Genomic DNA, 71,102 nt, shown 5'->3' with positions numbered 1-71,102 from the left:
ATTGGGCCACTCTGCTGTTTTTTTTAAAAGAATTCTGGATTTGAATTTCTGTGTGCTGGGTGGCTGGGGGAACAGTTGGGGAGGGGTTTGCAAGAGTCTGGAAGCTTGTGGTTTTTTTCTGCATTTTTATGATTTTCTGTGACCATTGGGCCACTCTGCTGTTTTTTAAAAAAAATTCTGGATTTGAATTTCTGTGTGCTGGGTGGCTGGGGGAACAGTTGGGGAGGGGTTTGCAAGAATCTGGAAGCTTGTGGGTTTTTTTTCTGCATTTTTATGATTTTCTGTGACCATTGGGCCACTCTGCTGTTTTTTTTAAAAAATTCTGGATTTGAATTTCTGTGTGCTGGGTGGCTGGGGGAACAGTTGGGGAGGGGTTTGCAAGAATCTGGAAGCTTGTGGTTTTTTTCTGCATTTTTATGATTTTCTGTGACCATTGGGCCACTCTGCTGTTTTTTTTAAAAAATTCTGGATTTGAATTTCTGTGTGCTGGGTGGCTGGGGGAACAGTTGGGGAGGGGTTTGCAAGAATCTGGAAGCTTGTGGGTTTTTTTTCTGCATTTTTATGATTTTCTGTGACCATTGGGCCACTCTGCTGTTTTTCTAACAAAATTCTGGATTTGAATTTCTGTGTGCTGGGTGGCTGGGGGAACAGTTGGGGAGGGGTTTGCAAGAATCTGTAAGCTTGTGTTTTTTTCTGCACTTTTATGATTTTCTGTGACCATTGGGCCACTCTGCTGTTTTTCTAAAAAAATTCTGGATTTGAATTTCTGTGTGCTGGGTGGCTGGGGGAACAGTTGGGGAGGGGTTTGCAAGAATCTGGAAGCTTGTGGTTTTTTTTCTGCATTTTTATGATTTTCTGTGACCATTGGGCCACTCTGCTGTTTTTCTAAAAAAAATCTGGATTTGAATTTCTGTGTGCTGGGTGGCTGGGGGAACCGTTGGGGAGGGGTTTGCAAGAATCTGGAAGCTTGTGGTTTTTTTCTGCATTTTTATGATTCTCTGTGACCATTGGGCCACTCTGCTTTTTTTTTAAAAAAAATCTGGATTTGAATTTCTGTGTGCTGGGTGGCTGGGGGAACAGTTGGGGAGGGGTTTGCAAGAATCTGGAAGCTTGTGGTTTTTTTCTGCATTTTTATGATTTTCTGTAACCATTGGGCCACTCTGCTGTTTTTTTAAAAAAATTCTGGATTTGAATTTCTGTGTTCTGGGTGGCTGGGGGAACAGTTGGGGAGGGGTTTGCAAGAATCTGGAAGCTTGTGGGTTTTTTTCTGCATTTTTATGATTTTCTGTGACCATTGGGCCACTCTGCTGTTTTTTTAAAAAAATTCTGGATTTGAATTTCTGTGTGCTGGGTGGCTGGGGGAACAGTTGGGGAGGGGTTTGCAAGAATCTGGAAGCTTGTGGTTTTTTTCTGCATTTTTATGATTTTCTGTGACCATTGGGCCACTCTGCTGTTTTTTTAAAAATAATCTGGATTTGAATTTCTGTGTGCTGGGTGGCTGGGGGAACAGTTGGGGAGGGGTTTGCAAGAATCTGGAAGCTTGTGGTTTTTTTTCTGCATTTTTATGATTTTCTGTGACCATTGGGCCACTCTGCTGTTTTTTTTAAAAAATTCTGGATTTGAATTTCTGTGTGCTGGGTGGCTGGGGGAACAGTTGGGGAGGGGTTTGCAAGAATCTGGAAGCTTGTGGTTTTTTTCTGCATTTTTATGATTTTCTGTGACCATTGGGCCACTCTGCTGTTTTTCTAAAAAAAATTGTGGATTTGAATTTCTGTGTGCTGGGTGGCTGGGGGGACAGTTGGGGAGGGGTTTGCAAGAATCTGGAAGCTTGTGGTTTTTTTCTGCATTTTTATGATTTTCTGTGACCATTGGGCCACTCTGCTGTTTTTTTAAAAAAATTCTGGATTTGAATTTCTGTGTGCTGGGTGGCTGGGGGAACAGTTGGGGAGGGGTTTGCAAGAATCTGGAAGCTTGTGGGTTTTTTTTCTGCATTTTTATGATTTTCTGTGACCATTGGGCCACTCTGCTGTTTTTTTTAAAAAATTCTGGATTTGAATTTCTGTGTGCTGGGTGGCTGGGGGAACAGTTGGGGAGGGGTTTGCAAGAATCTGGAAGCTTGTGGTTTTTTCTGCATTTTTATGATTTTCTGTGACCATTGGACCACTCTGCTGTTTTTTTAAAAAAATTCTGGATTTGAATTTCTGTGTTCTGGGTGGCTGGGGGAACAGTTGGGGAGGGGTTTGCAAGAATCTGGAAGCTTGTGGTTTTTTTCTGCATTTTTATGATTTTCTGTGACCATTGGGCCACTCTGCTGTTTTTTTAAAAAAATTCTGGATTTGAATTTCTGTGTGCTGGGTGGCTGGGGGAACAGTTGGGGAGGGGTTTGCAAGAATCTGGAAGCTTGTGGGTTTTTTTCCTGCATTTTTATGATTTTCTGTGACCATTGGGCCACTCTGCTGTTTTTCTAAAAAAATTCTGGATTTGAATTTCTGTGTGCTGGGTGGCTGGGGGAACAGTTGGGGAGGGGTTTGCAAGAATCTGTAAGCTTGTGTTTTTTTCTGCACTTTTATGATTTTCTGTGACCATTGGGCCACTCTGCTGTTTTTCTAAAAAAATTCTGGATTTGAATTTCTGTGTGCTGGGTGGCTGGGGGAACAGTTGGGGAGGGGTTTGCAAGAATCTGGAAGCTTGTGGTTTTTTTTCTGCATTTTTATGATTTTCTGTGACCATTGGGCCACTCTGCTGTTTTTCTAAAAAAAATCTGGATTTGAATTTCTGTGTGCTGGGTGGCTGGGGGAACCGTTGGGGAGGGGTTTGCAAGAATCTGGAAGCTTGTGGTTTTTTTCTGCATTTTTATGATTCTCTGTGACCATTGGGCCACTCTGCTTTTTTTTTTAAAAAAATCTGGATTTGAATTTCTGTGTGCTGGGTGGCTGGGGGAACAGTTGGGGAGGGGTTTGCAAGAATCTGGAAGCTTGTGGTTTTTTTCTGCATTTTTATGATTTTCTGTAACCATTGGGCCACTCTGCTGTTTTTTTAAAAAAATTCTGGATTTGAATTTCTGTGTTCTGGGTGGCTGGGGGAACAGTTGGGGAGGGGTTTGCAAGAATCTGGAAGCTTGTGGGTTTTTTTCTGCATTTTTATGATTTTCTGTGACCATTGGGCCACTCTGCTGTTTTTTAAAAAAAATTCTGGATTTGAATTTCTGTGTGCTGGGTGGCTGGGGGAACAGTTGGGGAGGGGTTTGCAAGAATCTGGAAGCTTGTGGTTTTTTTCTGCATTTTTATGATTTTCTGTGACCATAGGCCACTCTGCTGTTTTTTTAAAAATAATCTGGATTTGAATTTCTGTGTGCTGGGTGGCTGGGGGAACAGTTGGGGAGGGGTTTGCAAGAATCTGGAAGCTTGTGGGTTTTTTTCTGCATTTTTATGATTTTCTGTGACCATTGGGCCACTCTGCTGTTTTTTTTAAAAAATTCTGGATTTGAATTTCTGTGTGCTGGGTGGCTGGGGGAACAGTTGGGGAGGGGTTTGCAAGAATCTGGAAGCTTGTGGTTTTTTTCTGCATTTTTATGATTTTCTGTGACCATTGGGCCACTCTGCTGTTTTTTTTAAAAAAAATCTGGATTTGAATTTCTGTGTGCTGGGTGGCTGGGGGAACAGTTGGGGAGGGGTTTGCAAGAATCTGGAAGCTTGTGGTTTTTTTCTGCATTTTTATGATTTTCTGTGACCATTGGGTCACTCTGCTGTTTTTTTAAAAAAATTCTGGATTTGAATTTCTGTGTGCTGGGTGGCTGGGGGAACAGTTGGGGAGGGGTTTGCAAGAATCTGGAAGCTTGTGGTTTTTTTCTGCATTTTTATGATTTTCTGTAACCATTGGGCCACTCTGCTGTTTTTTTAAAAAAATTCTGGATTTGAATTTCTGTGTTCTGGGTGGCTGGGGGAACAGTTGGGGAGGGGTTTGCAAGAATCTGGAAGCTTGTGGGGTTTTTTCTGCATTTTTATGATTTTCTGTGACCATTGGGCCACTCTGCTGTTTTTTTTAAAAAAATTCTGGATTTGAATTTCTGTGTGCTGGGTGGCTGGGGGAACAGTTGGGGAGGGGTTTGCAAGAATCTGGAAGCTTGTGGTTTTTTTCTGCATTTTTATGATTTTCTGTGACCATTGGGCCACTCTGCTGTTTTTTAAAAAAAATTCTGGATTTGAATTTCTGTGTGCTGGGTGGCTGGGGGAACAGTTGGGGAGGGGTTTGCAAGAATCTGGAAGCTTGTGGTTTTTTTCTGCATTTTTATGATTTTCTGTGACCATTGGGCCACTCTGCTGTTTTTTTAAAAAAATTCTGGATTTGAATTTCTGTGTGCTGGGTGGCTGGGGGAACAGTTGGGGAGGGGTTTGCAAGAATCTGGAAGCTTGTGGTTTTTTTCTGCATTTTTATGATTTTCTGTGACCATTGGGCCACTCTGCTGTTTTTTAAAAAAAATTCTGGATTTGAATTTCTGTGTGCTGGGTGGCTGGGGGAACAGTTGGGGAGGGGTTTGCAAGAATCTGGAAGCTTGTGGTTTTTTTCTGCATTTTTATGATTTTCTGTGACCATTGGGCCACTCTGCTGTTTTTTTAAAAAAATTCTGGATTTGAATTTCTGTGTGCTGGGTGGCTGGGGGAACAGTTGGGGAGGGGTTTGCAAGAATCTGTAAGCTTGTGTTTTTTTCTGCACTTTTATGATTTTCTGTGACCATTGGGCCACTCTGCTGTTTTTCTAAAAAAATTCTGGATTTGAATTTCTGTGTGCTGGGTGGCTGGGGGAACAGTTGGGGAGGGGTTTGCAAGAATCTGGAAGCTTGTGGTTTTTTTTCTGCATTTTTATGATTTTCTGTGACCATTGGGCCACTCTGCTGTTTTTCTAAAAAAAATCTGGATTTGAATTTCTGTGTGCTGGGTGGCTGGGGGAACCGTTGGGGAGGGGTTTGCAAGAATCTGGAAGCTTGTGGTTTTTTTCTGCATTTTTATGATTCTCTGTGACCATTGGGCCACTCTGCTTTTTTTTTTAAAAAAATCTGGATTTGAATTTCTGTGTGCTGGGTGGCTGGGGGAACAGTTGGGGAGGGGTTTGCAAGAATCTGGAAGCTTGTGGTTTTTTTCTGCATTTTTATGATTTTCTGTAACCATTGGGCCACTCTGCTGTTTTTTTAAAAAAATTCTGGATTTGAATTTCTGTGTTCTGGGTGGCTGGGGGAACAGTTGGGGAGGGGTTTGCAAGAATCTGGAAGCTTGTGGTTTTTTTCTGCATTTTTATGATTTTCTGTGACCATTGGGCCACTCTGCTGTTTTTTTAAAAAAATTCTGGATTTGAATTTCTGTGTGCTGGGTGGCTGGGGGAACAGTTGGGGAGGGGTTTGCAAGAATCTGGAAGCTTGTGGTTTTTTTCTGCATTTTTATGATTTTCTGTGACCATAGGCCACTCTGCTGTTTTTTTAAAAATAATCTGGATTTGAATTTCTGTGTGCTGGGTGGCTGGGGGAACAGTTGGGGAGGGGTTTGCAAGAATCTGGAAGCTTGTGGGTTTTTTTCTGCATTTTTATGATTTTCTGTGACCATTGGGCCACTCTGCTGTTTTTTTTAAAAAATTCTGGATTTGAATTTCTGTGTGCTGGGTGGCTGGGGGAACAGTTGGGGAGGGGTTTGCAAGAATCTGGAAGCTTGTGGTTTTTTTCTGCATTTTTATGATTTTCTGTGACCATTGGGCCACTCTGCTGTTTTTTTTTAAAAAAATCTGGATTTGAATTTCTGTGTGCTGGGTGGCTGGGGGAACAGTTGGGGAGGGGTTTGCAAGAATCTGGAAGCTTGTGGTTTTTTTCTGCATTTTTATGATTTTCTGTGACCATTGGGTCACTCTGCTGTTTTTTTAAAAAAATTCTGGATTTGAATTTCTGTGTGCTGGGTGGCTGGGGGAACAGTTGGGGAGGGGTTTGCAAGAATCTGGAAGCTTGTGGTTTTTTTCTGCATTTTTATGATTTTCTGTAACCATTGGGCCACTCTGCTGTTTTTTTAAAAAAATTCTGGATTTGAATTTCTGTGTTCTGGGTGGCTGGGGGAACAGTTGGGGAGGGGTTTGCAAGAATCTGGAAGCTTGTGGGGTTTTTTCTGCATTTTTATGATTTTCTGTGACCATTGGGCCACTCTGCTGTTTTTTTTAAAAAAATTCTGGATTTGAATTTCTGTGTGCTGGGTGGCTGGGGGAACAGTTGGGGAGGGGTTTGCAAGAATCTGGAAGCTTGTGGTTTTTTTCTGCATTTTTATGATTTTCTGTGACCATTGGGCCACTCTGCTGTTTTTTAAAAAAAATTCTGGATTTGAATTTCTGTGTGCTGGGTGGCTGGGGGAACAGTTGGGGAGGGGTTTGCAAGAATCTGGAAGCTTGTGGTTTTTTTCTGCATTTTTATGATTTTCTGTGACCATTGGGCCACTCTGCTGTTTTTTTAAAAAAATTCTGGATTTGAATTTCTGTGTGCTGGGTGGCTGGGGGAACAGTTGGGGAGGGGTTTGCAAGAATCTGGAAGCTTGTTGTTTTTTTCTGCATTTTTATGATTTTCTGTGACCATTGGGCCACTCTGCTGTTTTTTTAAAAAAATTCTGGATTTGAATTTCTGTGTGCTGGGTGGCTGGGGGAACAGTTGGGGAGGGGTTTGCAAGAATCTGGAAGCTTGTGGTTTTTTTTCTGCATTTTTATGATTTTCTGTGACCATTGGGCCACTCTGCTGTTTTTTTAAAAAAATTCTGGATTTGAATTTCTGTGTGCTGGGTGGCTGGGGGAACAGTTGGGGAGGGGTTTGCAAGAATCTGGAAGCTTGTGGTTTTTTTCTGCATTTTTATGATTTTCTGTGACCATTGGGCCACTCTGCTGTTTTTCTAAAAAAAATTGTGGATTTGAATTTCTGTGTGCTGGGTGGCTGGGGGGACAGTTGGGGAGGGGTTTGCAAGAATCTGGAAGCTTGTGGTTTTTTTCTGCATTTTTATGATTTTCTGTGACCATTGGGCCACTCTGCTGTTTTTTTAAAAAAATTCTGGATTTGAATTTCTGTGTGCTGGGTGGCTGGGGGAACAGTTGGGGAGGGGTTTGCAAGAATCTGGAAGCTTGTGGGTTTTTTTTCTGCATTTTTATGATTTTCTGTGACCATTGGGCCACTCTGCTGTTTTTTTAAAAAAATTCTGGATTTGAATTTCTGTGTGCTGGGTGGCTGGGGGAACAGTTGGGGAGGGGTTTGCAAGAATCTGGAAGCTTGTGGTTTTTTCTGCATTTTTATGATTTTCTGTGACCATTGGACCACTCTGCTGTTTTTTTAAAAAAATTCTGGATTTGAATTTCTGTGTTCTGGGTGGCTGGGGGAACAGTTGGGGAGGGGTTTGCAAGAATCTGGAAGCTTGTGGTTTTTTTCTGCATTTTTATGATTTTCTGTGACCATTGGGCCACTCTGCTGTTTTTTTAAAAAAATTCTGGATTTGAATTTCTGTGTGCTGGGTGGCTGGGGGAACAGTTGGGGAGGGGTTTGCAAGAATCTGGAAGCTTGTGGGTTTTTTTCCTGCATTTTTATGATTTTCTGTGACCATTGGGCCACTCTGCTGTTTTTCTAAAAAAATTCTGGATTTGAATTTCTGTGTGCTGGGTGGCTGGGGGAACAGTTGGGGAGGGGTTTGCAAGAATCTGTAAGCTTGTGTTTTTTTCTGCACTTTTATGATTTTCTGTGACCATTGGGCCACTCTGCTGTTTTTCTAAAAAAATTCTGGATTTGAATTTCTGTGTGCTGGGTGGCTGGGGGAACAGTTGGGGAGGGGTTTGCAAGAATCTGGAAGCTTGTGGTTTTTTTTCTGCATTTTTATGATTTTCTGTGACCATTGGGCCACTCTGCTGTTTTTCTAAAAAAAATCTGGATTTGAATTTCTGTGTGCTGGGTGGCTGGGGGAACCGTTGGGGAGGGGTTTGCAAGAATCTGGAAGCTTGTGGTTTTTTTCTGCATTTTTATGATTCTCTGTGACCATTGGGCCACTCTGCTTTTTTTTTAAAAAAAATCTGGATTTGAATTTCTGTGTGCTGGGTGGCTGGGGGAACAGTTGGGGAGGGGTTTGCAAGAATCTGGAAGCTTGTGGTTTTTTTCTGCATTTTTATGATTTTCTGTAACCATTGGGCCACTCTGCTGTTTTTTTAAAAAAATTCTGGATTTGAATTTCTGTGTTCTGGGTGGCTGGGGGAACAGTTGGGGAGGGGTTTGCAAGAATCTGGAAGCTTGTGGGTTTTTTTCTGCATTTTTATGATTTTCTGTGACCATTGGGCCACTCTGCTGTTTTTTAAAAAAAATTCTGGATTTGAATTTCTGTGTGCTGGGTGGCTGGGGGAACAGTTGGGGAGGGGTTTGCAAGAATCTGGAAGCTTGTGGTTTTTTTCTGCATTTTTATGATTTTCTGTGACCATAGGCCACTCTGCTGTTTTTTTAAAAATAATCTGGATTTGAATTTCTGTGTGCTGGGTGGCTGGGGGAACAGTTGGGGAGGGGTTTGCAAGAATCTGGAAGCTTGTGGGTTTTTTTCTGCATTTTTATGATTTTCTGTGACCATTGGGCCACTCTGCTGTTTTTTTTAAAAAATTCTGGATTTGAATTTCTGTGTGCTGGGTGGCTGGGGGAACAGTTGGGGAGGGGTTTGCAAGAATCTGGAAGCTTGTGGTTTTTTTCTGCATTTTTATGATTTTCTGTGACCATTGGGCCACTCTGCTGTTTTTTTTAAAAAAAATCTGGATTTGAATTTCTGTGTGCTGGGTGGCTGGGGGAACAGTTGGGGAGGGGTTTGCAAGAATCTGGAAGCTTGTGGTTTTTTTCTGCATTTTTATGATTTTCTGTGACCATTGGGTCACTCTGCTGTTTTTTTAAAAAAATTCTGGATTTGAATTTCTGTGTGCTGGGTGGCTGGGGGAACAGTTGGGGAGGGGTTTGCAAGAATCTGGAAGCTTGTGGTTTTTTTCTGCATTTTTATGATTTTCTGTAACCATTGGGCCACTCTGCTGTTTTTTTAAAAAAATTCTGGATTTGAATTTCTGTGTTCTGGGTGGCTGGGGGAACAGTTGGGGAGGGGTTTGCAAGAATCTGGAAGCTTGTGGGGTTTTTTCTGCATTTTTATGATTTTCTGTGACCATTGGGCCACTCTGCTGTTTTTTTTAAAAAAATTCTGGATTTGAATTTCTGTGTGCTGGGTGGCTGGGGGAACAGTTGGGGAGGGGTTTGCAAGAATCTGGAAGCTTGTGGTTTTTTTCTGCATTTTTATGATTTTCTGTGACCATTGGGCCACTCTGCTGTTTTTTTTAAAAAAATTCTGGATTTGAATTTCTGTGTGCTGGGTGGCTGGGGGAACAGTTGGGGAGGGGTTTGCAAGAATCTGGAAGCTTGTGGTTTTTTTCTGCATTTTTATGATTTTCTGTAACCATTGGGCCACTCTGCTGTTTTTTTAAAAAAATTCTGGATTTGAATTTCTGTGTTCTGGGTGGCTGGGGGAACAGTTGGGGAGGGGTTTGCAAGAATCTGGAAGCTTGTGGGGTTTTTTCTGCATTTTTATGATTTTCTGTGACCATTGGGCCACTCTGCTGTTTTTTTTAAAAAAATTCTGGATTTGAATTTCTGTGTGCTGGGTGGCTGGGGGAACAGTTGGGGAGGGGTTTGCAAGAATCTGGAAGCTTGTGGTTTTTTTCTGCATTTTTATGATTTTCTGTGACCATTGGGCCACTCTGCTTTTTTTTTAAAAAAAATCTGGATTTGAATTTCTGTGTGCTGGGTGGCTGGGGGAACAGTTGGGGAGGGGTTTGCAAGAATCTGGAAGCTTGTGGTTTTTTTCTGCATTTTTATGATTTTCTGTAACCATTGGGCCACTCTGCTGTTTTTTTAAAAAAATTCTGGATTTGAATTTCTGTGTTCTGGGTGGCTGGGGGAACAGTTGGGGAGGGGTTTGCAAGAATCTGGAAGCTTGTGGGTTTTTTTCTGCATTTTTATGATTTTCTGTGACCATTGGGCCACTCTGCTGTTTTTTAAAAAAAATTCTGGATTTGAATTTCTGTGTGCTGGGTGGCTGGGGGAACAGTTGGGGAGGGGTTTGCAAGAATCTGGAAGCTTGTGGTTTTTTTCTGCATTTTTATGATTTTCTGTGACCATAGGCCACTCTGCTGTTTTTTTAAAAATAATCTGGATTTGAATTTCTGTGTGCTGGGTGGCTGGGGGAACAGTTGGGGAGGGGTTTGCAAGAATCTGGAAGCTTGTGGGTTTTTTTCTGCATTTTTATGATTTTCTGTGACCATTGGGCCACTCTGCTGTTTTTTTTAAAAAATTCTGGATTTGAATTTCTGTGTGCTGGGTGGCTGGGGGAACAGTTGGGGAGGGGTTTGCAAGAATCTGGAAGCTTGTGGTTTTTTTCTGCATTTTTATGATTTTCTGTGACCATTGGGCCACTCTGCTGTTTTTTTTAAAAAAAATCTGGATTTGAATTTCTGTGTGCTGGGTGGCTGGGGGAACAGTTGGGGAGGGGTTTGCAAGAATCTGGAAGCTTGTGGTTTTTTTCTGCATTTTTATGATTTTCTGTGACCATTGGGTCACTCTGCTGTTTTTTTAAAAAAATTCTGGATTTGAATTTCTGTGTGCTGGGTGGCTGGGGGAACAGTTGGGGAGGGGTTTGCAAGAATCTGGAAGCTTGTGGTTTTTTTCTGCATTTTTATGATTTTCTGTAACCATTGGGCCACTCTGCTGTTTTTTTAAAAAAATTCTGGATTTGAATTTCTGTGTTCTGGGTGGCTGGGGGAACAGTTGGGGAGGGGTTTGCAAGAATCTGGAAGCTTGTGGGGTTTTTTCTGCATTTTTATGATTTTCTGTGACCATTGGGCCACTCTGCTGTTTTTTTTAAAAAAATTCTGGATTTGAATTTCTGTGTGCTGGGTGGCTGGGGGAACAGTTGGGGAGGGGTTTGCAAGAATCTGGAAGCTTGTGGTTTTTTTCTGCATTTTTATGATTTTCTGTGACCATTGGGCCACTCTGCTGTTTTTTAAAAAAAATTCTGGATTTGAATTTCTGTGTGCTGGGTGGCTGGGGGAACAGTTGGGGAGGGGTTTGCAAGAATCTGGAAGCTTGTGGTTTTTTTCTGCATTTTTATGATTTTCTGTGACCATTGGGCCACTCTGCTGTTTTTTTAAAAAAATTCTGGATTTGAATTTCTGTGTGCTGGGTGGCTGGGGGAACAGTTGGGGAGGGGTTTGCAAGAATCTGGAAGCTTGTTGTTTTTTTCTGCATTTTTATGATTTTCTGTGACCATTGGGCCACTCTGCTGTTTTTTTAAAAAAATTCTGGATTTGAATTTCTGTGTGCTGGGTGGCTGGGGGAACAGTTGGGGAGGGGTTTGCAAGAATCTGGAAGCTTGTGGTTTTTTTTCTGCATTTTTATGATTTTCTGTGACCATTGGGCCACTCTGCTGTTTTTTTAAAAAAATTCTGGATTTGAATTTCTGTGTTCTGGGTGGCTGGGGGAACAGTTGGGGAGGCGTTTGCAAGAATCTGGAAGCTTGTGGTTTTTTTCTGCATTTTTATGATTTTCTGTGACCATTCGGCTACTCTGCTGTTTTTTTTAAAAAAATCTGGATTTGAATTTCTGTGTGCTGGGTGGCTGGGGGAACAGTTGGGGAGGGGTTTGCAAGAATCTGGAAGCTTGTGGTTTTTTTCTGCATTTTTATGATTTTCTGTGACCATTGGGCCACTCTGCTGTTTTTTTTAAAAAAATCTGCATTTGAATTTCTGTGTGCTGGGTGGCTGGGGGAACAGTTGGGGAGGGGTTTGCAAGAATCTGGAAGCTTGTGGTTTTTTTCTGCATTTTTATGATTTTCTGTGACCATTGGGCCACTCTGCTGTTTTTTTAAAAAAATTCTGGATTTGAATTTCTGTGTGCTGGGTGGCTGGGGGAACAGTTGGGGAGGGGTTTGCAAGAATCTGTAAGCTTGTGTTTTTTTCTGCACTTTTATGATTTTCTGTGACCATTGGGCCACTCTGCTGTTTTTTTAAAAAAAAATCTGGATTTGAATTTCTGTCTGCTGGGTGGCTGGGGGAACAGTTGGGGAGGGGTTTGCAAGAATCTGGAAGCTTGTGGTTTTTTTTCTGCATTTTTATGATTTTCTGTGACCATTGGGCCACTCTGCTGTTTTTTTTAAAAAAAATCTGGATTTGAATTTCTGTGTTCTGGGTGGCAGGGGGAACAGTTGGGGAGGGGTTTGCAAGAATCTGGAAGCTTGTTGTTTTTTTCTGCATTTTTATGATTTTCTGTGACCATTGGGCCACTCTGCTGTTTTTTTAAAAAAAATTGTGGATTTGAATTTCTGTGTGCTGGGTGGCTGGGGGGACAGTTGGGGAGGGGTTTGCAAGAATCTGGAAGCTTGTGGTTTTTTTCTGCATTTTTATGATTTTCTGTGACCATTGGGCCACTCTGCTGTTTTTTTAAAAAAATTCTGGATTTGAATTTCTGTGTGCTGGGTGGCTGGGGGAACAGTTGGGGAGGGGTTTGCAAGAATCTGGAAACTTGTGGGTTTTTTTCTGCATTTTTATGATTTTCTGTGACCATTGGGCCACTCTGCTTTTTTTAAAAAAAAATTCTGGATTTGAATTTCTGTGTTCTGGGTGGCTGGGGGAACAGTTGGGGAGGCGTTTGCAAGAATCTGGAAGCTTGTGGTTTTTTTCTGCATTTTTATGATTTTCTGTGACCATTGGGCCACTCTGCTGTTTTTTAAAAAAAATTCTGGATTTGAATTTCTGTGTGCTGGGTGGCTGGGGGAACAGTTGGGGAGGGGTTTGCAAGAATCTGGAAGCTTGTGGTTTTTTTTCTGCATTTTTTTGATTTTCTGTGACCATTGGGCCACTCTGCTGTTTTTTTAAAAAAATTCTGGATTTGAATTTCTGTGTGCTGGGTGGCTGGGGGAACAGTTGGGGAGGGGTTTGCAAGAATATGGAAGCTTGTGGGTTTTTTTCTGCATTTTTATGATTTTCTGTCACCATTGGGCCACTCTGCTGTTTTTCTAAAAAAATTCTGGATTTGAATTTCTGTGTGCTGGGTGGCTGGGGGAACAGTTGGGGAGGGGTTTGCAAGAATCTGTAAGCTTGTGTTTTTTTCTGCACTTTTATGATTTTCTGTGACCATTGGGCCACTCTGCTGTTTTTCTAAAAAAATTCTGGATTTGAATTTCTGTGTGCTGGGTGGCTGGGGGAACAGTTGGGGAGGGGTTTGCAAGAATCTGGAAGCTTGTGGTTTTTTTTCTGCATTTTTATGATTTTCTGTGACCATTGGGCCACTCTGCTGTTTTTCTAAAAAAAATCTGGATTTGAATTTCTGTGTGCTGGGTGGCTGGGGGAACCGTTGGGGAGGGGTTTGCAAGAATCTGGAAGCTTGTGGTTTTTTTCTGCATTTTTATGATTCCCTGTGACCATTGGGCCACTCTGCTTTTTTTTAAAAAAAAATCTGGATTTGAATTTCTGTGTGCTGGGTGGCTGGGGGAACAGTTGGGGAGGGGTTTGCAAGAATCTGGAAGCTTGTGGTTTTTTTCTGCATTTTTATGATTTTCTGTAACCATTGGGCCACTCTGCTGTTTTTTTAAAAAAATTCTGGATTTGAATTTCTGTGTTCTGGGTGGCTGGGGGAACAGTTGGGGAGGGGTTTGCAAGAATCTGGAAGCTTGTGGGTTTTTTTCTGCATTTTTATGATTTTCTGTGACCATTGGGCCACTCTGCTGTTTTTTAAAAAAAATTCTGGATTTGAATTTCTGTGTGCTGGGTGGCTGGGGGAACAGTTGGGGAGGGGTTTGCAAGAATCTGGAAGCTTGTGGTTTTTTTCTGCATTTTTATGATTTTCTGTGACCATAGGCCACTCTGCTGTTTTTTTAAAAATAATCTGGATTTGAATTTCTGTGTGCTGGGTGGCTGGGGGAACAGTTGGGGAGGGGTTTGCAAGAATCTGGAAGCTTGTGGGTTTTTTTCTGCATTTTTATGATTTTCTGTGACCATTGGGCCACTCTGCTGTTTTTTTAAAAAAATTCTGGATTTGAATTTCTGTGTGCTGGGTGGCTGGGGGAACAGTTGGGGAGGGGTTTGCAAGAATCTGGAAGCTTGTGGTTTTTTTCTGCATTTTTATGATTTTCTGTGACCATTGGGCCACTCTGCTGTTTTTTTAAAAAAAAATCTGGATTTGAATTTCTGTGTGCTGGGTGGCTGGGGGAACAGTTGGGGAGGGGTTTGCAAGAATCTGGAAGCTTGTGGTTTTTTTCTGCATTTTTATGATTTTCTGTGACCATTGGGTCACTCTGCTGTTTTTTTAAAAAAATTCTGGATTTGAATTTCTGTGTGCTGGGTGGCTGGGGGAACAGTTGGGGAGGGGTTTGCAAGAATCTGGAAGCTTGTGGTTTTTTTCTGCATTTTTATGATTTTCTGTAACCATTGGGCAACTCTGCTGTTTTTTTAAAAAAATTCTGGATTTGAATTTCTGTGTTCTGGGTGGCTGGGGGAACAGTTGGGGAGGGGTTTGCAAGAATCTGGAAGCTTGTGGGGTTTTTTCTGCATTTTTATGATTTTCTGTGACCATTGGGCCACTCTGCTGTTTTTTTTAAAAAAATTCTGGATTTGAATTTCTGTGTGCTGGGTGGCTGGGGGAACAGTTGGGGAGGGGTTTGCAAGAATCTGGAAGCTTGTGGTTTTTTTCTGCATTTTTATGATTTTCTGTGACCATTGGGCCACTCTGCTGTTTTTTTAAAAAAATTCTGGATTTGAATTTCTGTGTGCTGGGTGGCTGGGGGAACAGTTGGGGAGGGGTTTGCAAGAATCTGGAAGCTTGTGGTTTTTTTCTGCATTTTTATGATTTTCTGTGACCATTGGGCCACTCTGCTGTTTTTTTAAAAAAATTCTGGATTTGAATTTCTGTGTGCTGGGTGGCTGGGGGAACAGTTGGGGAGGGGTTTGCAAGAATCTGGAAGCTTGTTGTTTTTTTCTGCATTTTTATGATTTTCTGTGACCATTGGGCCACTCTGCTGTTTTTTTAAAAAAATTCTGGATTTGAATTTCTGTGTGCTGGGTGGCTGGGGGAACAGTTGGGGAGGGGTTTGCAAGAATCTGGAAGCTTGTGGTTTTTTTTCTGCATTTTTATGATTTTCTGTGACCATTGGGCCACTCTGCTGTTTTTTTAAAAAAATTCTGGATTTGAATTTCTGTGTTCTGGGTGGCTGGGGGAACAGTTGGGGAGGCGTTTGCAAGAATCTGGAAGCTTGTGGTTTTTTTCTGCATTTTTATGATTTTCTGTGACCATTCGGCTACTCTGCTGTTTTTTTTAAAAAAATCTGGATTTGAATTTCTGTGTGCTGGGTGGCTGGGGGAACAGTTGGGGAGGGGTTTGCAAGAATCTGGAAGCTTGTGGTTTTTTTCTGCATTTTTATGATTTTCTGTGACCATTGGGCCACTCTGCTGTTTTTTTTAAAAAAATCTGCATTTGAATTTCTGTGTGCTGGGTGGCTGGGGGAACAGTTGGGGAGGGGTTTGCAAGAATCTGGAAGCTTGTGGTTTTTTTCTGCATTTTTATGATTTTCTGTGACCATTGGGCCACTCTGCTGTTTTTTTAAAAAAATTCTGGATTTGAATTTCTGTGTGCTGGGTGGCTGGGGGAACAGTTGGGGAGGGGTTTGCAAGAATCTGTAAGCTTGTGTTTTTTTCTGCACTTTTATGATTTTCTGTGACCATTGGGCCACTCTGCTGTTTTTTTTAAAAAAAATCTGGATTTGAATTTCTGTCTGCTGGGTGGCTGGGGGAACAGTTGGGGAGGGGTTTGCAAGAATCTGGAAGCTTGTGGTTTTTTTTCTGCATTTTTATGATTTTCTGTGACCATTGGGCCACTCTGCTGTTTTTTTTAAAAAAAATCTGGATTTGAATTTCTGTGTTCTGGGTGGCAGGGGGAACAGTTGGGGAGGGGTTTGCAAGAATCTGGAAGCTTGTTGTTTTTTTCTGCATTTTTATGATTTTCTGTGACCATTGGGCCACTCTGCTGTTTTTTTAAAAAAAATTGTGGATTTGAATTTCTGTGTGCTGGGTGGCTGGGGGGACAGTTGGGGAGGGGTTTGCAAGAATCTGGAAGCTTGTGGTTTTTTTCTGCATTTTTATGATTTTCTGTGACCATTGGGCCACTCTGCTGTTTTTTTAAAAAAATTCTGGATTTGAATTTCTGTGTGCTGGGTGGCTGGGGGAACAGTTGGGGAGGGGTTTGCAAGAATCTGGAAACTTGTGGGTTTTTTTCTGCATTTTTATGATTTTCTGTGACCATTGGGCCACTCTGCTTTTTTTTAAAAAAAATTCTGGATTTGAATTTCTGTGTTCTGGGTGGCTGGGGGAACAGTTGGGGAGGCGTTTGCAAGAATCTGGAAGCTTGTGGTTTTTTTCTGCATTTTTATGATTTTCTGTGACCATTGGGCCACTCTGCTGTTTTTTAAAAAAAATTCTGGATTTGAATTTCTGTGTGCTGGGTGGCTGGGGGAACAGTTGGGGAGGGGTTTGCAAGAATCTGGAAGCTTGTGGTTTTTTTTCTGCATTTTTTTGATTTTCTGTGACCATTGGGCCACTCTGCTGTTTTTTTAAAAAAATTCTGGATTTGAATTTCTGTGTGCTGGGTGGCTGGGGGAACAGTTGGGGAGGGGTTTGCAAGAATATGGAAGCTTGTGGGTTTTTTTCTGCATTTTTATGATTTTCTGTCACCATTGGGCCACTCTGCTGTTTTTTTAAAAAAAAATCTGGATTTGAATTTCTGTGTTCTGGGTGGCTGGGGGAACAGTTGGGGAGGGGTTTGCAAGAATCTGGAAGCTTGTGGTTTTTTTCTGCATTTTTATGATTTTCTGTGACCATTGGGCCACTCTGCTGTTTTTTTAAAAAAAATCTGCATTTGAATTTCTGTGTGCTGGGTGGCTGGGGGAACAGTTGGGGAGGGGTTTGCAAGAATCTGGAAGCTTGTGGTTTTTTTCTGCATTTTTATGATTTTCTGTGACCATTGGGCCACTCTGCTGTTTTTTCAAAAAAATTCTGGATTTGAATTTCTGTGTGCTGGGTGGCTGGGGGAACAGTTGGGGAGGGGTTTGCAAGAATCTGTAAGCTTGTGTTTTTTTCTGCACTTTTATGATTTTCTGTGACCATTGGGCCACTCTGCTGTTTTTTTAAAAAAAAATCTGGATTTGAATTTCTGTCTGCTGGGTGGCTGGGGGAACAGTTGGGGAGGGGTTTGCAAGAATCTGGAAACTTGTGGGTTTTTTTCTGCATTTTTATGATTTTCTGTGACCATTGGGCCACTCTGCTTTTTTTTAAAAAAAAATCTGGATTTGAATTTCTGTGTTCTGGGTGGCTGGGGGAACAGTTGGGGAGGGGTTTGCAAGAATCTGGAAGCTTGTTGTTTTTTTCTGCATTTTTATGATTTTCTGTGACCATTGGGCCACTCTGCTGTTTTTTTAAAAAAAATTGTGGATTTGAATTTCTGTGTGCTGGGTGGCTGGGGGGACAGTTGGGGAGGGGTTTGCAAGAATCTGGAAGCTTGTGGTTTTTTTCTGCATTTTTATGATTTTCTGTGACCATTGGGCCACTCTGCTGTTTTTTTAAAAAAATTCTGGATTTGAATTTCTGTGTGCTGGGTGGCTGGGGGAACAGTTGGGGAGGGGTTTGCAAGAATCTGGAAACTTGTGGGTTTTTTTCTGCATTTTTATGATTTTCTGTGACCATTGGGCCACTCTGCTTTTTTTTAAAAAAAAATCTGGATTTGAATTTCTGTGTTCTGGGTGGCTGGGGGAACAGTTGGGGAGGCGTTTGCAAGAATCTGGAAGCTTGTGGTTTTTTTCTGCATTTTTATGATTTTCTGTGACCATTGGGCCACTCTGCTGTTTTTTTAAAAAAATTCTGGATTTGAATTTCTGTGTGCTGGGTGGCTGGGGGAACAGTTGGGGAGGGGTTTGCAAGAATCTGGAAGCTTGTGGTTTTTTTTCTGCATTTTTTTGATTTTCTGTGACCATTGGGCCACTCTGCTGTTTTTTTAAAAAAATTCTGGATTTGAATTTCTGTGTGCTGGGTGGCTGGGGGAACAGTTGGGGAGGGGTTTGCAAGAATATGGAAGCTTGTGGGTTTTTTTCTGCATTTTTATGATTTTCTGTCACCATTGGGCCACTCTGCTGTTTTTTTTTAAAAAAAAACTTCTGGATTTCAATTTCTGTGTGCTGGGTGGCTGGGGGAACAGTTGGGGAGGGGTTTGCAAGAATCTGGAAGCTTGTGGTTTTTTTCTGCATTTTTATGATTTTCTGTCACCATTGGGCCACTCTGCTGTTTTTTTTAAAAAATTCTGGGTTTGAATTTTGAAATGCTCTTTACAGTATGTGTGACCTTAAAGAGCACTTAATAAACTCTTGTTGTACCAAATTTGGCTTTGTTTGGACCTTTTTTGACCATTAATTGATTTTCAATGCATTCCTATGGGAAACTGTGCTTCGCAAGACGAAAAATTCGCTAGACGAAAAAATTCACGGAACGACATAATTTCGTCTTGCGAGGCACCACTGTATAGGATCTGAGGCAGTGTATAATTTGGCCAGATTTCATTTACACCGTGTCTTCTTTCAATTGACAATTGGGCTTCGTTTGTTATGTGAAGAGTATACCGTGTGTTGGAGCAGGAATTCCTCATCTGTATTTGTAGCAACTGGTGGAAGAAGTGTATCTGTACTATTTCTGCCTGGACATTCACTACATGTTGTTCTGGTGACTCAACAGTCTTTTGTGCTTGCAGAAATTTTAAGGCCGCACATCAGGTAGAAATTCTTAGCTGCGTTTGCAGAAGCTGTCTTGACATTCACATGTTGCCATGGTGAAGGAACATTGTGTATTTTGTGGATGCATCAGGCATAAATTGTTGAGTATGTACACAGCAACTGTTGGGGGGGGGGAAGAGAGCTGCACCTATATAATTTCTGTCTGGACACATCACTGTGGGAGGGAATACAGTACATGCTGTGGATGCATCAGACATAATTTCCGACATGTACACAGCACATATTTTCAGGAACTGGACCTGTAGAATTGCAGGACTTCTGTGCGGAGGTCTTCTGACTAAGCTCCTTATTTTTTACTAAATGGACAAATGTTGAAGGTTGTGGAGGCAAGCACCCCACCCCACCCTTATTCCAAATTGCCCTCCTCCAGGAATTGGTGGGCAGCCTTGTGCAGCAGGGAGCCTCCTGTAATCATGTGGGCAATTTAGAACCCTGATTTTGTTCAGGGTTTTTCATCGTGCAGCCAGCCTATTGATGCAAGTAGAGCCAGATTAAATACCCCGCAGCCTTTGCCATCTAATGAAGCTGAATGCTGGAAGATTCATGACAGATGAAAGAAAAGTCCTTCACACAGTGCCTTGTTAAACTATGGAACTCACTCCCACAGGAGGCAGTGGTGGCCATCAACCTAGATGGCTTTAAAAGAGTATTGGACAAATTCATGAAGGATCATAAGACTATGAAAGACTGTGAGGCATGATTCTTATGCTCTGGCTCAAGTCAAAGGCAATAATGCTTCTGAATACCAGTTTGTTGGGAACTGCATTAGGGGAGAGAGCTCTTGCATCCATGACCCCCCCACCCCCATGGATTAATTTTAAAACATGGGGTAGACAAATTCACTGCTATCCAGAAACATTCTCAAACTGTGGAGGCAGAAGATTGGCATATGGCAAATAGCCCTTTGTAGTCCTCTCAATGAATTTGTCTAATCCTCTTTTAAAGCCACCCAAGTTGGTGTCCATCACTGCCTCCTGTGGGATGGAGTTCCAGTGTTTAACAATGTGCTGCATGAAAAACTCCTTTCTTTTACCTGTCCTGAATCTTCCACTGCTTAGCTTCCTGGGATGCCCACAAGTTCTAGTGTTATGTCAGAGAGAAACACTTCTCTATCCCCTTTCTCTAGAAGGTGCATAATCTTACAAACTTCTACCTTGTCACCTCTTATTCATCTTTTCTCTAAACCAAAAAGTCCCAAATGTTGCAACCTTTCCTCACATGGGGATGGGGGGTTGCTCCATCCCCCTGATGCTTTTGTTTGCCCTTTCCTGAACCTTTCCAATTTTACAGTATCTCTTTTGTGGTTGAGACTACAACAGGACAACAGCACTGTAAGGCTGGAAGGGCCCCTGGTGCTGTTGCCCATGGAGAGACTTTCTCTCCTTCATGCCTACCCTGGAACATTTTGTGAATACCAACAGTGCAACACCCTTATGACTGGAGTCGCTTCAGCTAGAGCCCTTGCAGCTGACCCTGCCCTTTTGTCTCACTTCTCTTGCTTTAAGAGAGAAATGTAAAGGATTTGCTGGTGTGACAATCCTGAAATTTAATGACTTGTGCAAGTTTCTCATGTTAAGCAGTTCCACATTTTAGCATATGCTAAAAGAAAGAAATGCTGCTCTTGGTGTGGCAGCGTTGCAGGATGGCAAAGGTTTCACTGGGGCCCCAATGAGGGAACTTGAACTTCAGTGCCCTTCCTGATGGGCGGTGGAGGCATAAGCCCCAGCTGCCTATCAGGAAAAGGATCCTAGCCTGTTTCTGGCTTTGGCTAATGGGGATGCAGACTGGGGACATGGGCTGTACCAGGGGGCAGAACTGACAGAGCAGGTAGCATTCCCTCGGATCTGCCCCTTGCCCATTTAAGCAGCCTGCACCCAGGGCACTACCTGTTCATTCCTTCGCTGGGTTTCCCTGCCCATCCACCCTTGGTTTACGATGATAGTCGATGACTTTGCTGTGGTTGCTGTTCTTCATGGAGCCGGGTAGGAATTTGCCCACCGGGCTAATTGGCTCTGACCTGGTGGTTTTCCCCACCTCATCGCAATCGTCACAACTACTTGGGCATTGGGGCGATCCTTTGTCTTGGATGGAGGCAAGGTTGTAGTCTCTGCCTGCCCCTCCAAATGCTAGGGTATCCCGTTAAAGGGATCGGGGGGAGTGGCTACATCCACATGCCCAGAGGGGCCAGGATCAAAGGGACTCCCCCAGACGGTGGTCCCTGCAGAAGTCACCCTATTTGATGTAAGCCTTAGAAAGCCCCACCTGGATTGACCAGGCGTCACTTCCAGTGAGCGGGCCGGAAGTATTTAGATTGCCCCATGCCCAAGCCAAACCTCTTTAATCTGCATTCAATAAAGCTGTGGCCTGTTTTTACCCAAAACCACTCTTACTGGTCTCTTATTTATATGGGTTGGGGTATGGGGACCCCGATGCCTGGTCCTGCAAGTGGTTTCTGTGTACTGTGTTTAAGTACTTGTGTCAATGGCATTTTAAACCCAAGAATTTAAATCTGCATCCATCAGTTGAACCAAAAAAATTAAAAAAGACTGGAAGGAATGCAAAAATCTATGATGAGCACTAATTAGCAGGAGCGAACGTACTTGAATTTTGATTTGCCAGTATAAACTTTCTAATATATATGAAAATCACAGGTCCTTAATTTATTGAAAACAAAGCTTAGGATAAAATAAACCCACTAATTTGCAGAAGCTCTGTTCTTCATGCCCAGATTGACACAAGAGCAGCCATATGAAATTCCCAAAAGGCTTTCCTAGCCTGTTATACAATTACAGTACTTGTAAATAAAAGTATTCCATTTCAATGGGAAGTTTGCTAGCCTCATCACTGCTATGCAGCTCATCAGCAAACCTAAACCACCATCCCCTTTGCATTTGCTCTCCTATGTTCCTGCTTTGGATGGTACAAGGGCCAAATCCAGGAATGGCAGAAAGGAGGAGGACATTTAACACTGCCTAGGGACTACAGAGGGGCTTTGCTTTTGGGAAGGCGAACCATTAAGCAACCTCACAAGGCAAACAGCAGACTTTATGGAAAGTGATTGTGTAACTAAAGCACAATCACTTTAAAACAAAGCAATATGTTAGATTGTTTCCTATCACTGTTTCTGAGTGCAGGGAAGACTCTCCCTGCCACCGTCCCCCCGTCCCCCAAGTCTCAAACTTTGAAGCCTTGTGAAGAGCTCTGGGAGAAAACAAGCATCAGGTCACACTCTTTATAATAAAGGTCATTTGCCAGAGATGTGCAGGTGGGACAGGTCACAGGAATCATTCAAACTTTTGGCCCAGGAGTTAAAAAGAGAACACTTAATCACACAATCTTAATGATATTTATTTTGCTTATTGCTACAAATTTATTGAGAAGTGACTTGGGAGCATTTGGCGGACAGTGCACAGAAACAAGCAGTTTGTTTTTTTAAAGCGTTGTCTTTATACTCAGTATTGTAGCTACATACTGGCATCATTTCACACACATGAATTAGAAATATAATTTCTCAAAGGAAACAAATTGCTTACATTGATATTTTCTCATTGTAGCAAGATGCTCTGCACATATAACACCAATCCTAGCCCAACTGCACTGGCTACCAATAGGTTTCTGGGCCCCGTTTAAAGTGCTGGTTTTGATATTTACAGTGTTATGCTTCTCAGAACCCCAGTACCCCAAGGACCAGCCCTTCCCATATGAACCAACACAGTCCCTGCAATTGTCATCTGAGGGCCTCCTTCTTGTGCTCCACCCATGGGAGCTCCTGAGGTTGGCAACATGAGAATAGGGCCTTCTCAATGTGACTCTTTCTTGTGGGATGCTCCTCCCTGGGAGGCAGACCTGGTGCCATTGTGATATATCTTCAGTGTTGGGCAAAATTTTTGCTTTCCAACCAGGCCTCTATCTGTGATCGTTTAAAGTGAGTGAGATGTTTTATTTTTTAAAAAAAAATATTTACTACTTTTAAACCTTACAAAAAAGAAAAGAAAAAAGAAGAAAAAAGAAGAAAAAGAAAAAGAAAAAGAAAAAACAATACAGTACAATATATAAACAATACACAACACAACATTAACACATTAAACCAAACGAAAGCAAAAGAAAATTCAAAAAAAACACATCATACCATCTCAATATCCTCTCTTTCATTCCCTTGTTTCATCGACCTCCTCACACCTCCCCTTTCGTATTCCCGTTTTCCAAGTCTTTTCAGCAAATTCTTACCCTCTTTCATTTATCTTAGCTCTATAACTTAACCTATTATAACTATATATTTTCATCCGTATAACTATCTATATTTACCTAGTCCTATTAACCTTATTACCAAAACCACTTCTTTTCAGTCCAACATCATTTTAACATTCATTAATTTTACAGTATTTACAGAATTTCTTCCAATCTTCCTCCACCATTTCTTCTCCCTGGTCTCGGATTTTGCCCGTCATTTCTGCCATAAAGTGAGTGGGATGTTTTAATGTACTTCCCACCTGCCTGCCCCCAATTTTAGTTTGTGTATTTCAGGTTGTTGTTGTTTTGTGATTTCATTAGTTGTTCTGGGTTACTGTGGCAAAGAAAAGGTGACTAATAAATTTAATAATGATGACGACGATGATGATGATGATGATAAATAATAATAAAAAAATCAGAGGTGAAACCAAAGAATGCATAACCAAAATGAAAAAAATACATAACCAAAGAATACAACAGTATTCTGACAACATTAGTCAAAATAACAGAAGAGGCAAGGAGCAGCCTCTTCAGTTCTGATTTTCACAAAAGTTAATCAATCCTAACGGGAGTACAAACCACCTCTGAGTCAAAATTTAACAAGAGTTAAATTATTGCAGTTTTGCAATACTGGATATCACGAGACTAGACAATTTGATAGGCAAAGGTTTACAGTGAGCTACAAATTGCTAAGACTAGAAAAAATACTTGTATATAAAATAAACTCCTTTTGGATTATTTGTTTTTTGAAAAAACAAACAAACCATTGTGGCACAATTCCAGCTTTTTAGCTGCACAGGCTTTGGTATTCAGAATAAGCAGAATAAACCCTCCCCTTACAGAAAACCGCAGAAAGGCAAAGCAAGAGCTCTACCAGCCTTTGGTGCTGAAAGCTATATCTAGGTAGCTTTCTCTATGAAATCTGCAACCAGGCTGCGGAGCAGGAGGGGAGGGCCTCTTTAGTTGTCTTACACATTTTCAAAGAAAACCGACTGATCCAGGAGCAACAGGGTAGGTGCGCCATCTACTTGGCATGCTTGACTAAGGCACTCCTCAAGTGCCTCACTGCTGAAATGAACAGGAGGTATGATGTCAACAGAAGCCTCCAGGGGAATACTGTTGTCATATTCCATCTTGAAAGTTGGAGGCTCCCCCAACATGGGATTCACGTGGTTCTGAATCAGCTGCAAGTCTGTGGAGAGGGAAAACACACCCACCAACATTACAGCTAAGTGAGACTCCACATGTATAATCAAGGGGTGAACAAGCAACATCAAGGGATTGCCTGCATGTCCAAATGGATCACAGATGTAAGGCCACCAGAGTGGACTTTATTCCTTTTATTATTTTTATTATTTCATAAACTTTATATGCTGCTTTTGTAAAAAAAAAACCGAACAAACTAACCTCAAAGCAGTTTGCAAAAAAGAATTCCATGCTACCTGAACCGTAATCCTTTTCTTTTCTTTTCTTTTCAATTATTTATTTATTTATCGTTAGCACATGACCAAGCAAACATGGAGCAGACCCAGCATAAAAATAAATAAATAGATGCAGTTGCACATAGCCAAGATTTTAAGATGAGTCTATATAGCCCAGCTATTACAAAGAGTAACTACTGGGAGGAGTACTTATGTGACTCTCCCTATTTAATATAAAATAAAATAAAATAATGAGTCCACATCAAAACTGTCTAGTTTGGCTTCTGCCCAGACTGCACATCTATGAGCTCATTCTCCCCACCGCTTTCCCCTGGGAAAACCCGCTCTTTACTACTGGATCGGAACAAATGTCAATCAGGTTTCCTGTGGACTGATGTCTGCTCAGGTTCAGGGCTAAGGGTTTCCCCGGGCAAAGTGGCGGGGTGAACAGAAAACCTCTCTGACTCGTGCCTCGAAAGCTCAGGACAAGCGGAAAGTCTCTCAGACATGTGCTTGGTGGGCATGGCACAAGCAAACTGTGGGCAAGCCCTATGCCTGACCACTCCATAACCAGTCCATAACCCTTCCTACACCAGGTGTATGGGGGAGGGGGAATCATCTCCCTGCACTGCCACCACGTTGATCGACATCTGGGAATAAATAAGCTTTCTACCAAAGCAGTTCATCTATATCCAATAGCTCACCATTCCTTGGTGCCTCCTGCTCATCCATCCCAGTCGCAACGGTTTCCCCTGCCGTCTAGGTGAAAGCAAACATACAAGGAAACTATTAAGGACGAGCACTTACTTATATTCCGTTATTCATTAAAAAGAAATCAGAGTGGTTTACAACAATTGTATATAAAGCCCATACCATAAAGATTATGCAAAAATTTAAAATCAGGAATCAACTAACTACTATGGAAAGTTGTATTCTTAACTGCCTATATAATAAGAATAGAAACATCTTGAGCAGGGACTTAAGTTGGCACAGAAGGCTGCTGAATCTCTATTGGCAGGGTGTTCCACAGCACTGGACCAATGACATGAAAGGCTTGGTTTTTCATTGTTGTCAAAGAAGCCTCACCAATTTGGGGAATGAACAAGGACGCTCCTGCGGGTGATCTCAGTGAATGAGCTGGGATATTAGGGTTTAGGCAGTCCCTGAAGTACCCAGTACCTAAGCAGCTCAGGGCCTTGTAAATTAACTCAAGAACCATAAATCTGGCTCAGTAGTAGATGAGCAGCCAGGGCAGATGACTAAAAACCAATCTGAATGTGAGGTGACAGTTGCTTAGCTTTGTCTGGTTTGCAAAGTATTTATAATAAAACACACAGCTTGTGCGTAGTTCATTTGATCAGGAATCAATAAATCTCTGAATGTTGTTTACTAATCTACCAAAAAAGGTCTAAACTTCTTTACTCTAACATGCTGTATTTTTCACTCTATAGGACACCCTTTTCCCCCTCCAAAAATTAAGGGGAAATGTGTGTGCGTCCTATGGAGGGAATGCAGGCTCCTTGGCTTCAGCGATAGCAATGCAAAGCCTCCGAAGCGCAGAGGGAGCGCTCCCTCCATGCTCCGGAGCCTTCACGTTGCTTTCGCTGAAGCCTGGAGAGTGAGAGGGGTTGGTGAGCACCGACCCCTCTCGCTCTCCAGGCTTCAGGGATAGCTGTCTGAAGCCTTTGGAGTGCAGTGGGAACTCGTGCTGTGCTCCAAAGGCTTCGGGTTCCTTTTGCTGAAGTCGGGAGAGCAAGACTCTCCAGGTTTCAGCAGAGGGAGAGCTGCACAGCGCCCCTTCAGCAAAGTGGGAGGAGAAATGGAAGGGGCTCCGCTTCTCCTCCCGGAGGCTTTGCGTTGCTTTCTCTGAAGCCTGGAGAGTGAGAGGGGTCAGTGCGCGAGTTCCCGCTGCGCTCCGCAGGCTTCAGGTTCCTTTCGCTGAAGCCAGGAGAGTCTTGCTCTGCCGGCTTCAGCAAAGGGAACCCGAAGCCTCTGGAGCGCAATGGGAACTCACACTGCGCTCCGAAGGCTTCAGGGATAGCCGGAGGCTTTGGGTTTCTTTTGCTGAAGCCGGGAGAGCAAAAGTTATTTTTTTAAATAAATAAAAAAGCACTGAGAACCAGCCTTGGCTGCCAAGCGGCAATCAGACTGGATCTAAGGGAGGTTCAGATTTCAATTTTGTTTTTGTTATTATTCTAATAATCATCTTCCAGTATTTTTATGCAGAATTACAGGTTCACTGCATATAGTAATGTGTCCTGTTCTTCTTTTTGCACCTCCAGTGTAATTCTTAATATGACTCATTCACTGGCTCAGAATCTGGGAGCTTGTGTGGTTTTTTTCTGCATTTTTATGATTTTCTGTGACCATTGGGCCATGTTGTTGTTTTTTGAAAAAAAAGTTCTGGGTTTTGAATTTCTGTGTGCTGGGTGGCTGGGGGAACAGTTCAGGATGGGTTTGCAAGAATCTGGGAGCTTGTGTGGGTTTTTTCTGCATTTTTATGGTTTTCTGTGACCATTGGGCCATGTTGTGTTTTTTTTGAAAAATTTTCTGGGTTTGAATTTCTGTGTGCTGGGTGGATGGGGGAACAGTTCAGGAGGGGTTTGCAACAGTTGGGGTTTTTGAAGACTTTGGTGATTTTTAAAGCTTTCCCAAAACTTCTTTTGCAGCCATTTGAGGATGTTGAAGACTTTGGTGATTTGCAGCCATTTTGTAAGTTAAACTTTTAAAACTTTTTGGGGTTTTTTTGGATTTTGGGTTGGGTGTTTGGAATTCAAGGACTTGGTTCTGGGTTTGAATTCCTGTGTGGTGGGTGGCTGGGTACTTTTGAATTTTTTGGGTGTGAAGCACTGATTTTTTTTTCTCCTGAGTTTACGAAGCTAGGAGCTGTGCTGCCATGGGACCCAAGAAGACTGCTGCTGCAGAGGCCGGCGAGAGGAAGAAAGAAGAAGGTGACGCTGGAAATGAAGAAGGAGATCATCTGGAAGCACGACGGTGGAATGCGTGTGACAGACCTCGCCAGGGAGTACGGCAGGAACCCATCGACCATCGGGACCATCCTGAAGATGAGGGAGAAGATCCTGAAGATGAGGTAGAAGATTGCTCTCATACTGAAAAACAGAGACTGAAAAGACTCAGCTCAAGAACTACCACCGTATATCATTACTCAATATGCATTACAAAATTTTTGCAGACATTTTGGCAAAAAGACTGAAAAAAGTATTGATGGAAGAGATTCATAAGGACCAAGCAGGCTTTCTCCCAGGAAGACACTTGTCAGATAACGTGAGGAATATAATAGACATTATGGAATTATTAGAAGTGAATATAAACATTAAAGCAGTATTGATATTTGTGGATGCAGAGAAAGCCTTTGACAATATTTCTTGGAGTTTTATGAAGAAGAATCTACACGGGATGGGGGTAGGCCAAGGATTTGAGAATGGTATGGGTGCAATATACTCTGAACAAAAGGCAAAGTTAATTGTAAATAATGTGGTTACGGAAGAACTTAAGATAGAAAAAGGGACACGACAGGGGTGCCCAATTTCCCCATTACTTTTTATATCAGTCCTGGAGGTTTTGCTAAATATGATTAGAAGGGACCAGCTGGTTAAAGGGGTACAGGTCGGAGCTAAACAGTACAAATTGAGGGCCTTTGCAGATGACTTGGTACTTACTTTACAAGAGCCAGACACTAGTACGAAAAGGGTTTTAGAATTAATTCAAGTATTTGGTCAAGTTGCAGGATTTAAGTTGAACAAACAAAAAACCAAGATATTGGAGAAAAACTTAACAGTTACTGAAAGGGAGATGTCAGTTTGCAGTTTACGCACAAGCAACCCCAATTCCCATTACAGCAATCCGTCAGTCCCTTCGTTGCTTGTGCGGAGAGCAGCAGAGGCAGCGTCATGAGTCAAACTGGAGGGGCAGGTGCCAGAGAGGGGGCCAGGAAGGAACCAACGCTCGAAGAGAGAAACAGAAAGTAGGAGCAGCAACTGGCTATACTAGCGGCGCGGCTGGATGAAAGGTGGACTCAGGATGCCCAGGGGAAGCCCACCCCCATCGCAAGGAAGGTACCGGGACTAGTACCGAAGTTTTCAGGCAAACCCAGAGACTATAATGCTTTTAAGACAGAAGTGCAATATGCGCTGGACCTGCAGTATGAGGACTTTGTAGACGATGGGGGGAGGGTCGCTTTTGTAATAGGGCACCTGGAAGGCGGGGCCAGAGAATGGATTAGGCCCTTAATGGCATCGGAGAATGCCGCCTTAAAGGACTTGAGGAATTTTTTTAGCGCCATGGACCATATGTTCTCAAGTGATGTGGAGCAAAGCGTGACACGCAAGGAGCTGATGGCGTGTAAACAAGGGAACCAATCAGTGAGAGAGTACTGGTCACGATTTGCCATGCTAATCCACAAACTCGGGTGGGAACTGAGTTCCGAACCAGTACAAATGCTATTTGAGGAGGGCTTATCCTCTTGGGTAAAAGATGAACTTTCCCGCTCGCCCCGCCCGCAATCGATGGACCAGCTGACTAAAATGGCGCTTGCTGTGGGAGTACGCCAAGCGGCGCGCGCTCTGGAAAGGCGGGAAGGGAGAGTGGAGTGTTGGCATGACAATCGCATTCCAGACGTGCCTGAGCCACCTGCACCGCCCGCGCTGCCCACGGAACCAATGGAAATTGGAGGAGTGCGCGCGCGCGGGGGGGGTGTTTCAATCTCCGGAGAGGTTCGCAAGAAAGAGGGGAAAACGACCAGGAAGTGTTTTTTCTGCCTAAAGCCGGGACATTTTGCCAGAGTCTGCCCTCAGAGAAAGGCGTGGCAAGGAATGGTGGGGGCCGCTGGGGGAGAGCAGGAGCAGGGAAACGGCAAGGCTTGGCTGCAGGAGAGCGGGCACAGCAGCCAGGCGAGCAACCAGTGAAGGTGCCCAAACCAGACACACACCCCCCAGGCAGCCATAGCCATAGAGGTGGTGTTAGAGCTCCCCAACGGACACCCTATTAAGGTGAAGGCATTGCTGGATTCTGGCAGTTCTTGCAACTTCTTTAGCAGGGATTTTGCACTAGAACACCAACTCCAGGTGGTGCCTCTCGAACACCCCCTGCAAGTAACAACCATTGATGGGAGAGAACTCTTGGGGGGGAAGTGACCCACCAGACCCCTCCCATGAAAATGAGGGTCTCCAGACACACTGAGACCATTGCCTTTCACGTTGCCACATTAGCAGGGCCACCAATCATACTGGGAATGAGCTGGCTAGCACTGCACGATCCCGTAGTGGGGTGGCACCAGCGAACAGTCACCTTTGGGTCAGCTCACTGCGTAGAGCACTGCCACGAAGGGGAAACCCCGAGGATGGCAGTAGCCAGGGTGGCAGAGATGGCGGTGGGAGAAAAGGTGAGAGTACCACCTCAGTATGCAGACCTGGAAGAAGTCTTCAGCGAGAAAGAGGCGGAAAGACTACCCCCTCACAGGCCCTTTGACTGTCAGATCAACCTACTCCCAGGGGCTCAGTTACCAGTGGGTAAGCTGTACGCCATGTCGGACAGGGAGATGCAGGAGTTGCGGAAGTTCATTGACAAGAACCTGAAGAGGGGCTTTATACGAGAATCAAGGGCGGTGGGGGACAGTCCAGTGTTCTTTGTGGACAAAAGAGATTCCAAGGAGCCCCGCTTGGTCGTAGACTACCAGTCCGTCAACTGGGTATCGGAACCAGTGACCTTCCCAATGCCCAGGATTGATGACATTTTGGCCAGGGTAAGGAAAGGGAAGGTTTTTACCAAGTTGGACCTTCGAGGGGCGTACAATTTGATAAGGATGATGGAGGGGGATGAATGGAAAACCACGATGTTCACCCCTCTGGGGGCCTTTGAGTACCTCATGATGCCCTTCGGATTACAATCGGGTTCCAGCACTTTTCAAGCATTCATGCACCACATGCTGGGGTCCCTGCTGTACAAGAATTGCGTGGCCTTCCTGGACGACGTGCTTATCTACTCAGAGAACGAGGAGCAGCATGTAAAAGATGTCAGGGAAGTGCTGAAAAGGCTGCAGGAGCACCAGCTGTGGGTCAAACTGGAGAAATGCCAATTCCACGCCCGAGAGGTGGAGTTCCTGGGTTACAGGTTGTCGGACAAAGGCCTGGCAATGGACCCAGGCAAGGTGCAGGCAGTACTAGAATGGAAGGCTCCCAAAACCCGGAAGGACGTGCAGAGGTTCCTGGGGTTTGGAAACTTCTATGGAAAGTTCATCAAGAACTTCGTCCACCTAACGGCACCCATAACTGATTGTCTCAGCAGCAAGAAGAAATTTGAATGGACAGCAGCAGCTCAGGAGTCTTTTGAAAAGCTAAAGAGGGTGTTTGCTTCGGAGGAGCAACTCTTACACGTGGATCTGCGGAAGCCTATGAGGGTGGAAACAGACACGTCAGACAGAGCGGTCGGAGCCGTGCTGCTCCAGCCAGGAAATCAATCAGAGTGGAAGCCGTGTGCCTTTTTTTCTAGGAAGCTGAACAAGTCAGAGCAGAACTACACAGTGTATGACCGGGAATTACTGGCAATTCATGAAGCCTTTCGACGTTGGAGACATTTCCTGATAGGCGCGAAGCACAAGATCCAGGTGTGCATGGACCACAAAAACCTGGAATATTGGAGGACTGCTCGAGTTCTCAACCAAAGACAGGTGCGATGGGCACAGGAGTTTTCCAAGTTCTTCTTTGAAATTCAGTATGTGACCGGAAAAGAAAACGTCAGAGCAGACGCCCTCTCCCGTAAACCAGAGTACGTGGAAGGAGAGGGAGAGCCAGAAGCACAACATGTGATACCCGAGGACCGATGGGTGTGTGGGGGAGTTTGATAGGGAGACAAGAACTAACCGGGTTGACGAGGAATGACGAGTACGCACAAACTAAAATCAGGGAGATACGAGACGCAGAAGAAAATCAGGGGGGTTTTGAGGAAAAGGAGGGGGCGCTGTACTATAAGGGAGCATTGTACATACCAGAAGGGGACTTGAGGAGAAAAGTACTCAAACAACTACATGATAACCCCACGTCGGGACATTTTGGTCAACACAAGACCATGTTGCTAGTCACCAGGCAGTTCTGGTGGCCAAGAGTGAGGGAAGATGTTAGAGAATACGTAAGGGGGTGCGAGCGCTGCCAGAGGGCTAAAGGGGAGAGGGCACCACCCGCGGGGTTACTGGAGCCCTTACCCACCCCGGAAAGGCCATGGGAGGTGGTATCTATAGATTTTATGACCGATTTACCCAAGTCCAGGGGGAAAACAGCAGTCATGGTGGTAGTGGACTTGATGACCAAAATGTGCCATTTTATTGCATGCTCGCATGCAGTGACAGCAGAGGAGACAGCTAGGCTGTTTATAGATCACGTTTTCAGGTTGCATGGCGCCCCCTTGAGGGTTTTGTCCGACAGAGGCAGACAATTTACTTCCAGATTCTGGAAGAAGCTCATGGGCCTGCTGGACATCGAAGTGAGCTTCTCGACGGCCAGACACCCGGAGACCAACGGACAAGCAGAAAGAGCTAATAGCGTACTTCAGCAGTACCTTTGGTGCTACGTCAACGAAAGGGGAAACGATTGGGTGGAAAAGCTAGCGCTGGCCGAATTTGCATACAATAACGCTGAACATGTGTCCACGGGGATGAGTCCCTTCATGGCCAATTACGGGTGTCACCCCAGGGCCTTCCCAGGGGAGGTGGAGGGGAGGTGGAGTGTGCCGGCGGCCGAACAATTTGTGGAAGAAATGGAAGCTTTACACCAACAACTTAAGGTTAACCTGGAGAGGGTTAAGGAAGTATACAAGAGGCAGGCAGACAAGCACCGAAGAGAAGGGGAGATTATAAGGGTTGGAGATCAGATGTGGTTGTCAACCAAAGGGTTACCGTTCAAGGGGGGGGGTGTAAGAAATTACAACCGAGACGACTGGGACCCTTTGAAGTAACGCAGCAGGTAAATCCGGTGACCTTTAGACTAAGATTGCCCACCAACATGAAGCTACACCCGGTGTTCCTCAGGTCCTTGCTCTCACCGTACCGGGAAGGGTGGGAATTGCAGGGAGGAGAAAGAGAAATCCCCAGGCATCCACGGGTGGAGGAAAGGGAATTCAGTGGGCAGGCAGCGGAAATCCTTGATTCAAGGTGGAGAGGGAGAATGGTGGAATATTTGGTGGCCTGGGAAGGGGAACCAGAGTCGGAAAACGCTTGGGTTCCTGCGAAAGAGATCAGGGATGAGTATCTGCAGGAGGAGTTTCATAGCAGGTTCCTAAGGAAGCCCAAGCCCCTTGGAAGGTTCTGGGGAGAGCAATTTGGCACCACGGAGGATGAAGAAGAGTTTGAGGGGTGGCCAGCCTCAGCAGAGGAGGGAGGAGGGGAAGCCGAGGGAGAGGAATCCGACTGGGGAGATTGGGCAGAGGAAAGAGATAGCAACAGATGGAGAGCGGTGTTTGAATCCTCTGAGGAAGGGGAGAGCTCCTTCCAGGGGTTTCCCGCGTCGCTGTCCGAGGAACGGAGGGGAGAGGGGGAGGGCCCTGGGAGGGAGGTGGATGTCAGGGAACTGCCATCAGAGGGAAGAGGAGAGGAAAGTCGCTCCAGTGATGCAGGGGAGGGAACTAGCAAGGAGAGAGAGCTTCCCCGGGGGAAAGAAATCCAGGGGACACCAGGGAGAAAGGGGAAGCTGAGAGTAAGGCGGAGGGGAGGCTCAGAGACTCTTCCAGTGAAATCAGCGGAGAGAGCACAGGACCTCCGCTTGGCACGCCCATGCTGCGCAGAAGGCTTCCATGCAGAGAATCTAGGAGGAGACTTGGAGTCAAGCAACTTTTATGTTGGAAGAAATTTAGGTCCCGCCCACTGACGGATTCTGCCAGTGACTAAGACAGTCGCGTTTCAAGGGCTGTCAAACCAGGGAAAGTTTTAGCTATACAGCTAGCTTGGAGCAGTTTGCAGTTTACGCACAAGCAACCCCAATTCCCATTACAGGAGAGGTTCCAGAATGAAACAGGATTAACTGTGGTTAAGAAGGTGAAATACTTGGGGATTAATATGACATCGAAGAATGTGAATCTATTTAAAGATGATTATGAGAAATGTTGGACAGAAGTAAAAAAAGATCTAGAAATATGGTCAAATTTGAAGCTTTCCTTGTTAGGCCGAATTGCTGTTATTAAGATGAATGTTTTGCCTAGAATGTTGTTTTTATTCCAAACATTGCAAATTGTGCATAAGATGGATTGTTTCAAGAGTTGGGATAATATTTCTGACATGTTAGGATACCCTTATACCCTTGGAATCTAAAATAGTTCTGTTTGAGCTATCTAAAGCATGCTATCCTGGAAAATGATCAATAATCAGTACTATGTCTTATAACTTCTACTAAGATTATGAAAACTAATAATAATAATAATAATAATAATAATAATAATAATAATAATAGGGGCAGGCAGTACATCTCCTACAATATGTGGATGGATTGAAAAAATCTGGAATATATTAGCAATTATTGAGTTAACTTATTATAAAAGAATACTGTTAGAATCAGCCTAACAGGTTTCTGGAAATATTGAGGGAGGGTGTTAATGTTTTGGAATAATATGTTTAATGACAATGCTCAATCTGCTGTAATATTCGGAGTGAAGCCTCTCTGAAACTTACGCAGGGGTTACATTCTGGGCATCACGCCTAAAGCCAAAATCGTGTACAGTAAAAACCCAGTGAGGTTGGATGCTATTTATCCTGGAACCTCTGGCTTTTAATTTTCATTTTTTTATTGCCGTGCACTTAAATCACAGAACCAAAGAACTGTAGAGTTGGAAGGGACCAGCTGAACGTGCACAAGTTAAATGTGTGTAAGTTTCTGGCTTTGCTTTTTATCCTTATGAATTTTCTTTCTTTCTTTATTGAATCTAAACTTTTTAATCTAAACTTTTTTAAAAAAAGGTTTGGACTCATTAGGAGACCCCTAAAAAAATGCTGTTCTATTTGCTTCTAAGCGAAGCCAGGGAGCTCAAACAGCAGATGAGCTTGTCTCAAAATTTGCACAGAGCTGATACCACAAGCTGGTAACGCATATGAGTAGGTGAAGGGGCCTCGGCCAGGAATACTGCACTTGAGCTGCTGCCAATGGCAACAAAATTCACCAGAAGGTTCATCTAATCTCCCAGCCTATCAGATATGCTCACAAGAAAGGCAATTGCTAAAGCAACTCAAGGCCAGTCAAAAGAATCACCACATCACCCGCCCGCCCCCGCCCCCTCATAATCAGTCTAGCTTGGTAAGCATCCTTAAGCCACTCAGCAATCGGAAGAAAACTATTTGGTGCCACTTAAAGGCTAAAGAGAAAATCAGAAGTTTGTAGCTACCATGATAGGTTTTCTGCACCTACGGCTAGTCCCTGGAGTAGTTCCCTCTCTAAGGTGGGGGGAAAGCCCCCACACAGGATCCCCTTCCTCCATTACAGGAGAGTGACATCTACTTGGGCAGAGGTGGTGGGCAGGTTGGTGGGGGAGAATCTATTGAAAGTTGGGGGCTGGGGAGTAGCTTTTTGGACTTTTCATAATCCTTGACAAGCATTCAGGTATAGGAGGGCCTTCTCCTCATAAGCACGCTGATTGCAATTCTTTCAGAAATGGAGGTTTTCTGTCCGGATGAAATCAAGGTTTTAAAGCACTTTGAAGCAGCTCAACTCCTGTGACTTCTTCAGAAAACTGCTTATGGGGAGGGGGTGGGGAAGAATCCCAACCATTCTGTTCAAATGACAGTTATCTGGGTTTCAGAGATGGGCAGGTCAGACTATCTCTGTTTTTCAGGTACTTAGCTACATGCCTGTTTTGCTCCTTTCTTTTGGCAGTTATGGAATATCTTTTTTTAAACAGAAAATGTGGCCTACCATCCCTGTTTGAGTTCCTTGTTTGGAAGCTGTGAGAATTAAGGCAGAGCTGTGTAGAGCAGGCAGGTCCTATAGAAACTCCAGAAAAAGACTGCATTTGCCACATGCCCAAATGCATGGGTAGGCAAACTAAGGCCTGGGGGCCAGATCTGGCCCAATCGCCTTCTCAATCCGGCCCCTGTGGACGGTCTGGGAATCAGCGTGTTTTTACATGAGTAGAATGTGTCCTTTTATTTAAGATGCATCTCTGGGTTATTTGTGGGGCCTGCCTGGTGTTTTTACATGAGTAGAATGTGTCCTTTTATTTAAAATGCATCTCTGGGTTATTTGTGGGGCCTGCCCATAGCTGTCAACTTACAGATTTGAAAATAAGGGACCAGCAGCCTCGAAAATAAGGGATCAGCAGCCGAAATAAGGGATACTGCTTAGCTTATACAGAAATCCGGCACTGATGGAGCCGTGCTGCTTTTGCTGCCACTGACTGTGTTTTGCAGGGGGTTGGACTAGATGATCCTAAGGGTCTACAACTCCCACCAAAGAAGAGTGGCAGACAAAACTGATGAACGACGTCGAGATGGCAAAGCTTACAGGCAGAATTAGAAACCAGGAAGAGGACCTCATTAATAAAGAATGGGGAAAGTTTATAATTTACTTGAAAAGCTATTGTAAAGAGTTACATACATTGGAAGGATTGGCAGAAAACTTGTAGTAAAAATTTGAACTATGGATGGACAAATGATTTATAAAAATAGAGTTATGAAAGGGATGCAGAGAGGGAAATCACTACATTAAGATGCTGCACTGCTTGGAGGGTATGCTAAGCAGCATGTCGGGGCTGCCATCGTCCTGGTGCGAGGAGTTCCATTGGCCCTTCCCCACCCGAGAGAGAGGGAGGGAGGGAGGGAGACTCTCGCCCACGCACCCACCAGCCCGGCATGAGGCGGTTGCAGCGCCGCCATGGCCGCTGAAGTGCCGCCCTTCTGCATCCCTCTCTATCCCCTCCTCTTCCTCCTCCCTCAGGCTTCCCCTGGCAGCGCGGCGGAAATCTCGCAAAAGAGGGGCTGTCTGCCCGCCCGTCGCCACCCGTTTCCTCCCTGAGGGGGAAAAGGGAGAGATGGAGACGGGCAGCTCGAGCGCGCGTGCTCTCTCGCGGCAGAGGACCCTGAGCCACTGCTTCCCTCCCAAGCCGGGCAAGCATGAAACCCGGGAAATTTAAGGGACATCATCAATAAGGGATACAGTGGGACACGGTGCTGGGATAAGGGAGTTTCCTGCCAAATAAGGGATGGTTGACAGCTATGGGCCTGCCTGGTGTTTTTACAGGAGTAGAATGTGTCCTTTTATTTAAAATGCATCTCTGGGTTATTTGTGGGGCATGGGAATGTCTACATTCCCCCCTCCCAAATATGGTCCGGCCCCACACAAGGTCTGAGGGACAGTGGACCGGCCCCCTGCTGAAAAAGTTTGCTGACCCCTGCCCAAGAGCTTTCCCCTCACAAATACTATTCCTACTGTTCTATCTATCTGGCAAACCTGTTCGGATAGGGCCACTGAGTCCAGGTAATTTCGCTGCCCCAAAAGAGACAAAAAATGTGACTGTGAACTCAGAGCCACCTCTCCCCATAGCACTGCCCCACATCTCTCTGCCAGTCAGTGAAAAAGCCTCTGCTGCTTATGTTTTCCAAACTATAGTCTAGAGCTCCCGCAGAGTCCACATTCTGATCCTGAATCTCAGGGACAAAAGTCTGAAAGCACAAACCAAGAAAACAGACTTTTGATCAACCCAAAGAAGGTTCCCCCTGACAACCAATCAGGCAAGAGACTTTAAATAGGGGAACCAAAGATGACAAATAATATCTTTCTCCTGATTCTCACATAGAACATAAGAACATCAGAAGAGCCTGCTGGATTAAGCCAGTCCAGTCCAGCATCCTGTTCTCCCCAAGAAGAGGAGATAAGCAAGTGGCTGGTAGTTACCGTATTTTTCGCTCTATAGGATGCACCCGACCATAGGACACACCTTGTTTTAGAGGGGGAGAACAAGAAAAAAAATTCTCCCCCTCTCTGCTCAGCACCCCTTCAGCCAAGCGGCAGGAGAAATGGAGCCCCTTCCATTTCTCCTCCCGCTTGGCTGAAGGGGCGCTGCACAGCTCTCCCTCTCTGATGAAGCTGGGAGAGTCTTGCTCTCCCAGCTTCAGCAAAAGGAACCCAAAGCCTCTGGCTATCCCTGAAGTCTTCGGAGCGCAGTGTGAGTTCCTGTTGCGCTCCAGAGGCTTTGGGTTCCTTTTGCTGAAGCCGGGAGAGCAAGACTCTCCTGGCTTCAGCGAAAGGAACCTGAAGCCTGCAGAGCACAGCAGGAACTCACGCTGCGCTTCGAAGGCTTCAGGCGGCTATCCCTGAAGCCTGGAGAATGAGAGGGGTCAGTGTGCACCGACCCCTCTCGCTCTCCAGGTTTCAGCGAAAGCAACGTGAAGCTTCCGGAGCATGGAGGGAGTGCTCCCTCTGCGCTTCGGAGGCTCACGTTGCTATCGCTGAAGCCAAGGAACTTGCATTCGTTCCATAGGATGCACATACATTTCCCCTTAATTTTTGGAGGGGGAAAAGTGCATCCTATAGAGCGAAAAATACGGTATTTAGATTTTCCAATTCCAGGGAGGGTTTCTTGAGGTGTGGCTTTGTCACTGCCAGCCCCTCTCATAGGGAGGCATTAACCACATCCCTGGCCCAGACTGCTGTCCCCACCCTGCTAGTTTTTAACATCAAAGAGGGCAAGGGTACAGAGTGCAAGTTATCACCCTGACTGATCCAAGCACCTTGTCCAAATCCCTGAGCCTTACTAACTGAAACTCATCCAACATATCAGGTCTAGACACCCCATGAGATTCATCTGCTATAACAGTGGAGTCAAGATCACAGTGGATGCAAGCGATTTTATCCACAAAATGCTTTGCAAACAAGTCATAGCAAGCTACCGTCAGTTACACCATCTCCTTTGGTTCAGATTGTAATGAGGCCCCATGCTACCAGGAAAAGCTCTGCCTGCCAGATGACATAGTGAGGATGCAACGGAGGCAGCAAAATATGCCCTCTTTGCTGCCTTCACTGCTGCTAGATAGGCTTGATGATGAGCCCTCACCCATGTTCAACTGCATTCAACCAGATCTTCCCTCCACTTGTGTTCAGGGTGCCTCACTTGTTTCCTCGCCCTAAGCTTTGGAGTATACCATGGAGCCAAGGGGGCTCCATGAAGTGGAAAAGGGTGCTCAGGGGCAATTGTGTCAATTGTCATTTGGATGTTCCAGAGGTAGGCCAGGGCCAGTCATATCAGCCAGTTGGAGAGCCAGTCATATCAGCCAGAAAATCTCCCAGAGCCTTCTGGAAACTCATTGGGTCCATCAGCCTTTGAGGACGGACCATTCATGCAGTACCCTCGCCTCCGAGGAGGGGGAAAGATGCTGACAGCCTAAATCTCAACAAGAAGTGATCTGACCATGACAAGGGACTGATGTCAATGTCCGCCACCTTCAAATCACCCTCTTCCTGCCCAGTTGAGAATACAAGGTCCAGAACGTGGCCTGCCACAAGTGTTGGGCTGTTGACTTGTTGGGACAGCCCCATGGTCATCGTGGCAGCCATGAAGTCCTGAGCCGCTCCAGAGCCAGTCACCTCAGCATGGATGTTGAAGTTCACCAGAATCACCAGTCTGGGAGTCCTCAACACCGAGACCAGCTCTGTCAGCTCAGGCAGGGAGATTGCTTGGCAGCAAGGTGGGCAGTAAACCAACAGAATCCCTAATCTGTTGTGATTGCCCAATGCCAGGGAACACACACTCTTGATCCCTGCCCCACACTGGATAGAGACGCTGGAGAGAAAGAGAATGTCTATAGATCACAGCAACACCCCCTTCCCTGACCCTCAAGTCTGCCCTGATGCTGCACCAAGTATCCAGGTAAGCACAACTGGGTGAGACCAACTCCACCCTGCTCACCCACCCAGGTCTCAATTATATCATGTAGACGAGCCTCCACATCCACAGTGGAACAATGGATGAGGATGGTCTCACTCCGAGCCAACTTCGTATTCAGCACCAGCAGCCATAGACCTGACGGATGGCTGATAAGATAAGTCCTCGAGTTCAAAGAGGAACTGGCATATGGCAGAGTCACCAACTGCCTGTGCCGTTTGCCTTTTACCCTGCCCACCCCAGCTCCTACATTATTCCTCCCCCTACCCTGAACCACTGTGATGGGGCTGCTGTTCCTAGCTCCTCTCTCCCCAGGTATATTCCACAAAAAACAAGAAACATGCAAGAAAAAACTGTTTAAAACTATTTAAAACGTTTTAGACAATGGGTGTATTATATCAAAACTGAAACCAGCTAAGTACCCCAACCCAAAGATCTATTCAGCTGCCTCAGCTTTCAAATCTGCAGTTAGTCAGGACCTTACCCTCCCCCAAGACTCACAACCGAGATGGCAGTACAATGGCAAACCACTTTTTTAAAACCACAAATGCTGTTTTCGTCCTTTGTTGCATGAATGAGTGCCGCTATTACAAATCTAGGAACTTGCCCACATGAAGATGAACTTACCTTAGAAAGTATTTCTGAGATATCGTTTTGCTCCTCCTTACTCAGCTGCGTATCAATCTTCACAGTGTTTGTTATGAATAAATTCAATAAGTCTTCACCCTCCTCTCTATGAAGAAAAGCAGAAAGTCTAAAATTAAACAATAGGTAGAAGAAAAAAGGCAAGTGTTGCCACATTCATGAGAGAAGCCAAAGGAAAGAAGCAGCCTGACCAAAGAGCTGTTTCATGGTGGAATGAATTCCCTTAGAATGTGGTGGGCTCTCCTTCCTTGGAGGTTTTGGAACAGAGGTTGGATGGTCATCTGTCAGGGATGCTTTAGCTGTGATTCCTGCATTTCAGGGGGTTGGATGAGCCTTGGGGGTCCCTTCCAACTCTGCAATTCTATGATTTTTTGATTCAATGGCAGGAATGTGGAGTAGCAGGGTTGTTGTTGTTTTAATTAAAGTGCTTATGTCCCACCTTCCAATAGAAAACAAAAGAACACGGGTAGCTTGCCTTAAATCAAATTGGTCCAATCTCTCTCAGCCTTACTTGGAAATCTCTCTCAGCCTTACTTGGAGCCACCATTGGGGATTGAACTTGGGGACCTTCTGCATGCAAAGCCAATGCTCTACCAGTAGGCTATGGCCTTTCCCAAACAGCCTTAACAATAAAAATAGGTGCAAAGGTTAGCTTTGATGGGTAGAGCCACAGCTCAGTGGTTGAGAACCTGCTTTGAAATATGTAGATCCATATGAACTTAGCTATGGGTCAGCAACAAAGCTGGGATTTTTGCCAAGAGGACTCAGCTTAAATGTGATCTCAGAAAGGCACTTCCTCATGTTTTCAGGCAGTCTCTCCCAACCTGTGCTGGCTGCTCTGCAGGGCACCACATTAAGGCAGGCTGCTCTTAAGCAAACACACATAAACAGCATCACTTAACCCTGGTTGAATTATGCCTTAACTGTGAAAATATCTTGAAAAGGCACTTGACTTCTGCTTTGTAAATTTAACACACAGGTGGAACGGTGGTATTGAAACCTGATGGGAGAGAAGAGGGGACTTGATCATGCAAGACTTTTAGCTTACTCACACTTCCATTTGTGCCATGATTTCCAGGCACAGGCCCCTTATTTGTAGGACTGGTCTGAGCGGTTTTCTGCTTGCCTCAGTGCTTTCCCTGAGAAAACCTGTTGCTTATCACTGAAGTGGAACAAACACCAATCCACAGAAAACCCAATTGATGTTTCTTCTTGTTCAGCAGCAAACACACCTACAAATCATGGACCTGTGCCTAGATATCATGGCATATACGAAAGTGTGGATGAGCCCTTGAAGTCAGCTCATCCCTGCATTAGATGATCACCCAAGGCCACTAATGAATCATCCTTTGGGAACCACTGGTCTGGCATTTCAAACTTTTCCTGGCAACTGCCCCCTTGGTTCCATAAACTCATCCCCAGAGCCCCCCAACCTACGTAAAGCATCACTCAGAATACTGCTTTGCGTAACCCAATAAGGAAGCTAAAACTCAAAAAAACTCAAAACAGGAATAATTAATTGCATATTTATTCAAAGTTCAATTGAAACTATTTAGTTTAATTCAACAAAATTGATGAATTTGATCCAGTGACACCAGTTTTTCAAGGTCTGAAAACTACTGACACCTCTAGCAACCACCTGCCTCTTAGCACCTGCCTAGGTAATCCCACCACCTACGAGGAGGGGATACCACCCACTTTGGAAACTGCTGGGCTAGCTGATTTACCAGAATGCCCAACTCAAGGAATCAGACTGGCCCCCATGAAACTAGGTACACCTGTCAAGAGAAGTGATGAGCCGTGCTTGTTTTCCACGGACATGGGCCGTCAAGGTGTCAATCAGCTTCACAAAACCTCTCTTTTTTGCCTTGATCTTGGTCTTTTTTGCCTTGACATGGGCCGCCAAGGTGTTAAGCGGCTTCACAGAAGCTCTCTTTTTTGCCTTGGTCTGGGAGAGACTGCCTGAAACTTCAGTTCAGTAACTGGTTTCTCCATTCATGAACTCTGTACTAGTTTATACAAGTCAAATGGGCCTTAGAAAGCACTGCAAATAACAAGGCCAGTGGAAGTGATGGTATTCCAGCTGAACTATTTAAAATTTTAAAAGATGATGCTGTTAAGGTGCTACACTCAATATGCCAGCAAGTTTGGAAAACTCAGCAATGGCCAGAGGATTGGAGAAGATCAGTCTACATCCCAATCCCAAAGAAGGGCAGTGCCAAAGAATGCTCCAACTACCGCACAATTGCACTCATTTCACACGCTAGCAAGGTTATGCTTAAAATTCTACAAGGTAGGCTCAAGCAGTATGTGGACCGAGAACTCCCAGAAGTGCAAACTGGATTTAGAAGAGGCAGAGGAACCAGAGACCAAATTGCAAACATGCGCTGGATTATGGAAAAAGCTAGAAAGTTCCAGAAAGACATCTACTTTTGCTTCATTGACTATGCAAAAGCCTTTGACTGTGTCAGCCACAGCAAACTATGGCAAGTTCTTAAAGAAATGGGAGTGCCTGATCACCTCATCCGTCTGCTAAGAAATCTCTATGTGGGACAAGAAGCTACAGTTAGAACTGGATATGGAACAACTGACTAGTTCAAAATTGGGAAAGGAGTACGACAAGGCTGTATATTGTCTCCCTGCTTATTTAACTTATATGCAGAATTCATCATGCGAAAGGCTGGGCTGGATGAATCCCTAGCCGGAATTAAGATTGCTGGAAGAAATATCAACAACCTCAGATATGCAGATGGCACAACCTTGATGGCAGAAAGTGAGGAGGAATTAAAGAAACTTTTATTGAGGGTGAAAGAGAAGAGCGCAAAATATGGTCTGAAGCTCAACATCAAAAAATGAAGATCATGGCCACTGGGCCCATCACCTCCTGGCAAATAGAAGGGGAAGAAATGGAGGCAGTGAGAGATTTTACTTTCTTGTGCTGCATGATCACTGCAGATGGTGACAGCAGCCACGAAATTAAAAGACGCCTGCTTCTTGGGAGAAAAGCAATGACAAACCTAGACAGCATCTTATAAAGCAGAGATATCACCTTGCCAACAAAGGTCCGTATAGTTAAAGCTATGGTTTTCGCAGTAGTGATGTACAGAAGAGAGAGCTGGAACATAAAGAAGGCTGATCGCCGAAGAATTGATGCTTTTGAATTATGGTGCTGGAGGAGACTCTTGAGAGTCCCATGGACTGCAAGAAGATCAAACCTATCCATTCTGAAGGAAATCAGCCCTGAGTGCTCACTGGAAGGCCAGATCCTGAAGCTGAGACTCCAATACTTTGGCCACCTCATGAGAAGAGAAGACTCCCTGGAAAAGACCCTGATGTTGGGAAAGATGGAGGGCACAAGGAGAAGGGGACGACAGAGGACGAGATGGTTGGACAGTGTTCTTGAAGCTACGGACATGAGTTTGACCAAACTGCGGGAGGCAGTGGAAGACAGGAGTGCCTGGTGTGCTCTGGTCCATGGGGTCACAAAGAGTCGGACACGACTATACAACAACAACAAGTGTAATCTTAGGAGGTTGGTACTTAACCTAGCACCAAAGCACAGGGTTCCATGCAGAGAGCCCCCTGATTCAGTACTCAGCATCTCCAGTTATAAGGATCTCCAACACAGGGGAAGACTCTGTTTAGGATCCTTCCAAGCTTTGTTCAAGCAAAACCCAGTCAGTTTTGTACTTACTCATTTCCTTGCACACTTTGCCAGCTCTACTAGCTTCTTTTAAAGAAGAAGTGACTAGAAAGTACAGTATTCTGCCAAAATAAAACACTCCACAACTTTCATACTTAACATTAACGGAAAAACTGACAACCCATGTTTGAAAGAGTGAAGCGGACAAGAAAATCAATACTTTTCAATCAACCTGGCATACTTCTCTTTACATATATGCACAGTGCTGCTTTTCTTTTTAAAAAAATGTTTAGGGGTGCTCTCATTTTCCTACGCATATTGAAATACTGCCCCTCAATGAGGTCAAACTTAGATTCACAAAATGTTTAGGGGTATGCGTCCCCCCAGAAAAAAGCACTGCATATGCAACACTGACAGAACGTGGTTTAGGGCCTCCGAGAACACACAGCAACTTATGGAATGATGCCTTCGTTTAAAAGCTAAAATGACTGTAAAGTTAAATGTAATTAAATAGATGTTTGCAGCTTCTAGGTAGGATTGCTGAATATTGATTGTTTTCACTCACTTATGCAAGAAGCAACAATCAAATCTTTGGGAAGCAGGGAAGCATGTATCAATTTATTGGCATTTTGGGGTTTCCAAGCAGTCAGCCAAAGAGACACTCTATGCATATATCACCCAAAGCAAAAAGGGTTGCAGCACCGTCTTTAGCCTCTGAATTGTTTACTGAGAAACAGCCAGGCAACCTGCCTGTCTAAACCACAATGCACGTTTTGAATTCTGCATCCTCACTGTTAAGTTGTGGGTGAACATATCAGACGACACAGCGATTCTTCAAACAGCTCTTGTTTATTCACAGGCCAGAACAGAACTGAACTGAAGGGTTCAGCCAGCCTGCTTATATGGAGCTCCACTAGAACGCAACAGTAACCATTTTCTGTAACTATCCAATCACTGAAAGTCACTTTCAATCCCTTATTTGCATATGTGGACCTGAACTATCTACAGTATCCCCCTGCTGGCCCAGGGTGAGAACTTCAGTACATAACACTCACCCAGTCCCATGGGGCCCAAGCACTACAGCCTGCCCATTATTTGCACCAGCAGCACCCCCTGCTTCACCCTCCATGTTGTTACAGGTCACAATCAAGTTTCTGTGGTCTGCACTGTGTCCTGGAACAGCTGCCTGCAAGAGACAAGAGTAAGAAACTGATGTGTTAGCGTGACAACACCTACACTCTAGAACTCCCTACTAACATCAGGCAGGTGCCTTCACTGTACAGTTGTACCTTGGATCCTGAATGCCTTGTGACCCGGAAGTGAGTGTTCCAGTTTGCGAACGTTCTTTGGAACCCGAACGCCCGGAGCGGGGCTCCTGCAGTTTCTGATTGGCTGCAGGACCTTCCTGCAGCAAATCGGAAGCCACGCCTTGGTTTCCGAACATTTTGGAAGTCGAACGGACTTGCGGAATGGATTCCGTTCAACTTCAGAGGTATGACTGTATTCCTTTCAGCCTGCCTGCTAAAAATACTTTTGTTTAGGCAAGCCTACCCAGACATATAGAATGTTGATATATGTTTTAATCTGATTTTACCTTATTTTAATCTTTGAAGGCTTTAAGTGCTTTTTTACAGATGATATTTTTAATTTTCTCTTGATGTTCTCTCCCTACACCCCCCCCCCACAACCATCAAGCAGGTGTATAAATCTTATGAAATAAATAAAATGTCTGACTAGTGTCATACTGGTTAAATCTTTTACCTGGGCTATTGTACACAAAGTAAAATTGGAGAATTATTTTTTAATTTTTTAAAAAGCTTACTGTTTCACGATCCTCCCTAGCACTGTGAGCCTGTGGACGGCTATTCTTTGGACGAGGGGCTTCCGAAGCATCATTCCGAGGTCTGAGTGAGAGAGAGAGAAAAACACACACACACACATAAATAACCAAATTCTTGTGACATGCTTAGAAAGAACTGAGGGGCCAAAACATCTAATTCAAAAAATCATCTGGGCAGGTGTCTTCCACATAAGGCAATCCTTACTTGGGTTAACCTGCAGAAGAAATGGAGGAGGCAAAGCCAGAGGTGCAGATAGGTTGGCCTAAATCTTATCCACTTGCTCAAGATTTTACCCTCTTTTGCAGCATGGAAGATCCCTTTACTACTTACTACTGTATTGTTAATATCAATCATATTATGATGATTGATAAAGTATCTTCACAAAGGCTTTCTGTCGTGTATGATTTCTGCAGTAAAATCTGAAAGCCAGTCCTGTGAAATTATTAAAAATGCGTAATTTCCTACCAAGCTTTTTTCTTTTCTTTTTTCTTTTTTTGACAGGCCAGCGCCTCCAGCCTTCCTTTCCCTCATCCATCAATTGTGGGCAGCCTTTCCATCAGGCTACCTCAGTGGGGAGAGATAAGGGAAGCAGGAAGCTCACTCCGTCAGCTTTGCTGGAGGCCCAGTTCCACCAAACACCTGCTGGTCCTCAACTGTGCCAGTTGGGCATTATAGGAACAATTGTTTAGAAATCGGTGTTTGAGTTTTGGTTTTCTTCTCTGCCCCACCTTCCCTTTTCCCTTCTACATTGTCGGGGTTGTTGTTGTTGTTTTAAGTTCATAAGCCTTTGGGTGGGGACTGTCCTGTTTTGATTATATGTAAGCCACTCTGGAAGCTTTTTGGGCTGAAGAACCAGGAACAAACACTCCAAGTAAAAATAGCAAGCTCTTGCGAGCTATGGCTCCCCAAGCATCTATAAAAGGTGGGGATGTACAGAGAAAAGGACAAGGATGTAACAGGTGAACATGGACCATGAGGTAAGGAGCTTCTTAGTGGTGAGGCACACACATTTCTTGAAGGAGGGCCAAGGTTCAATCTGTAGCATCTCCTGTTAAAATATTCTCAGGTAGGAGGGCTTGAGTTTGTGGGGAACAACTCAGAGAGCTGCTGCCAGTCAACGTATAGGAAATATTGGTCTATGGTCTGACTCAGCATGAGGCAGCTTCATGTGACCTTTCCAGGTAAGCAAGAAAGCCACAGTATCTAAAGCATCCCTGTGTATCTGAAGAAGTGTGCATGCACACGAAAGCTCATACCAAGAACTAACTTAGTTGGTCTTTAAGGTGCTACTGGAAGGAATTTTTTTATTTTGACTATGGCAGACCAACACGGCTACCTATCTGTAACTAAAGCATCCCTAAACAGCTTAAACACTAAGTATCTCCATACACGCCCACAACAAATATTTCACAAAACCAGATATAAGAAATCAGAGAGATGAAGCCACAATATTTAAAATAGTGTGGTGACAGTGTGAAATGAACAGAAAGCACCATATTTCAAAGAAGCACCACTGAGGGTACCTGGGGTCTTAGTGCCTCAGCAAACCCCTTTCTGCTGGTCTTGTCTAAGACGTTTTCCAGAGGTCAAAGCACTGCATGCTGCAAATACAAGCTTTGGCTTTTCCCCCCAACTAAATAGGGGGAATTATTTTATAGGTTCATTTTGGGCAACAGGAGAAGAAAGTAGTAAGAATTACCTTTTCCTTTGGGCATCCTGCCTGCCTTTCTCAGACATGCAATTCATAATGATCTGGAGGATCTGAAGTCAAAGAGGTAGAGAGAGAATGAATGAATGAATGAATGAATGAGTGAGTGAGTGAGTGAGTGAATGTTAGAAGCCATGTATTCCTTTTAGCCAGGGGACAGTTCCCACTGAGAGTTAGCTATCAAGACACACCTGCCATGTTCAGGCTTGCAAGCTACCGAAGAAGGCCTGAGTTTGAAAAAGCATTTGCCATGCAGCAGCCAGCATGGGCTCTTCCCACCCTTCAACTACCACTTGGCAGAAGCAGTTCCGTCAGGGTGCATCAAAGAAAGACCATCTCCACTCAGCTCCATTCAGACTAGTCATTGCAGTAATTACTCAGTAACATTTAGGACTAGTGACCCAAGTGTGCTAGTTTTCCTCTTCCTCCATCTTGTCTGCCTGCCTTTTCTTCTTGTGTTGTATCTTTTATATAACAAGCCTGCAGGCAGAGACTGCCTTATTTGTTAATGATTTTATGCAAGCTGCATGGAACAGAGAAGCATATTTCTGTGTTTGAATCCTCTAAATATCTGTTTCATTTGTTTTTATATTGCTGATTTACTGGTTTTAGATCGTGTCTTGTACACTGTTTAGGTTTTTGAAAATATTGAATGGTACATAAATACTTTTAAGCAAACAAGCATTATCCCCATACTGCATATTATGGAGGTGAGGCAAGGCAGGCAGTGGTTTGCATAATCCTCCTAGAGCAGGGGTCTGCAACCTTTAAGACAAAAAGAGCCACTTGGACCCGTTTCCGAAGGGAAAAAAAACTGGGAGCCGCAAAACCACTGCGACATTTAAAACAAATATATCTCTGGAGCCGCGATCTGACAGCGGGCGGGAAGGTGACGTCGGGACGGTGCGTGACTAACGCATGCACCGCCCTCATGCGACGTCACAGCCAGTACAGTGCCCGCCACAGTGGGGAGTGTCGGGGCACACAATGCGCCTCCTCCCCTCACTAGTATCCACCCCGGAGCCGCGGCAAAGGTGTAAAAGAGCCACATGCAGCTCCGGAGCCGCGGGTTGCAGACCCCTGTCCTAGAGCATTTAGGAGAGTTCTGAATGGGGGGACTTCTAAATTCACAGCTCAGCTTTAGCCACTATGCTAAATTACCCAGCCTTAACAGGACATAAAGATTACCATCTATCTCTGTGTACTTTACTCATCTACTTCTGGTATGCCATAGTGCAGCCTTTGCAAACAGGGGTGTTGCCCTCCAGATGCCACTTCCATTTGACCAGGACTGATGGAAGCCATAGTCCAAAACACATCAGGAGGACAGTTAGTTGGCACAGGCTGCTCTGGAACATCAGGAGAAAAGCAAAGTCTTTTTCTGGTACCTGAGATAAGACGTTCTGCTGCTGATCCTCCTTCTGTTGCAGAGAGCCCATTCCCGCAAGGACTGAGGTGGTGTCCCTGAAACAACAGGCACAGAGGGAGGTAAGAAGAACTAAGGGAGAGGGGAAGATGGTCACATACCTGCCTTATGATGGCACAACGTCAGGGGACATTTCATGCTGCTTTTTTAGATATAGAACCAGAAATGAGAAGTGGGAAGGCAATGTACCCACTTCATACAAGCATAGTAGACACAGCTGCTTTTCAGTGCTGCACTCAGTGGAAAACCTCAGCTTGATGTGTCAGAAAAACAGTGATTATGTACTTGGACCGCCAATCCTGACGACCCTTGAGTTAACCAGCTCTTGTTCCTCATCATGCCAGGCCTGCTGGGTTGGTTCTGGGGAATTTCACATACACCTCCCTTGCTGTTCAACCAGTCCTTGAGTTGGAAGGTACAATACAATTGCATCTTCTGCAGGGGCTGCATTCCAGGGATAGTGTGTATATGCAAAAACACATATACTTGAAATGCCCATGCATGAGCAATCTTCTGGAGCCAGCACACCAAAGGAAGGTAGAGAGCTTTTAAGCTCTCTGCTTACTGGACTGTGAGATCTCATGAGGCCATCCAAGATTTCATGAGAGCCAGGTAAGCAAGACAGGGAGATTAAAAGCTCTTTCCATGCCAGAAAAAGACCCTATGCAATAAAAGCTTTTAAGCTCTCCACCTTATGTGCAATAAATTTGTTTGATTTCAACCAGCTGGTCTTCAACAGCATAAAGTTGAAATCGCAAAGGTTAGACGTGCATATGTACTGTACCCTTCTAAAGCAGAAGTTGGTGCCCCCTCCAGATGCTTGGATCACAACTCCTATCATCCCTTAATACTAGACCATGCTTGCTGGGGCTGCTGGGAACTGTAGTCAAAAATATCCATTATTAATTATTATTTCATTTATTTGTATCTCACATTCTTTTGCTAACTGGGACTGACACACTGACACAGATAAAATACAAAAAAATCTAAAAACAGAAAAGATAATCATTAAAAAGTAACTCTTAATAGACTTGTTTTTATATTGTTTCAATTCTATAAGATCTCAGTTACCTTTTAATGATTATCTTTTAGATAATAAAAACACAACAGCACTGTTAAAAACACTTCCTTAAAAGAACAGCTCCTCAAAGAATGTCAGAATAAAACCGTTTTCCCCCGCCACTGGAAGGACAACATGGGAGCCAGTCTAACTTCTTTGGGGAGAGAGCTTCAAAGCCTAGAAGCAGCCTCTCTAAATCTAGAGTTCGGGGCAGGTTTATATGAGGGAATAAGGCTTTTCAGATAGCTTGGGCCTACATTGCATAGGGCATCTAGGGGGCACCATGTTGGCTACGCCAGTGTAGACAGAGCTGAGGGAAAGTGTATGGTTCAATATAAGGCACTTTCCTTCAAGACAGAAAAAAGCTATTATTTATTCACACAGTGTGTAAACTATGAAATCTGCTAAGCACAAGATGTAGTGATCATCACCAAATGTGACTGGTTTAAAATGGGCTTAGGCAAATTAATGGCGGATAAGTTTATTTGGTATATCAGCCATGAACAAATAATGTTATCATGATAACCGTGTGCTTCCAGTACCGGAAATAGCAGGCCTCTGAATATCAGTTGCTCACAATTCTGAGTCTCTCAGAGGCATTTGGATGGCCACTGTGAGAACATGACGCTGAACAAGATGGGTCTTAGGCCTGATCCAGCAGGATTCCTCGCATGCCCTTATTAGAAATGAGCTATAGGTTCTCCAGCAGTTTGACTTCACCCCTTCACCCCATTGTCTCTCAAGACAGACAGATGCCAGTGGTACAGAATGGCTCTTTCTAACGGCCACTTCAGAACTGCCTAAATGCAAGCGAGAAACAGCCAAGTGTGAAAGTACTAATGCTGCTGAATTACCCAGAAATTAAACAGGACATTTCGGTCTCTGCCCTAAGTTGAGCTCTGCAAACAGATAACATAGCACACAAGTGAAGCTCAAAACATAGCACAGATAGAAGCTTCATGGTACCTACAAGCTACTTAGCCATAATGCTGAAAAAGGCACTGAAAAGTGTGTGTAAATTACCCAGATTCTGCTTATTTTTGCACTCAGCATCACACTTCACCGTGGTGCCAAATCCTGCTATGCAGCCCCCACCCTACCTATAGCTTTGCAAATGCAGATAAGTTGAAGATGTTGCAAAACCTAAAATGAGCAGAGTGGCTCTCATTACAAGACAGTACAAACTCAGCAGAAGAAATGTTAACACCTGGTCACGGTATCCAGCTTGATGCTTATGCCATCCTGCTGTTCTCTCATGGCCCGGAATTCGGCGAGCATTGCCTGCTGGTCTTTTTTTGAGCTTGCTGCGGGCTCCTTGTATGTATACACCTGTGACAGAATCAGATTGCAGGTACTGTTTTTAGAAACAAGTTATTGTTTAAGCAGGGAACAAATGCAGTTAAGGGACTGGCTTTTGCAGAGCCCTCGCTTTGGAAGCCATCCAGCCTCACCTCTATCTATCACAGGAGAAATCCCAAATCTGGTGCATATACCACCTCAGCTGGCAGCAGCAGCACAACTGCAGTTCTATAATTTTGGAAACAAATGGCCTCTGAGTGCCTCAGTAAGAAAACTGCCAGTTCATTCAAGCATCATTCAAAAGTGAGCCCTTTAAGTGGGTTTGTGCAGTTTGGAAAAAATGTTTAGGGAACACTTGAGAGGCCACTGATATTTCCCTCGCACAGGCCTGACTCACACAAAAGGAAAACCACAGCTCCCCACCCCACAGATGAACCTTGGGTTCACACGCAAGGTCATCCTCCCCTCCTCTTGAACCAGCATAGTGGCCTTTTGCACCTGCAGGGGAAGGAATTCCACAATTGAGGCACCACTACAGAGAAGGCCCTGTCCTGAGTCACTCTGAGACACACCCACTAGAATGATCTGAAATCAAGCTTGGAAAGAAAGTGGAGGGTTTCATCAACTTTGCACTGACCCTCAGAAAATATTAGAGGAACAGTGAGAGCCCTGTTCACTCCTGGGGACGAGAGCATTGCCCCAATAGGTCAGAGGAGCCCCCTCAGAGATGCAGAATGATGGCACAGTGAAGAACTTGCCCCCACACCAGTCCAGAAGCAGCAAGAGAACTAGGCTGCTAAGGCCAGCCAAAAGTTATTGACCTCTGACTATTCAAACAACAAGAGCCATCCTTGCAAGACTATTGCACAGATGAGTGAAAACAGTTGGAAGCCTTGAACATTACTTGGTATCTGTATATTTCAGCCTATATAACCAATATATTTTTCAAATAAAATACTGCAATTTCTTAATAATCTCAGAAGGCAGCATACAAAAATGACTGTTATATATGGCTGTAACAGCCAGTCGCAGTAAAGTTCAGGCTTCCTCAGCCTGGCCCCTTCACACCTTGAAGGATAACAACTCCCATCATGCTTGACCATTGGCCATACTGGCTGGGGCTGATGGGAGCTGGAGTCCAAGATGTCTGGACGGTACCAGGTTGAGAAAGGCTGGTCAAGCCTATATACCCAAATAATCTGAAGGTGATGGGGAATCAGTCATGTATTGCGGCAATAATGAGGCATCTGTAAGCTCTGCTATGGAGGCTTATTGGCAATGCTGCCACACACACACACACACACACACACACATGCACAAGCAGGAATCCTGTGTGTGGCACCAACATCACTGTGGTTGCATTTATGAGCTAAGGTCTTCACCAGGTTGTGAACGGGGGACGGACGGACGGGGGACACAATACCTTCCGTTTGATGCTCGCCAGCAGTTCAGGTTTCCCTTTTATGAACTGTGGGTGTTGATACTGCATGGTAGAGTTGTTGAAAGTGACCATTGTTTCACTTCTCATTGACGTTACCTTCTTGAAGCCATCTGTGAAGGCATTAAAGGAGATGAATGCTCTTTAGTTTCTCCTCCCAAGAGGCGATATGATTCTAGATCTGTTCACCTTCCTTAGTAAGAATATAACAATATACCAATCCATGTTCAAGGTGTTGCTATTGGTATACAAAGCCCTTAACAGCTTGGAACCAATTTACCTGCAAGATTGCCTTGCCCCCACATAAGCCTACTCAATGGCTTCAATCTGCGGAACTGGTACTTTTACAGGTGTCATATAACACCTGTTCCACATCTGCAAGAACTTGATCTTTTTCTTGCGGTAGCACCTATACTTTGGAACTCCCTGCCTATTGACATCAGGCAAGCACTTTCCCTGTAATCTTTTTGGCACCTGCTAAAAACATTTTTGTTTAGACAAGCCTGTCCTTACGTTTAGAAAAAGCTGATGTGTGTTTTAATTTGTTTTTAGTCTATTGCTGTTTTAACTTTTCGAATGTCTTAAATTATTCATTTTTCTTACTGATAATTTTATTGTTGCATCCTTTTTGTAAACTGTGTTGAGTTTTTGTCTTCACTTTTTTACAATCAAGCAGTGTTTCAATTTTATGAAATAAATAACAACACAGAATAAGACACCTGAAAACATACTTTTCAGAGAGAGGAGGGCCACGTAACTGAAACAAACCTGCCCATGGTCATTTCTTTTGACCAATGATTATAGAAGGTAAACAGGTAAGGGAAGAGGGAAGCAACGAAGGGAACCACACCTGCCACTCATCATGCCCTCTAACAGCAAGAACTGCAGCACCTTGGCTTGCTCGTTTTGATTGTTGTTTTAGTACCATCAAGCAAAGAGTTGTGTGGCACCTTCAGGACTAACAACTTTATTATGGTGCAAGATTTCATGGACCACAACCCACTTCATCAAATGCACCTGACCAGGGCCACAGGACTCTTGAGGGTTTTTCTGCGAGACTAGCACGGCTACATCTCTAGAAACTGATATTACTTGCGGTGCTTTTAGTTAGTTCATCCATGCCCTCCTATTCCCCTCTTCCTCCAAGGAGCTCAGAACAGCACACAGAGGTGGTCCTACCCGGCCTCCCATGTTTCCCTTGTAGCAGCTCTGCAAAGCAGATTGGGCTGAGAACACCTGACTGTCCCAAGAATGTCTGAGAGGCCCTCAGTGAACTTCACAACAGAGTGGTGAAACACTATTCCCCTTCACTTCTTTTAAGCCACAAGTCTAAATTTCAAAAGAGGAGGCGATTAATGATGCTGGACAAAGACAAGCTTCATCCATGAATTATGCCACCCATGTTCCAAATTGTGACACCTCCTGCCATTCCCCTGCTTTGTTTCAAGACCAGGAAACTCTTATTGTGTCCAACTCAACAATGCCTGCACTCTTTCCCGAGATCATCTCTTCATTTTAGCTAGAAATCAGTATTTCAATACAAGAACATTTGTTGTGGGATATGGGACTATTCTCCACCCCACTCCATTTTAAAGTTATGGTTATCTTTAGGGCAGGGCTTTTCAAAACATTCCCCTCACAGGAAACCCTCTTCACAGCAATGCATCACAGAGGATACTGTGCATCAGAATATGCTTCACTCTAAAACATGCAACAGAGAAAGCAGTTGTTGCCTTCAATTCTTGTAATTGATCTAATTCTACTTGAAGCCTAAAAAACTACTTCTGTTGAGAGACTCATTGTTTTATTTTTCCTCTTTCTTTGTTTCTTCCCCCTGGTGGTGGTGCCTCAGACTAGGCCTTGCTCCCTGCACCTGAGCTTTAAGCAATATAATCATCATTTGAGAGAATTGCTGCTGTTTCCTCCAGCACTTGTGGCCAACTCACATGAATCTTAAGAGTTGTGCATTGACTAATTATATCCTAGTTAATTGGGCATATCAACTGTTGGAATGATAGGCTTAAAAAAAAAAATCTGGAATAAGACCTACTAGGAACTTTTGGGAAGGGATGTTTAATTGTTCCACAATTTCAGTTTTGTTCAACTACAACGGAGAATCATTTGATTTTTATTTAGAGAACAGTTTTGGATCATTTGTGTTTATAATGTGAACTAACTGAAAATCATGGACAGAAAACAGTAAACACACAGAGATCTGGTACTTACACAAGTTGAGCTGACGAACGAAGCTGGACAAGTTGTTGTGTTTGAAGTATTTTGGGAGCAGCTGAGACGCGAACCTTTGCTCATCCAAGACGCAAACTTTTTGCCCATCCTAGAAGAATTAAAGGTGTGGAACAGCACAGTAAGGAAGAGCAGCAACAAATCTGAGCTTCCTACATATTAGACACACAAGGAGTGCTATTGTAAGAGCCATTGTGGAGACAGGAGGAAGAGTATGCCACAATGCCTTATGCTTTAGGACTACATGAAAAAATCCTGATTTGATTTTTCACACTCACAAATTCAGTAGGTTGTGATCAAGCTCCCATCCTCTTTTGCCTAATCTTAGAGCAGTGATGGGGAAACTCTGGCCCTCCAGCCATTGTTGGACTGAGACTACAACCAGCCCCAGCCAAGGAGCAGGGAAGACAGGAGCTATAGCCCAGCAACAGGTCCCAGAAAATGGCAACAGGTCCCAGAATGGTGTATGGAACAGGCACGTAAAGTCACTTAGCTGGGGTGATTAAAGGATAGCAGCCAAACAATCACACATAAACTGGAAGATATTTGGGTTCTTTTCATGGTTTCAGGGTGCTGATGTGCCTAACACAGGGCAGAGAGGTTTGGCTAATAACTTATGTGGACTTCTTTACAAAGGTTTGGATTGGATAAGAAAATGCTCAGCAAGACTGATTCCCATTACCGGCCCCACAGCAAGTAGCTGCAAAACACAAATTCCCACTCAAATGACACAAAACAGCTGTAAGCAGGGGTGGAGGAAGGGAGTGCGGTGGGTGCGGTCTGCCCTGGGTGTCACCACTGAAGGCAGTGACAAAATGCTGGGCGGCACTCATTGCGGGGCCTGCAGCATGCCCGAGCCACGCATCTCTCATGAGATAGACATGGTGGCTTGGGTGTGACCAGGCTCTGCAGTGCCCAAATGATGTAGGGCAGCTGAGTGGGAGGAGGCAGGCAGACTCTGCAGGCCCCGTGGTGCACCCCACCCCTATTGGCCTGCCCCTGGGTGCGCTGCCCCAGGTGCCCGAGCGGCTTCCTCCACCACTGTAAAATACTAAAATGAAAAAATAGTATCTTTAAGGGGTAAAGTTTTGAAGCAGGATACAATACTTTCTTGCAGCCAGAAAGTGTTGTTTTAAGAAAAGGGATATGTGTTGAATAAATCTAAAAAAGGGCTGGGGGATGAATTGCTTCATCATCCAAAAACAGTTTAAAATCCACATCATGCTAACGGTTTCATAACAGGTGACGTGGCAATATATTGCAATTCATGATGTCTTTGTGTAAAAATCATGCTGTGTAAAAATCATGATGTGGGGAAAACTGAAGCAAGTCATTGCTTTTCTCCTGATTCCTGTTGCCCCTGTTGCTCTGGCACCTCAGCTCTCTCCTGCCTCTTGCAGATGGGAGCAATCCACGAGAACAGGCGCTGAAGAAAGGAGCCTACCCAGAAACTTTCCTCAGTAATATTGAGGCCATAAGCTTCTTGTTTTTAAGGTGGTTGAGGGAGGCCTCCGATGCAGGAAGCCCATTATGTCTAGCCTCACAAAAGCTGCCATGTGGCTGCCCAGCCCTGCCTTTTGAACGACTGCTGCCCTCAGCTGGGCTTCCTTGGAAGCCGCTGCTAGTCCGGGAGAAAAATGAACTGGGGTTAAAACTTTTGAGTTAAATAAAATAAAACTAAAACTTGGCCTGTTGTTTAAGCCTCCTTCCTCACTGGTCCCCTTCTCTCTCTCTCTCTCTCTCTCTCTCTCTCTCTCTGTGTGTGTGTGTTTCTGTGTCTCCCTCACTTCACAAAATTTGCTTCCCCCCTTGATTATGTACGTATTTTGCGCCCCATAGGATGCTCCGGCCCATAGGACGCACCTAGTTTTTTGGGGGGGAAATAAAGAAAAAAAATTTATTCACCCCCCAGGTGCGGGGCTGGAAGAACCAGGTCAGGGAACAGCGGGAAGGCGCGCTCTGCCTCCTCGCTGTCCCCCGAGCTTGTGGGGCTGGCTATGGGGAGAAGTGCGCTGATCCCAGGACTGCAGGCAGCTCTGCGCGGCCATCCGGAGCTGGGCGGGACTTTGCGCCCCCTTCCTGATGGTCGCTGTCAGGGCCTCAGGAACAGAGGCACAGGGGAGAGAGGAAATGGAGAGCAAAGGGGAAGAATCGGAGGGCAGCGTAGGGGGATATAGCAGTGACCCGAGAGATTCCACGAGCCTCTCCAGTGAATCAGAAGATTCCCAGAAGGAGGCGCCGAGGGTTAGGGCAAGGGGGGCCAGCGGGGACTCCCAAAGCAGCAGCTGGAGATCAGGACCAGCTTCCCCACCAGAGCGTAGTGGGGGGGGAAAGGTCCCAGGTGTCAGACCCAGCGTCTCCTCCAGCAGGGAGAGAAGATGAGTCGAGACTGACCACGCCTCCATCGGAGAGTGGGGGAACGGAGAGGTCAAGTCCAGCTAGCCTCTCCGAAGGGGGAAGCAGTGACAAGAGCAGTGTAATGGTCAGAAGGAAGGTTGGGGTCTGGGCGCGCGCGCCAAGTTCAAATGTACAGGCGCGCGGGACAGCAGAAAGCCCGGATTGGGAACCAGGTCCCAAAGCCCGCCGGAGGGAGGGAGAAGAATCAGGGGACTCAGCGTCAGAAGAGTCTAGGAAGGGCGAGACCCCAGCGGACAGGCGGACCAAGAGGAGGAAAGAGCGGAGGAAGAGGTGGAGCAAGGCTAGGGTCTTAAACTGGTGTCGGGGGGAGGAGACTCAGACGGAGCTTCAGCGGTCTAGAGTTTCAGACGTAGAGCTGCACGCTGCGGTTGTGAAAACGAAAATGAACTTCAATAAAGACTTTTGTATATAACAACAGAGTGGCGTTGGTCCTTTGTGAGCTGGGACCTAGGGCAGCTCTGACAGTCGCGCAGAGCTGCGCTGATCCCGGGACTGCAGGCAGCTCTGCGCGGCCACCGGAAGGGGGCGGGACTTCGCGCCCGGCTCCGGGTGGCCGCGCAGAGCTGCGCTGATCCCAGGACTGCAGGCAGCTCTGCGCGGCCATCCGGAGCGGGGCGGGACTTCGCGCCTGGCTCCTGGTGGCTGCGCAGAGCTGCACTGAGCCGGGGACTGCAGGCAGCTCTGCGCGGCCATCCGGAGCGGGGCGGGACTTCGCGCCCAGCTCCCGGTGGCCGTGCAGAGCTGCGCTGATCCCAGGACTGCAGGCAGCTCTGCACGGCCATCTGGAGCGGAGCGGGACTTTGCGCCGGCTCCCGGTGGCCGAGCAGAGCTGCGCTGCGCTGGGGACTGCAGGCAGCTCTGCGCAACCCTCGGAGCTGGTCTCCCGAGGGTTGCGCAGAGCTTCCTGATGCCTGGAGAGCGAGAGGGGTCGGTGCGCACCAACCCCTCTCGCTCTCCAGACTTCAGCGAAAGCCTGCATTCGCCCCATAGGACGCACACACATTTCCCCTTCATTTTTGGAGGGGAAAAGTGCGTCCTATAGGGCGAAAAATATGGTAATTAAACTTTTAGGAAACAACATCTCACCTTACCTGTTAGCTATGCTACTGTTTACTTCTACAGCCATACTTTTAGAGAAAAAGTGCAAATTTTAAAATTATCTGTGCTATGAAATAACAGCTGCAGCAATATGTGAAAGGTAAGTAAATATCTTGTCAGTTTTATGACCCTAAGTAATGCCGAGTAAGTGCTTGCCCAGCTTTGGGAGGAAGAGAAGGGTTCTAGGACCCTGCAAGAACCCTACACCTTCATTCCAGAGCCAGCCTTCTTGCTCAGTGCAGGATTGAGAGTGGTGCCAGCATTTTCTCTGCACAGGGTGCCAAATTAAGAAGATCCCCTTGGGGGCGCTAAAGAGCAGACTCGCAAGGCCACCATGTTATGAAAGATCACAGAGTGCCTCCATTTTGTCTGGCTTTTGGAGAGGATGGCTCAAGGGCTCTGGGTTATGCTAGAGCCCTGGCACTGGCTTACATAAGCCGGAAACCTAAGAAGTGCTTGCCCATATTTGGGAAGGAGGGAAGGACTCTAGGACCAAGGGGTGACAGCAGTAAGATCTATAATAGAGAAAATCCCCTTGAGGGCGCTAAGCATTGGGAGCAGAAAAATAGAATCATAGAACTGTAGAGTTGGAAGGGACCCTGAGGGTCATCCAGTCCAACCCCCTGCAATGCAGGAATATGCAGCTGTCCCATATGGGGATCAATTGTGCAACCGTGGCATTATCAGCACCACACTCTAACCAACTGAGCTATGCAAAGTCCACCCATCTTATTTGTCTTTGGTTGGGCAGCACAAGTGCTCTTTTCCCAAAGACACCTGTCACAATCACAGTTCTGCACAGGTAGGTGTATGGGGAGAAGTATAAATAAATGAAGACTGAGTTTCCTCATCTCTCCATTTGTTTATTTATTCCCCCACATGACCTAACACCCTTGCAAGAGCATAAAGTGATTTCCACCTCACCTCCAAAATTGCCCCCCTCCTCTTTGCTGCCCAACACTGTGTAACACAGGCACCATTCACTTTACCTTTGAGAGGTAGAGTATTAATTACTTATACAACTTTCTGCAAATTTAAAAGTTATCTGCAAAAGATGAAGTGCCACAAAATTACAAAGATCCACGTGGGAGCACTAAATAGCCTCAGACAGGCGGCCATTTTATGAAAGATTACGGAGTGCCTCCATTTTGTGTGGCTTTTGGAGGACGGTGTGAGTTCTCTGGGATGCTGCCAGAACATTGGCACCGCTTTCCCTAAGCCAGGAGCCTGGCAGTTTTTTTACTCATGGAACAGAGCTGAGTTGCCACAAAATTAAGAAGATACACTTGGGGACACCAAATATTCCATTTTTGAAAGCTGCCCCCTTTTCAAAGCCAGCTAAACCTGATGCAATAGCAGTTTTGCACAGGTGTGTGTATAGGGTGGGTGTGAGAGAAATCAATGAAGTGTGTTTTTTCTCTGCTTACTATTTGTTTCTCCACCTCTTGACACCCTTATGCATGGTCTCCCAAATCCCCCCCACGTTACTGCAAAACATACAGATGTGTACTCCTCTCTCGTCTATTAAGGAACATTCTCTCACCTTATCTTTGATATCTATGCTACTATTTCGGCAACTTTAACTTAAGAGAAAATGTGCTAGGCTAAAATTATCTGTACTGTGACATAACAGTTGCAGCAATATGTTAAAGGTACTTATTTCAGACCTTGTGCAATATCAATGTATCACGATGTTTAGACTTATCGCGATCTTGAGAATCGCCCAGCTGTACTTGCAGCCCTTTTAATTTCTGGCTTGTGTTCATGTAGGATGCTCATTTCAGTCTGTCAGTCTCCATGCCTTTTTCACATAGCAGAACCACATCTATTATCTAATACATGACAGGTATTCTTCCCAAGATACTTAACACGGTTTCCAGTCCATTATTGCTGTTCTCTTGTTTACACAGTGCTACGCTATCTCAGTCATCCACAAATCCTAAAAGCACCTCTAGTGGTGGAACACAAAATCACATAAATACTTCATTGAACAACAAGATAAAGCATCTACACATCACTAGTTTTGTCAGGGCAGGATGCTGGAGGACAAAATCTGAGGAAAAAATGAATAAAGTCCCCAGCAAAGTATGGGGCTGCTTACCTGACTTTGGGAAGGTGGTGGTGGTGGGGCTATGGAATGCTGCCAGAGCTCTCCTGGCTGTCAGTAAACACTTGTCGAGCTTTGGGAATGCTCCAGGAACTTGCCAGAGTGAGGGACCCCAAAAAGCCTCCATGCTCAGTGCAGGATTGACAGCAATGACAGCTGTTCCTCTGCACAGGATGCCAGCCAAGGTGACACAAAATTAAGAAGATCCACTTGGGGGGTGGTAAATAGCGGACTCACAAAGCCACCATTTTGTGAAAGATCACAGAGTGCCTCCATTTTGTCTGGCTTTTGGAGAGGATGGCTCAAGGGCTCTGGGTTATGCTAGAGCCCTGGCACTGCCTTACATAAGCCGGAAACCTAAGAAGTGCTTGCCCATATTTGGGAAGGAGGGAAGGACTCTAGGACCAAGGGGTGACAGCAGTAAGATCTATAATAGAGAAAATCCCCTTGAGGGCGCTAAGCATTGGGAGCAGAAAAATAGAATCATAGAACTGTAGAGTTGGAAGGGACCCTGAGGGTCATCCAGTCCAACCCCCTGCAATGCAGGAATATGCAGCTGTCCCATATGGGGATCAATTGTGCAACCGTGGCATTATCAGCACCACACTCTAACCAACTGAGCTATGCAAAGTCCACCCATCTTATTTGTCTTTGGTTGGGCAGCACAAGTGCTCTTTTCCCAAAGACACCTGTCACAATCACAGTTCTGCACAGGTAGGTGTATGGGGAGAAGTATAAATAAATGAAGACTGAGTTTCCTCATCTCTCCATTTGTTTATTTATTCCCCCACATGACCTAACACCCTTGCAAGAGCATAAAGTGATTTCCACCTCACCTCCGAAATTGCCCCCCTCCTCTTTGCTGCCCAACACTGTGTAACACAGGCACCATTCACTTTACCTTTGAGAGGTAGAGTATTAATTACTTATACAACTTTCTGCAAATTTAAAAGTTATCTGCAAAAGACGAAGTGCCACAAAATTACAAAGATCCAAGTAGGAGCACTAAATAGCCTCAGACAGGCGGCCATTTTATGAAAGATTACGGAGTGCCTCCATTTTGTGTGGCTTTTGGAGGGCGGTGTGAGGGCTCTGGGATGCTGCCACACCCTTGGCACCGCCTTCCCTATGACAGAAGCACAGTAAGGGCTTGCCCATCTCTGGGAAGAAGGGAAAGGCTCTAGGACCATACCAGAGTCCTGGAAATTCCTGCCCAGAGCCAGAGTGGTACCAGCAATAAGACCCAAAATAGGGAAGATCCCCTTGAGGGCACCAAAAATTGGCCTCAAATGATTACCAATGTCTTTGGGAGGGCAGCGTGAGTGCTCTGGGATGCTACCGCTTTCCCAAATGCAATAGCAGTTTTGTATAGGAGGGGAGATAAGTAAATGGGGAGTGGGTTTACTCCATTCCCCTTTTATTTATTCACTTCTGGGAGGCAAGGTGTTAATCACTTCCTGCTCTTCCAAGGGTGTTGAATAAATGAAATGTTGAGTGGAGTGGGTTTAGCAATACGTGAAAAGTAAGTAAAAATCTATCAGTTTTCTGTCACTAAGTAGCAGCAGTTGCCAAGACATTACTCCGTTTGCCTCTATGTAGTGCAGACCTTATTCCAGACATTGTGCAATATCAGTATATCACAATGTTTAGCTGCTGATCTATCACGATGTTGAAAATCGTCCATCCCTAATTACAGCCCTTTTCCTTTCTGACTGTGTTCATATAGGATGCTAATTTCAGTCTGTCAATCTCCCAGCAGAACCGCATCTATGATCTAATACATACCGCCTTCTTCTCAAAACCCAGTAATCCCTTGCCCAGCTTTAGGAAGGAGAAAAAGGCTCTAATATTCTGCCCTGGACATATTCATTCCCCAAGCCAGGTGACTTGCTCTGCTGCAGTGCGGGATGAAGAGCCATGCGAGCAGTTTCTCTGCACAGGGCGCCAAGCCGAGGTGGCAGTAAATTACAAGGATCCACTTGGGGGTGTCAAATAGCCCCGCACTAGTGCCATTTTATGAAGGATTATGCAGTGGATCCATTTTGTCTCGCTTTGGGAGCGTGGCCCTCCCTAAACTATAAGTGTGGCAGTTTTTCTGCAGTGAGCAGAGTAGAGGTGCTGCAAAAATGAGAAGATCCACTTGGAGGAGCCAAATATCAGCTTCAAGAGATTACCAAAGTCTGTCTTGTCTTGTCTTGTCTATCTATCTTTTATCATCTATCTATCAATCTATCTATCTATCTATCTATCTATCTATCATCTGTCTATCTATCTAGCTATCTAGCTATCTATCTATCATCACTATCCAAATTGAATTGTACAAATCTTACCACCGTCCCACATCATTAACAAAAAAAAGAAAAAAGATTTTCCCCAAGATCCACCCCAGTTCCTTCCACGAATTCCTTTTTAAACACGTCCAATCAAAATAAAATGACACACGTAAGTTATATAAAGAAATAGAAAGTAAAAGATATAAAAAGATTCAAAAGATGGTTACACAGCCTTTGGATTCCAAATCTCCCCCCCCTTCCCCGGTTTGAATTCCCCATGTCCATCAGTCTATATGTTATCAGCCTGTAGGTCTCAGGTCATGGCCAAATTTCTCCCCAATTCCATCTTGCCGGTTTTCTTTTAATTTATTAATTTTAATAATATTTAACTTCAAACGTCCAATCTAACAGAGGCCTTTAATTTCCTTGATCTTTACCACTCCTCCCATTGTTCTTTCCGTGTCGTAGTCAGTCCTTTGTTCTTCTTATTCCTCACTTTCTCAGGTTTCTTGTCCTGTGCAGCTGCTAAAACGTTCTAATTCAGAAATCTGGTATCTCTACAGAGGTTTGTTATTCAGGAACAAAAACTTACGTCCAGTCCCTTCCTTTCTTCAATAGAAAATTCTATTGTCTCCTTTAATGTAAATACTTCTGTAGACAAAATACTATTTCAGTTTTGCAGCTTTCCCAGAAGATAACAAGTCCTGTGCGAATCCCGGAGTATTTTTCCACTTACGACCGTTCTTGTAATGTCCCGAAACCCCTCTAGGGGGATTGTAATAACTTTGTATCCTCTAATCCAAAAGTCAAATTGTTGTTCCTTATTTTCCGACAGTTTATATCCATATTGTAGCAAATTGTAACAAAATTAACCAGCAAAGTCCTCATAACAAAGTCTGCTTTATATTCTCCAGCTTTGACAGCTACTTTGACAGCTGTCAAAGTCTCCGTCTCTCTTCACCAGGCTCTGCGAATCGCCCCGGTTCCCAGGGGGGGTTGCATTTTCCTTCTCACCCTCCACTCTTCTCCTCCAGCACAGTTCTTATAATTTCCCATCGTGGAATTAATGATTTTTATCAAGAGTATACTTCTCTTTCGACCTTGGTTACCCAGTCCTTGTTTTGGAATGTTTACAATAGGGGGGGATTGACTTCCTTTTTAGATCGCCCCCGCTCGTGCCGAATCCGAAAAAAAAATCCTTTTTTTTCTCCTTTTGAACCCGGTTTCCCAATTACTCACGGGTTGTTGTTAATAGTCCAAATTTCCAATGGAAGAAGTCAGCGCTCTCCGTCGAATGGCATGCGGCTGCGCTCGGCAGGGAAAGCAGAGGACTCAAAGCAGCATGCCGCTCCCCGGCACCCGATCCGAAGCCTTTAAAAAGGCTCCTTCACGAGTCGGGAGGGCACTAATGGTGCCAGCCGAGTCACCCATGTCCACGGGCTCCGTGCCCGTGGTTTGTAAGGGTCCCCGCATCGCCGGCGCGGTAGGACCCAGCCCCTGCCGAGCAGACTCCCTCCAGAGCTCGGAGGGAGTCCGCCATTCGGCGATGGCGCCAACCCGGAAGTCCCTTCATTCTCCACTTCAAAACAAATTTTCATCATCCAGGTCATGTTTCTCTTTATATCAATCTTAGCATGCCTCTGGCTCTCCTTTGTCATCTCCGGCAATTCCGCTCCTCCTTCAGACTCCTCTGAAACAGCACATATCTCTTCCTGTTCAGCTGCATAGGTCTCTTGAGTCAAGTCCTTAACAGATTCAGCAAGTTTGTTTACTTTTGATTCCAAAGTTGTAACATTTGTAGCCAAAGCTTGACTCTAGCCTTGTAATTTTCCCATGAGAAAAAACATTCTGTCCAGCTCAGCCTGTATTTTTCCACCTGCAGCCATTGTAATGTCTCAGAACCCCCTCTAGAGGGATTCAGGTTACTTAATATTCCTTCCAACTCCAACCCAACAGTCAAGTTAGTTTGTTACTAAAATTCTTTGTTTTCAACAGTTTAAAAATCCAATTGTAACAAAATATCCAGCAAAGATAGCAGAAGCCAGATTTCCTTTTCCTTTTCCAGCTTGGACAGCTAGTTTGACAGCTGTCAAACTCTGTGTATCTCCTCAACAGGCTCTCTCGCGGATCACTCCCGGGTCCCGGGGGGTTGCACTTCAGCTCTTAAATTCAGCTCAAATCCTTCAGCAAAATCACTTATACTGCCAAGTCGTGAAATTAATAACTTTTATCCAATAAAGAGAAGAGTGTTCTCTCGACCTTAGTTATCTAATTCTTGCTTTAGTTTGTCTACAAGACGGGGAGGCGGACTTCCTTTTAGCACCTCACCCGATCGTGCCTAATTCCACAGAAAAAAAGATTTTTAAGTCCCATTTCCATATTACTCACGGGTTGTTGCTTTTAAGAGTCCAATTGTTCAAAGGAAGAAGTCAGCGCTCTCCGGTCATGGCATGCAGCTTCGCTCCGTGGGAGAAGCGGTCTACTCACAGCACCACACCACTCCTCATCTCCCGCTCCTGAAGCCTTTAAAAAGGCTCCTTCGCGGGTCGGGGGGGCGCAATTGGTGCCCGCCGAGTCACCAGGTCCACAGGCTAAAGCGCCTGTGGTTTCTGAGGGTCCCCGCGTCGCCGCCGCGGCAAGACCCGTCTTCCACAGAGCTGATTCCCTCCGGAGCTCGGAAGGAATCCTCCATTACCCGTTTGCGCTAACCCGGAAGTCCCCGCAACTACTCTATTCCTAACTTAAAAATGAAAAGCGTAATGCTGGTGGTCAATAAAGGAGGTTTAAAGATTCTCAAGGCAAATCTTTAAAAAAATGTAGTATAAACATTGACAACTGGGAAACACAGGCCTGTGAGCACTCCAGTTGGAGAACAGCCATTAACAAAGGTGTCATGGGCTTTGAAGATGCTCGAACTCAGGACGAAAGGAAGAAATGAGCTAAAATGAAGGCAAACCCTCACAGTGATCAACTCCCATCTCAAAACCTATGTTCCCACTGTGGAAGAATGTGTGGATCCAGAATTGGCCTCCACAGTTACTCACAGACTGATTGTTAAGACCGTTTTCATGGAAGACAATCTTACTCAGCTACGATTGATTGCCTAAGAAGAAGTGGTGGTGGTAGGACAAATAAATGGAGAATGGGTGGGTTTCCTCTGTAGTCCATTCATTTATTTATTTACCCTGCACCACCTGACACCCAAACCTTCCTGGGGCCCTTGGAAGAGCAAGAAGCCATTTCCACCCCGCCTCCCCAATCGCGCCCCCATGTTGCTCCCCAACATACAGAAGTGTCCTTGTGTTTCCCTCATGCCTATTAGTGAACATTCACTCACCTTACCTTTTATTGCTGTACTACTAATTACTTCTAGAGTTTTAACTTTGGGGGGAAAGTGTTAATAAAAAATTATATGCACTATAGAATCACAGTTGTAGCAATATGTGAAAGATAAGGGAAAATCTATTGGTTTTATGCCACTAAGTACTAGCAGCTGCTATGACATTAATCATCCATTCGCCTCTACATAGCTCTATACTTATTTCAGACATTGTAATATATAAGTATATTAGAATGGTTAGCTGCTGGTATGCCATGATTTTGAGAACCAGACATTGCCCAGCCCTACTTGCAGTACTTTTAATTTCTGGCCTGTGTTCATTTCAGTCTGTCGATCTCCATGCCTTTTAAATTAGCAGATTCTCAACTATGATCTAATACAGGGCATGTAGGACTTTCTTTTCTTGTAGGGCATATTCCTTCTGAGACACTTAACACTGTTTGCAGTCCATTGCTGCTGCTCTTCTTCTTCTTCTTCTTCTTCTTCTTCTTCTTCTTCTTCTTCACACAATGCTATATTATCTCATTCATTCAAAAATCCTAAATGCGCCACTGCTGGTGGAATCTCAAAATTGCAGAAATACTTCATGGTACAAATGGGTAAGCATATGTACATCATTGCTTTTGTCAGGGCTGGACAAGGTAAACAAAATCCAAGGCAAAAATACGAAAAGCCAGTAATCCCAAAACTGGTTCCCCAGCAAGGTGGAGGGCTGCTTACCAGACTTTGGGAAAACGATGTGTGGGTGTGCCCCGGGGTGCTGCCAGAGGCGGCCATTTTATGAAAGATTACAGGGTGCCTCCATTTTGTCTGGCTTTTGGAGGGCGGCGCAAAGGCTCTGGGATGCTGCCAGAGCCCTGCACTAAGCTGGAAGCCTGGCAGTTTTTGTGCATATGGAACAGAGCAGATGCAAAATTAAGAAGATCCATTGGGGGGCGGCAAACATCGGCTTCAAATCGTGATATTTAGCTCCTGGTATATCATGATCTTGCATCGCCCAGCCATACTTGCAGCCCTTTTCCTTTTTGACATTTGTTCATGTTGGATGCTCATTTCAGTCTGTCAGCCTCCATGCCTTTTCATGCAGCAGAACCGCATATATTATCTAATACACTGCATGTAGGACCTGCTTTTATTGTAAAGTATATTCCTCCTGAGGCACTTACAGCTGTTTCCAGTCCATTTTTTGCTGTTATCAATTTTGAACTATGCAATCCTATTTCAGCCACTCAAAAATCCTAAATGCACCTCCACTGTTGAATCCCTAGAATTAAATAAATACTTCTTTGAACAAAACGGTAAGCATCTATACATAACTGGTTTTGTCAGAGCAGGATGCTAGTGGATAAAATCTAAGGCAAAAATGAATACAGCCAGTAACCCCTACAACTGGATTCCCAGAAAGGTGGAGCACTGCTTATCCCACTTTGGGAAGGGTAGTGGGGCAGCTCTGGGACATGGGAAGAGCCCTCTCGCTTCGTTCCCAACGCCCGGGAAGCACTTGCCCAGCTTTGGAAAGGAGGGAAGGGCTCTCGGAGCCCTAGACCTTAATTCTGAGCCCTAGACTCAGACGCTATGCTCAGTGCAGGATTCAGATCAATGCAGCAGTCATGCCAGCAGTTTCTCTACACATGAAGCAGAGCTGAGATGGTGCAAGTTTAAGAAGATCCACTTGTGGCTGCCAAATAGTAGCCTCCCACAGACTGCTATTTTATGAAAGATCCCAGAGTGCCTCCATTTTGCCTGGCTTTGGGAGGGCGGAGTCAGCCCTCTGGTCTGTTGCCAGACTCCTTCCCTATGACAGAAGCACAGTAAGGGTTTTGGGTAGGAGGGAAGGGCTCTAGAGCCCTGGAGATTTCTTTCCAGAGCCAGAGTGGTACCAGCAGTAAGACCCATAATAGAGAAGATTAATCACAGTTCCTTAAAAAAAAATTTTTTTGACAAAGCAATAATCATAAATAAATAAGAATCAAAATGAGCACCCCCAACCCCCAAGACCATTCAATTATAACTATCCAACCTCCCAAAATGTCAACACCTCTTGTGATGGTTTGTCTCCTTTCTGTTTTAACAGTACAAATTCTACAAACACCTTCTATATCTCCTCAAAATCATTTCTCTTGCATATTCCCCATCTTACCTTAATGGCACATGTTAACTTATCATTAATAGCTATATCCCACACCCCTTTATACCATTCTTCCATTTTATATTCACCTTGCCCCTTCCATGTTCTAGCTATAATAATTTGTGCACCTGTCAATAAATTTGTAAGCAAGTCCTTCATAGCCTGCAAACCTCCCACCCCATAAGAAATTGATAATAATGCTACTTCTGGACTTTTGGTCAGCTTTAACCCAGTGATTTCTGTTATCTCCTTAAACACCCTCTTGGGAAAAAAAGAATGAAAATATTTACACCCCCACGACAAGTGAACATTATTCCTGGTTTCCTGGCATTCCCTCCAAAATATCACCGAACATTCCTTGTTTATTTGATTTAATCTGACTAGTGTTAAATACCATCTCCAAACTAATTCATAATAATTTTCTTTTATTCTTATAAAGAATAAGAAGAAAAGAAAAGAAAGAAAATTATTAATTGCAGTTCTGGACAGGTGTGTGTATGGGGTGTGGAATAAATAAATGGAGCGTGGTTTTCCTTTGCTCTCCAATTATTTATTCCCCCCCCCCCCACACACACCTCCAGATGCCATAGTCATCTATGAGGACTTGCTTTTCTTGTTAGGTATATTCCTTCCAATGCACTTAATACTGTTTCCAGTCTATTATTGCCATAGCGTCTTTACATAATGCTACACTGTTTCAGTTATTCAAAAACCAAAATGAACCTCTAGCGGTGGAACCAAGAAATGCATAAATACTTCATTGTACAAAAAGGTATATATACACATCACTGGCTTTGCAGCAGCAGGACACTGCAGGGTACAACCTGCAGCTCCACTCAGATGAATGTGCCGGAGGATCTGGCATACAGGAAAAATATGTAAACTTAGAAAACCCCTGAACTGGGGCCACAGCAAGGTGGAGGGCTGCTTAATCAACTTCGGGAAGGTGGCACCATGGCTCTGGCAGTCTCCTTCCCAAAGCCATTAAGCGGATGCCCAACTTTCAGAAGGGAAGAAGGGCTCCAGAAGCTACCTTCCCCAAGTCAGGCGCCTTGCTCACTGAAAGATGTCAGCAGAGAAAGTTTATCTGCACAGGGTACTAACCCAAAGCGGGGCAAAATTACGAAGTTCCACATGGGGGCACCAAATAGCTTCGCCAGACAGCCATTTTATGAAACATTACAGAGTGCCTCCATTTTGTATGGCTTTTGGGAGGGTGATGCGAGAGCTCTGGGAATCTGCCAGAGCCCTGACACCACATTCCCTAAGCCAGAAGCCTGGCTGTTTTTCTGGTGCCGCAGATGGGACTCAAATATCAGCTTTGAAAGATTACCAATATTCATATATCTAGTCTATCTTTGGGATGCTGCCCTACCCCTGCCCCACAAAACCTGAAGCAATCACAGTTTTGCACAGGTGTGTGTATGGGGAGAGGAAGAAGTGAATGGAGAGAATGTTCCCACATCCCTCCCCACTAGCACCTCCTTACACCCCTGAATGAGCAGGAAGTCGCCTCCCAAATCACTGTCCCCCCATGTTGCTGTCCAACCCTGCCCAACATACAGGTGTGTACCTGTGTCTCCCTCCTGTTTATTAGGAAACATTCTCTCACTTTACCTTTTACATATATGCCACAAATTACAGCTTTGGATAAAATGTGTCAATCTAAAAACTATCTGCACTACTAAGTAACAATTGTAGTAATAAGTGAAAGATAAGTAACAATCTAGCAGTTTTATGCCACCAGCTACCAACAGTTGCAAAGACATTACTCTGTCTGTCCGTATGTAGTTCTGTCCTTATTTCAGGCATTTTACTATATATATATATATATATATATATATATATATATATCACAATGTTTAGCTGCTCACATATCACGATGTTGAAAACCAGACATCGCTCAGCCGTACTTGCAACCCGTTTCCTTTCAGACCGCTGTTCATGTAAGATGCTCAATTCACTCTGTCTACCTCCCTGCCTTTTCACAGAGCAGAACTTCATCGGTGGTTTAATAAATATAAAACCTGTTTTTTCTTGTAGGGTATATTCTTCCCGAGATACTTAATGTTATTTTCATTCCATTATTGCTGTTCTTGTTCTTGGTTTTTGTTTTTTTTCCACAGTGCTATACTATCTCAGTAATTGAAAACTCCTAAATGCACCTCTAGTGGTGGAAAAGCAGAAATGCATAGACACCTCATTGAAAAGAAGGGTACATATATGTTCACCACTGCTTTAGTAAGGGGGATAAAATCTGAGGGCAAAAAATGTGCAAAGCCAGTAATCCCCAGAACAGGGCTCCCAGCAAGGTGGAGGGCTGCTTTCCAGACTTTGGGAAGGTGGAGGTGGGAGGGCGATCTGAGGTGCTTCCAGAGACCTCCTGCCTTCTTCCCAAAGCCCAGTAAGCACTTGTCCAGCTTTGGGAAGGAGGGAAGAGCTCTCGAATCCTGCCAGAGCCCTAGACATTAATTCCTGGAGCCAGGATCCTTGCTCTGCTGCAGTACAAAATTCAGAGAGGTGCTAGTGGTTTCTCCGCACAGGTGTCAAGCAGAGCTGGAACAAAATTACCAAGATCCACGGCCGAAGTATTGGGAAATTTTGGAACAAGAGGGTGACAGATTAAAATTGCAGAGCTTTGAAAAATTAAAAAACAGAGTACGAGATTGGCTCCATTATTATCAAATAATGGAGGCATATAATTTGGACAAAAAATTAGGCTTCCAGGTAGAAAAATCAAAATTGGAAACAGAATTGTTAGATCCTAAAGTTAAGAATTTGTCAAGAATGTATAACTTGCTGTTGAAATGGAATACTCAAGATGAAACGGTGAAATCTGCTATGATTAAATGGGCACAAGATGTTGGACATAATATTATGATGGCTGACTGGGAACAGTTATGGACCACTGGTATGAAGTTTACGGCATGTAATGCCTTAAAAGAGAATTTAATGAAAATGATCTATAGGTGGTACATAACACCAGTCAAGCTTGCAAAAATCTATCATCTGCCCGATAATAAATGTT

The 71,102-nt window shown here is 44.6% G+C and overlaps 1 protein-coding gene across 2 annotated transcripts; it reads right to left on the bottom strand.

Moving 5' to 3' along the window:
- Positions 1–23,301: 23,301 nt before the first annotated feature.
- LOC310698280 (heat shock factor protein 3-like) lies at positions 23,302–60,629 on the bottom strand. Of its 2 annotated transcripts, XM_083485332.1 has the most exons (11): positions 60,328–60,629; positions 54,693–54,801; positions 52,452–52,579; positions 50,937–51,058; positions 48,632–48,707; positions 47,235–47,296; positions 45,517–45,598; positions 44,750–44,880; positions 40,034–40,139; positions 25,243–25,297; positions 23,302–24,309 (listed from the first exon to the last, which is right to left on the bottom strand). In XM_083485332.1, the coding sequence occupies exons 3-11, from the start codon at positions 52,554–52,556 to the stop codon at positions 24,086–24,088; spliced, it is 963 nt and encodes a 320-aa protein (XP_083341458.1). In that variant the 5' UTR covers positions 52,557–52,579; positions 54,693–54,801; positions 60,328–60,629; the 3' UTR covers positions 23,302–24,085. The 2 variants fall into 2 exon arrangements, with proteins under 2 accessions (XP_083341458.1, XP_083341459.1); XM_083485333.1 differs by lacking the exons at positions 23,302–24,309; positions 25,243–25,297 and adding an exon at positions 37,032–37,187 and having other exon boundaries at positions 60,328–60,613.
- Positions 60,630–71,102: the final 10,473 nt, after the last annotated feature.

Source organism: Podarcis liolepis (genome assembly GCF_965112155.1).
Source record: "Podarcis liolepis genome assembly, chromosome: Z".
Taxonomy (NCBI): Eukaryota; Metazoa; Chordata; class Lepidosauria; order Squamata; family Lacertidae; genus Podarcis; species Podarcis liolepis.
Note: the sequence above shows the minus strand (reverse complement) of the source record. Positions and strands in the feature narration are given on the sequence as shown.

Excerpts from the sequence above, each read along its gene's own strand:
- LOC310698280 (XM_083485332.1), bottom strand. The coding sequence starts at position 52,556 with ATGAGAAGTGAAACAATGGTCACTTTCAACAACTCTACCATGCAGTAT. Across the intron at positions 51,059-52,451 it reads TGGCGAGCATCAAACGGAAG|GTGTATACATACAAGGAGCC; the intron begins GTATTGTGTCCC and ends ATTCTGTCACAG. Across the intron at positions 48,708-50,936 it reads AAGCTGGATACCGTGACCAG|GGACACCACCTCAGTCCTTG; the intron begins GTGTTAACATTT and ends CTGTTGTTTCAG.